Source organism: Pollicipes pollicipes, unplaced genomic scaffold, assembly GCF_011947565.3.
Source record: "Pollicipes pollicipes isolate AB1234 unplaced genomic scaffold, Ppol_2.1 Scaffold_7231;HRSCAF=8579_pilon_pilon_pilon, whole genome shotgun sequence".
NCBI lineage: Eukaryota > Metazoa > Arthropoda > Thecostraca > Pollicipedomorpha > Pollicipedidae > Pollicipes > Pollicipes pollicipes.
This window is the reverse complement of record NW_023597034.1, coordinates 5,229,567-5,301,241: the sequence shown is the minus strand read 5'-3', so window position 1 is coordinate 5,301,241 and position 71,675 is coordinate 5,229,567. Positions and strand designations below refer to the sequence as shown.

The 71,675-nt window shown below is 48.3% G+C and overlaps 3 protein-coding genes, 2 long non-coding RNA genes and 1 other non-coding gene across 7 annotated transcripts in view; 1 reads left to right on the top strand and 5 right to left on the bottom strand.

The window, feature by feature from the left end:
* Positions 1–24,342: 24,342 nt before the first annotated feature.
* On the bottom strand, positions 24,343–26,006 carry LOC119109290 (serine protease inhibitor 42Dd; the record flags this gene model as incomplete). Its single annotated transcript, XM_037232888.1, has 2 exons — positions 24,343–25,635; positions 25,923–26,006. Coding segments are annotated over 2 exons (1,014 nt in total), but the record flags the coding sequence as incomplete, so codon positions are not given.
* Positions 26,007–35,997: 9,991 nt separating this feature from the next.
* TRNAA-AGC (transfer RNA alanine (anticodon AGC)) lies at positions 35,998–36,070 on the bottom strand. Its single transcript has one exon. It is a non-coding gene; the product is annotated as a tRNA-Ala (tRNA).
* Positions 36,071–41,249: 5,179 nt separating this feature from the next.
* LOC119109459 (uncharacterized) lies at positions 41,250–42,564 on the bottom strand. The gene is made up of 2 exons (XM_037233084.1): positions 42,141–42,564; positions 41,250–41,711 (listed from the first exon to the last, which is right to left on the bottom strand). The coding sequence occupies exons 1-2, from the start codon at positions 42,195–42,197 to the stop codon at positions 41,388–41,390; spliced, it is 381 nt and encodes a 126-aa protein (XP_037088979.1). The 5' UTR covers positions 42,198–42,564; the 3' UTR covers positions 41,250–41,387.
* Positions 42,565–43,511: 947 nt separating this feature from the next.
* Positions 43,512–45,107, bottom strand: LOC119109462 (uncharacterized). The gene is made up of 3 exons (XR_005095419.1): positions 44,937–45,107; positions 44,580–44,727; positions 43,512–43,649 (listed from the first exon to the last, which is right to left on the bottom strand). It is a non-coding gene; the product is annotated as an uncharacterized LOC119109462 (long non-coding RNA).
* Positions 45,108–51,417: 6,310 nt separating this feature from the next.
* On the bottom strand, positions 51,418–57,101 carry LOC119109289 (ovalbumin-related protein X). Its single transcript, XM_037232886.1, has 3 exons — positions 56,924–57,101; positions 53,476–53,664; positions 51,418–52,791 (listed from the first exon to the last, which is right to left on the bottom strand). Exons 1-3 carry the CDS (start codon positions 56,940–56,942, stop codon positions 51,857–51,859), a joined length of 1,143 nt encoding a protein of 380 aa, XP_037088781.1. The 5' UTR covers positions 56,943–57,101; the 3' UTR covers positions 51,418–51,856.
* A 5,547-nt stretch (positions 57,102–62,648) lies between these two features.
* Positions 62,649–71,675, top strand: part of LOC119109463 (uncharacterized) — a 12,389-nt gene continuing 3,362 nt past the window's right edge. The window contains exons 1-4 of one of the 2 annotated variants that reach the window (XR_005095421.1): positions 62,649–62,762; positions 64,305–64,495; positions 69,885–69,921; positions 70,666–71,149. This is a non-coding gene — a long non-coding RNA (uncharacterized LOC119109463). Of the gene's footprint in view, positions 62,763–64,304; positions 64,496–69,884; positions 69,922–70,665; positions 71,150–71,675 lie in introns of those variants that run through there. The other variant, XR_005095420.1, reaches the window with a different exon arrangement.

Below are 71,675 nucleotides of genomic sequence, written 5' to 3'. Positions count from 1 at the left end.
CGTGGTTTACCCACCCCAGTGTCGATCGAGCAAATCGCTTTGTGCAATTTGCTCTAAATGACATGCACCAATGGTATAAACGGTGAGGTCTTGAGATTTCACCGCTAAAATCAGCAGCACTTACTTTTTCTAGGCAGCGCGCAATCTTTTCGCCTCGAACGCTTTTGAACCTGCATGGTCAACCAATCCCACGCGTCACCCAATTTCAGTATCTCGGGATCACCCTGGATAGCCGACTTACGTTCTCGCCCCATTTTGCCGGCCTAAAACAGCGCTGCACTCGACGACTTCTGTATACCGCCTTGATTCGACCGATCTTGGAGTTCAATGCCTTTATATTTGATGGTATTTCTTCCAGCAAAATTAAGACCCTGGAAACGGTCTAGAACGCCGCTCTCCGCGTGGCCACTGGCGCCCTCCGTACCTGCCCGGTGTCCAGCATACTGACGGATGCACACATACCACCACTCATACACCGACGCAAGCAACAACTTCTGAGATTCTAGGCGCGGGCAGCTGCCAGACCCACCCAGCCCACTTTCACAACACTAACAGCGCCCACTTCACAATGCAGCAGGCACCCCACAACAGCGTCCGCGTAACACAAGCACAACGCCCATTTCAACTGCCACACATTCACACGCTTCCCTCGCCCCCACTACGCTGTTCTGGCTGGACACCCCTGCAACGATTCGGTTTCTATTTACGCACAAAAAACGTACCGTTACAAATACGGAGGCGCAGTCCTTATTCGCGGTATTTCGTAATGAATACAATGCATACACATTCATTTATACCGATGGCTCCCGAGGTGATGACCGCACGAGAGCGGCATATATCTGTAACCATTATACCAAAGCCAGACGCCTTTTAGATTATCATGTTGTATACACATCAGAATTAGAATCAATCATTTCGGCACTTTGCCACGTTAAAAAACATGACTTCAAACAAACTGTGGCGCTCCTCTTCGAATACCCACACAAAACCAAATGTGGTAATTACGTATAATAACTTAAATGTTACGAGGTTTTACCTGCTCAATTGCCAACGAGGAGGTTTTCCTCATTGCCGTGAGGTTTTTCCACGCACATTTCGGCCAAAACGTGCTGATTTTCCTCATTTGCAAGGTTTTTCCAAGCACAGTTCGGCATAAACGTGCTTGTTTTTCCCCATAGGTTTAGGAATTCGGTTTTTTGTAGTTAGGACTTTTTCCGGATTACACTACACAACACAAGGTCGTACGGGACCGCTCCTCCCCATTCAGTGTGGGGGAGCGACCCGGTTCAGGTCGCTGACGGACCTAACCGCTGAGCCGGGGGCCCGCCGTTTGCCGTGCGGGGAAACCTTTGCTGCGATGAGGTTGTCGTCCGTCATCCAAACGTATTGTGATGGTTGAATAAAATGAATGTGTGTGTGTGTGCCTCGTGTTTTACTTTGCACGTGCTACCGGACAAAATTAGCCGGTTGAACGTAGTGTCGAGCGCGTTTTCTTGCATTGATACCGGACGCAATTAGCCGGTTTAACGTAAAGTAGTCTACCCCTGTACCTTGCTTTGCGCCGGATGGCACAAGCCGGCTTAAAGTAACTTTAGCCTGGCCTTAAGCCAGAAGTAAGTTCCCCCAGCCCCGGCTATGACTTCAGGTCGCCGGGGTAAAACAAAATGTCCCACCACCAACTGCCGATTAAGGGAAAGGCTTAAGTTATATCAGGTGGCTGAGCGAATCGAAGAAGAATCTGTCTAATGCGATCATCAGGGCCGCGACGGCCGAAATCAGGAGACTCGGCCAAAGAAGAGATTCCTGTTCCTGATCTAAAACGCGTGGCAAAAGTGGGCAAACGAGATTGATAACAGCTTCGCAGAACTATCAGCAAGAGGTCAAGTAAAGAAATAGGACACAATAATGCCGCCACCGTGAAGTTCAACAAGGTTCTTGACGTTGCGAAATGTAATTGCAAGTCCCAGTGCAGCTCCCCATGTCCGATTGTCTTCAGAGTGCAGCAAGAAGAGGTAGCGTTCTTAAAGGACCAGTACAGGCACCAGAAACCTGCACTTGAGTCATATGCCCGGCCTACATCGGTGGCTAGGGAGGCTCGCGAGGTGCGGAGGATGGCCAGGTCTGACCATCCTCTACTTTGAAAGCCGCGAAGGCAGGACCTGCACGAGCCACACCTAGCCGCGCGAATCCCACAAAAAAACACGTGGCTATCATCGCTGAGCTACACGAGCTACGCTCCGTGAGCCTGCGGTGGGACGGTCACGTCAATGTACTTGACTGTGAAGGCACGGCCGTCAACGCCGGAACGACAGACGGCGTGTTCCGAATGTTTGAGCTGGCCACCGAGCCACTTATGCGCTGGTTCATCTGCCAGCTGCATGCGAACGAGCTGAACCTTTGCCATCCGCTGCTGAGCCTGAGCATGGACGTCACGACCACGGGACCGAGCCCTTTATATGGACTCATTGGCAAGACATGCACTGGAGAGGTCCGGGAGACGGACGGTGTAACATTGAAGCCTATGCAAGGTCACGTGCCAAACCTACCAGTCGACATGATTGAGCAGCTGAGCACCGACTGGCAGCTGCTGTACCTGCTGAACTGTCTGCGGCGTTCAAAATGGCTCTGTCTGAAGCGCAAGAGCACGTGGCGAATTGGACCGTCGAGCCGTACCAGTTAAACGTCAAAAAACCCCGCCAGTTAAATGTCAACAGGCACTATCCTCGAAGTCATAGCGATGAATGTTTAAGCTCCATTACGTATCATTTGGTGTTTCACGTGCTCACTGTTGACCATGCACTTACCAGCACACGTTGTGCAAAAGTATGTCGCATTATTTAGTCGTTCGGTCATGCATGTATTGCGCTATGTTTGAGGTCTCTGATTATTGGCAAAATGGCATACAGAAAATTGACGCAATAATTTTGGTATGACGTAGTGGTCAACGCGTAACAAACTGAAATAATCTACACGCTTTTCTTTTCAGTTGGTTGACACTAGCCGATCGCCTGCTCCTACCTTTCACCTCTACCGAGAAATCCAGCAGCGCTCTCAAGGACCTTCTCCGGTTTGTGGTTGGCCACTATGTGCCGGCGTGGTCGGCCATCAGGAGGAAACCAGCTGCGACATAGGCTCGCAGCACTCACAAGCCACGGCGCAGCCAGTCCTCCAGCGCAACGGGTATTAAGCCTCTCCGGAAGGGCTGTTGCTGAACTTTGTGCGGGACGAGAACTGTGTGGTCCGCGAAGAGCCGCTTCAGAACATGGAACCGTGCGTAAACAGCAAACCGAGAGTCTTCTCCACATCAGTCTTCGCCACCCCCGCAATAAACTACGAGGGCACGCCGAGCTGTGACCCTGGCGCAGACCAGCAACACAGACATGCCAGCGAGCAAGAGCTGCGGGCAAAGCTACGGTTCCCATGGGTACCCAACCCCTCTAAACATCGTTCCCATAGACAACCTGGAGAGGGTAGTGCCCACCGCCAACGAGCCGTGGTCGCCTGAGGTTGGAAAAAAGGCCCTGTACACCCTCTCCGCTCCAATGATGATCACGGAGAGTAATCGCCCCAACACCTAGGGTGGGGTCACGTCCCCGGGCAGACGGCGAGTTGTGTTGCAGACTTCTTGCAAGTTGACTGCGGCGTCGCGACGAGTCACGTGGAACAGCGCGGCCGCGCTTCGGAAGTGAAGACGCCCATGCAGCTGAGGACTGGTCGCAGGCCGGCAAGGGTGCACGGCCTCCGGCTGCCGGGCCCATGCGCTAGAGCAGGGCAGACAGCCGACCATTGGACGGTCCGCAGGCGATGTGTAAATGCCACGCTGCAGACAGAGACATCTAGCCGTAAGGCACGCAAACCTGTTATGCACAGCCGGCGGACATGGTCATTGTCAGGCGTTTGGCATCATGGTCATTGTCAGGCGTATGGCGTTCGCTTGTATTCAACAGTCGGGAAACGTGACGTCGAACGGCACGAGACGAGTCGAACGGCAACGGAACGGCACTCACGAACGGCAATCTCGCGTATAACTGCGCTCCAAAGTGGAGCTCATCCGTATGTCTTTTTACCGAACCGGCCAAACGATGCCACACGTCCGCTACATGGGGACCAGAATATTGAACTGATTTGTAAACATTCGAGCGCTTACTGCAGCTTGCTCTCGACCTGCCGGCGGCTGGCCTGGTTGGCCGAACGATGCCATGTCACCAACAGCGCGTGCCGTCAGCCCGGCAACATGCAACGCCAACGCACCACATGCCGGTACAAGCCAACGCCATACAGACCACACGCCTCACAATGACCATTGCCGCCTGCTGTGCACATCAGTGTTGTACGCCGTTCGGCCAGATGTCTCTGCCGGAAGCATGGCATTCACACATGGCCTGCGCGCCGTCCAATGGTCGGCTGTGTTGCGTGCTCCAGCGCGCGGGCACCGCGGCCGGAGGCCGTGCGGCCTGGCCGGCCTGGCACAAGTCCTCAGCTGCATGGGCGTCTTCGCTTCCGAAGCGCAGCCGCGATCTAGCACGTGACGCGGCGCAACGCCGCACGCAACTTGCGACAAGTAGGCAACACAACTCCGTAACTGCCGGCAACGCGCCACCACCGCGGACGCAGCACGACCAACCTGGCCCTCGGCCCCTGGTGCGGCAGCCATCTAGCGGCCATGCTGGCACTAGCAGCGGCTGAGCGATTTTCGACCGTAGCGACGCGCTTGCCGGCGTCAGTTGCACGCTCACAGACGCTGTGCGAGGACGTGTTCTGCTGCTCGCCAACACTGAGCACCTATTGATAGTGACGGCGTGCTGTCACGTGGTCCGTGATCGCCAGTCGTGTGACGTGGCGTACAGCGCACTGGCGTCGTCGGCGCCGGCGACGTCTCCATGGGCGCAATCTTTCGGCCACCTCCGTTCCCGCGCGAGTGTGCTGACGCAACTGCTGTGCGCACGACTCAAGTTGCAAGAAGATGCTCTTCAAAGTGTCATGTGAGCTGTTGCCCATGCGCGGCGGAGTGAGCACTGTTGGCCGTCGGTCGCTAATCGCTCGCCGACCCGACACCCGGGGTCAGGCGCGTGCACGTCGGCCTTCCAGATGGAAAGCGGCCGGCATGACACAAATGCACCTGTTGCAGTTGTATCGGCATCCCATCTCGGCATTTTGGCTAAGATCAAAGTGAACAACTGCCGCCCCTCCCGTTGTCCTAGCTTTTTTTTTGATCTGTGTATTAGGGTATTCAACGCATCACGAGATGTCCCCTCCCCCCCCCCCCTAGGGTTGTATGCCCTCTGTGTTGGTGCAATTGATCCTTGTTTGTTCCGTGTATTGGTGCATTCGAATGACAATCACAACGAGATGCTGCTCCATTAGCTGAATTATGTTCTACTTATTTTCATCTAATCCGTGTGTTGGTGTATTTATGTTACAATGATCAAGACATTCCCCCCCCCCCCCCCCCCCCCCCATTCTTTTTCTGCTAGCGGCGCGTGTGCATGTGCTGTGCTGATTATTATATGTTCTGTGCATTAGTGTAATCATATGGTATCAACACGAGATGCTTTCCGGAGCCCCGGACTGTGTAGCATTCCGGCCCGTTGCCGTGGGCTGGCCGGCCGGCTGTGGGTTTGCCACTTGCCTGCAATGTCCGTAGGCGTTGGGCACTGCGGCCTTCTCGTGTGGACGTAGTCTTGCCTTCGGCGTTCCTGGCCTGGCGTTGCGCCTCGAGGCGACGCAGTCTTGTGTCGTCGTCGCGGACATGTCGTCTGGCTGCGGTGAGGTCGCCGACGGCCTAAGGCCTGTAATCCATGGAGCATTGACGGGGCAGTTGCCGCACCTGCCGACGGCCTGCCCCTCGCAGCTGCCCACCATGGTGAGCCAGCGCTTCACCCCATTGGCGGCACGCTGCACCGTGCCGTGGTATTATGGAAGTATGGCTTTTTTTGTAAAACACTGTCGCGTGCAAATACGCTGCAGAGCCTGATCACCTCCGTTTGTCTTTTTACCATTTCCTATTCTGAAACATGACCTTTTATGAATACAAATATGTTCTGATCAGCATTATATCTGATACGTCCCCTACATGGGGACCAGGATATTGAACTTTTTTGAACATTGGAGCGTTTACTGAAGCTTGCTCTCGCCGTGCCACGGGTTGGTCTGGTTGGCCGGCCGATTTCATGTCACCAACAGCGCGTGCCGTCAGGCCGGCAACATGCAACGCCAACGCATCACATTGTTGTACAAGCGAAAGTCATACAGACCAAACGCCTGACAATGACCATGGCCGCCGGCTGTGCATATCAGTGTCTCATGCCCTTCGGCCAGATGTCCCTGCCGGTAGCGTGGCATTCACACATCGCCTGCGGACCGTCCAATGGTCGGCTGTGTTGCCTGCTCCAGCGCACGGGCACCGCGGCCGGAGGCTGTGCGGCCTATCCGGCCTTGCGCCATTCCTCAGCTGCATGGGCGTCTTCGCTTGCGATGCGCGATGCCGATGCCGATGCCGATGTTCCACATGGTTTGTACCTAACTGAGAACCTATCGTCTTTGGATAGTTTATGTCACGCCATAGCAAGTGAACGCAATTCTGTGTAATGACAGGTGTATCGCAACACATGTGCCGCACTTGAAAATTGCCGTTTTTTGGGAAGTAAAATGTTCCAGGCCCATATCTCTCAAACCAATGAATGTACAAGGCTGCTTTACTTGGAAACGATGTAAAACGATGTTACCAGTTGTTGTTTAAAATCTTGATCACTGGATGAAAAGGAAAAAAATTGGCATGACCATTCTTTTCTAAAAAATGAGCATTTTGCAAATGCGACATTTTATGACAGACTGAAAATACATTGTCCATTTAGTGTGCAAATGATGCGGCAAGTGCTTCTGTGCATGTAGACAGCTTCTAACGCATTTACAAAATCTACATGAAGCGCGGCGTGCAAAGGAATTTTTTGAAACTTAGAAGTTATGCATGCGTTAATTTTATAAGATATACTATCGTATTTCCCGTGCGATTACGCGTCTTAGAGCGCATAATAAAATAACATTGCACTATTTCAAACGTGAAGCATTCATGATACGCGCAAATTTCCATGGTTTTCTTTCCTAAAGCCGCTCCGTTTGAAAGCAGATTGCACGTGCAAGCGATGCACAATGATGGAACAGCCATTCAGCGCCCTTGTTGTCAACATCGAAGTGAACACAAATCTCGACGCGGCAACTTTGTTGCAAAAAAGTCAAAATTTAAAAGCGGATGTTTTTTGTCTCAATTGAAGGCCAATAGCAACGTCAGCGCAAGTACAAAGCGAATACATGTTAAGTGCTGGTTTGCGCATTTGGCACGAGATGGCCATTTTTTAAGACAACTCCACGTTAGCTGTACCAAACTCAAAACCTATAGGCACTGGACTGTTTGTGTCACACCATAGCATGGGAAGGCACTCCTGTGTAAAAACAGATGTAGCGCAACACATGTGCAGAATTTGAAAACAGCCGTTTTGGGTAGCAATATGTTTCAAGCTCATATCTCTCGAAACAATTCCAAGAAAGGATGCTCTTACTTGCAAGCGACGTAAAACGATGTTAAAAGATGTTGATGACATTCTTAGTCACCGTGTGATGAAGACAAAAATTTGGGCGTGACCATTTGTTCGCCCAAAATTAGAACTTTGAAATTGCCATTTTGTGTACAAAATGAAAGGGCATGGTCCATTTAGTGTGAATGAAGCGGCAGGTGTCTCTGTGAATAAACACAGAATCCACAGCAATTGCAAAATATACATCAAGGGCGGCTTGTACAAGTTTTAAAAAATAGCCTAACAACTATACCTGTGTTACTTTTTTAAGTTGCGCCATCGTATTCGCCGTGCAATTACCTTTGTTATAACCTAAAATACAATTACAAATTCAAAAACGGATGTTTTTTTCGCCTTAAATGAGGGCGATCAGCAAAGTGAACGCGAGTAGAAAGCGGATGCATGTTTTGTGCCGGCTGACGCGTTTTGCACGAGATAGCCATTTTCAACATAGTTTCACGTTGGTTATACCTAACTGAAAATCTACCGGCATGGGACAGTTTAGGCCACACGGAAGCATGGGAAGGCAATTCTGCGTAAAAACGGGTTTAACGCAACACCTGTGCAGAATGTAAAGACAGCCGTTTTTTTGGGTAGTAAAACGTTCCAAGCTTATATCTTTTGAACGAATGAAAATAGAAAGCTGCTTTTACTTGCAAACGACGTAAAACGATGTTACCAGTTGTTGACTTGGTTTTTGATCACTGAGTGATGAAGAAAATTTTTCCCGTGACCATTTTTGCGATAACATAAAAGTTGTTCAAACGTGACATTTTGATGGAATGTAAGGACCCTTTAGTGTGTGAGTGAAGCAGCATGGGTGTCTGTGCATGTAAACAGATGCTACAACGATTGCAAAATCTACAAGCGCGGCTTAAGAGTATTATTTCACATAACTTAAAAACTTTACCTGCGTTAATTCCTTAAATTATGTTATTGTGTTTGTCATGCGATTACATTACAAAAGCAAATTCAGCGCGAGTACGAAGCGGATGCATGTTCTGTGCCACTTGACACGTTTTGCACCATATGCACCATGTTTTGCCACGTTCTGCACCATGGCAGATTTTCAACATAATTTAAGATTGGTTGAACTTAAATGAAAACCTATCGGCATCGGACAGTTGTCACACCATAGCTCGGGAAGGCAATTCTACCAGCAAAACCGGGGTAACGAAACACCTATGCAGAATTTCAAAACGGATGTGTTTTTAGTAGAAAAACGTTCCAAGTTCATACCTCTCAAACTAATGAGAATAGAACGCTGCTTTTACTTGCAAACAATGTCAAACGATGTTACCAGCTGTTGACTCCATTTTTGATCACCATGTGGTAACAAAAAACTTGGGCGTGACCATTTTTCGAAAAAAAGAATCTTCCAAACGCGTTTTTTCATAATGAAAGGGCATGTTCCATTTAGTGTGTGGATGAAACGGCAATTATTTCTGTGCATATCAGCAGTTTCTGCAGCAACTACAAAATATCCACCAAATATCCACCACCTAACCAAGGTTAGGTTAGGTTTGGTTAGGCTGGAGTGGTGTGGCATTAAACGTACCATAATAAATGTGTTCATTTTGTCTGTCACATTGGGTTCAGGGGCACTCCTGGCCACATGCTAATGTGTGATGCGGTGGCGAAATTCATGAGAATCACACTCTGTCGTCTTAAAGGCTTTTTGGCCTAGCACGGAATGGTGTGGCATTAAGCAACTAATGCAACGTCAGAAATGAGTTCATTGTATTTGCCACATTGCGTTCAGGGTCACTCCCGGCCACATGTTACTGTATGGTGCGGTGGTGAAACTTACAACGAGAACCACGCTGCCGTCCAGAGACAAGCGGCTTCACCGGGGCCCCCACATCCGGCCCACGTAATGTGTAATGCAGTGTTTTGTACATTAGCATAGAGCCCGTTCCTGTTGGCGGCCCACCTGCTGTCTGCCGTTGGCAGCCAACTTTGTCTGCCGAGCCGTTCCTGTTGGCGGCCCACCTGCTGTCTGCCGTTGGCAGCCAACTTGCTTGTCTGCCGAGCCGTTCCTGTTGGCGGCCCACCTGCTGTCTGCGTTCCGCGTACGTGTGTTGGACTGTCCGAGGTACTTGTGTCGGCACGTTGTGAGCTTCGATACCTTGCCTTCGTGAAGCACATCTCCCCGTGAGTGGATGCTGAACAGTGATCTTGTACACAATGCAGAGGTGTATGTAAATACAAGACCGTTTCATGCTGTTGTTAAGAATCGATTGCACTCGAACGGGATTGTGGGCGGTCTCGAATTTGTTTGAAAGCATAACGACCGCTCAGTTTGAGTAACCCATTAAATTCTAGGTATTTCGATATTCGCACTGAGAATGCCACGTGACACGGACATACTTTTATTGAGGCACCCACAATTGACTTGCGGCTATTACGATCTTCCGTCTAAAACATGAAACGTGGTAAACTTAGGTGCGAGTCACACAAGTCAATACAACGCAAACCATAGTCTTCAAACACACAACACGAACATACCAGGCGAGTGATACAGGTCAAAATCCATCAAGGACGGGGGGAGCGTACATGTCGGCCTGCCGCAGACGGTATGGCTCGGAGATGACGGAGACGACCGGCTCGGAGATGACGGTGGTACGGAGATGACGAAGACGACCGGCTCGGAGATGACGAAGACGACCGGCTCGGAGATGACGGTGGTACGCCCTAGCGCCATCCGCTCTGTGAAGAAAAGAACATCTCGTGCCAACCGTGCAGATCACTGAAACTGTCACCAACGGGGTGGGGTAGACGGGTATTCCGAAGCTACTCGAGTGAGTTGAAGAAAATGGCATTGACAAGCATAGTGTGAGGTCCGTGGTAATTATTCACTGATACCGTGCAACACCAGCATGGCTGATCATTGCAATTGCAGTACTGCAGGCAGGTGCGGACGTAATCGCGCCTTGAATGTCACCCACTGGTTCTGGAGGGAACAATGGTAGCATGTTTTGGCATGGACAATCACAAATTACCAGCATCTTAATGGCTTGGGGAGTCGGGGTTGATACATGACGGCGGCAACAAGGCATAGAAGTTCAGAAGTCTACCCACAGGTGGTGGGCTTACCAAAATGGTTCACCTTGGCCGGACACGTGCCTTGAGTTATGCGAGAGCCGAAGGCCCTGCAACATATCATCCGAGCGGGCGCCGCCCGTAACACGTTTTTCTTTCGTGTGTTTTTGCTGTCGGCTACCGATCGGTGTTCAGTGGTCATGCCGTGGGTAATTTAGTGGCTACTCTGGTGCGCATCATTTCGTCATTTACCCAGGTTTGCGCATTGACTGACCGCACTGCCGCAGGCCACTGCAGACCGAATGATGGTGGATATTAGCCAAGCTTCACAATGCGCAGTGCGCGTATTTATGTGTGTGTGTACAGGGGCGCACGCCTCAGAAGGCACCTGCCCACCTGATCCCCCTGATCAAAACAAACAAGAACATGTCATGTTGTTTACATGAATTGCTGTATATCAAACGTGGCCCTTCTGTTGAGTACGGCCAATGTACTGTATTCTCTCAATGATCAGCTAAATAACCGTGTAATGGCTCACAGCGCATGACAAATGTTGTACTCCACTTTGGAAAATTTGTATTCCGCTAGCAGGAACTTTTTGCAATTTCCAACACCGGTACCACTTCCTAGCCCAACAGCTTAACAAACGGGAATGGTGTTGGCGCCTGCCTAACCAGACCGTAACGATGGGAAGAGGGAATAAATCAACAGACGGAACCTGTGTAAAGCCATTTATCTCCTTTCTTGTGTATGTTTTAGGAAGAGTGAAGGAAATACACGATAATAATCACCGCAGGATACGCAGTGATGCGGAATTTCTTAAAGTAGTGATACGTAAGGTACAACAAACGCACAAAACAACAAACGTGAGCAAACCCTGTCTCAAACAAACCTGCATAGTGCGCCGATGCATCATGGCCAGGTACATATTGGCCTTCATGAAGACCCGGCGCCGAGGCAGGGGCTCAAGGACGACTCCACACACCATGGATTGAAGCCTCTCGCACCGGCACACCGGAATTGCTGTCAGTGGAGAACCATTCGAGGACTGCAACAAAGAAAGAGAAGCTAAATTGATAAACACAGAAAATTTAAACGAACGAAGACGGGCCTCAAAGTGTGACCGCAGCTACAACATAGACTCTCAGTTTTTCCACGCAAATAACAATCGTTAAATGGCCACCGCTCAAGGAATGTATGCCGAGGATTGCATGATATTAACCAGTGTTACTTGCTACATTCGCACGAGCATGTTAAGGTAGGCTTCCTTTCCAAATGCGTGACGAAAGGACTGGATAGAAATATGATTGCAACGCTCACCCCGAAATACAGCGCCGAAAGTGCTTTCATATTTCCCCAATTGTATTAATTATTGCGATGTAATTAAGCATTGTCATCTTATTACTCTATACTTTTATTTAAGGCGATAAGATAAACTACATTTAAATCCACCTATTTAGTCAATACTGCAATACAAGGAAAAGCTGACCCCGATATGAGTGCACAGCTGCGCATGCATGTACGTGATGCGTGATAGCGATGGCGGCGAGACCCCTCCGGGATCGAGCATGGACGCCTCCTCACCAGGAGACGGCGATGGCGGCGAGACCTCTCCGGGATCGAGCATGGACGCCTCCTCACCAGGAGACGGCGGTGGCGGCGAGACCTCTCCGGGATCGAGCGTGGACGCCTCCTCACCAGGAGACGGCGGTGGCGGCGAGACCTCTCCGGGATCGAGCGTGGACGCCTCCTCACCGGAAGACACTGGCTGCGTGTCCTCGTCGGGAGCGAGCACGGAAGGCTGGAGTGTGGAGGTCTCATCACTGGGAGACGGTCGCGGCGAGTTCTCACCAGGAGCGGGCGTGGGCAGGTCCTCCCCGGAGACGGTTGTGGCGAGTTGTCGTCGATAAACGGAGGTGGCAAGTCACCCCTGGGAGACGGTCGCATCGAGTCCTTGCCAGGAGTGGGAGTGGGAGTGGGAGATCCCTCACCAACAGACGATGGGGGTCATTTCTCAACAGGAGACTGCGAGTCTTCGGCAGGAGAATGTGGGTAGGGTGCCACTTGAGTAGGACATGATGTTTCTTGAGCCTTTGGCTGGATGGCATGGATGGCGTTTTGACGGAAAACATGGTTTCTATTGAAGCAGTCGCAGTAATGTTTTGCCAGTCTATTTTTTGCTATCCTTTGTCGACTGCTGCTGGTGCGTTGTCTTCTCGGAGCATGCTTCTAAAACGCAAGGTTGTTCGGATCAAAGGTTACAGCAGCAGATCAAAGATTGGGGATTGCCTGGGAAAAAAGTTGTCATTGGTGTCACAGGAAAAACAAGCCGGAATTGTTCAGGGTCGAGGTCGTTTACAACATTAACATGGAGAAATCGCCAGCTCTAGCAGACTGTGGGTAAGAGGGGGTAAGACAGCGTTAAGACGTAGTCAAGGGCAGCCAAGGCAGGGGTAAAGGGCCTGGCAGCCAGTACAATGTATAGATCATCGACGCACGTCACATTGGGTGCGGGGAAAACATCGGGCCGCGTGATTACCCTGAGCACAAAAGCTACACGCCCATGGCAAGCACGAAGCACATGAGGTTCCTACCCGTTTGTGAAAACTCAGCCTTTGCAACATAGTCTCTCCCCCTCCCATCTCCACCTCCTGCAACCTTCAAATGGGTACCCATGAGATCAATGCAGATCCGTTTGGGGCGGAGGGGGATCGCCAATTATCGGGATAGGTTGATAAAAGCCATTCATTCAGGAAAGGTTGTGAAAGGCACTCAACCTTCCGGTCATTTCTTTTTTGTTGAATATTACCTTATGTTGCAAGTTGGTAATCGCAAAAGGAAGTACGCCAATCATAGGCAATTTCAAACTTTGTAGGTGAGTCACACCTTATGCCCAGCAACTAGCTGTTCTTCCAACCTCACAATACTGGTGACACAAGTGAAACTGCCGAAGAAGAACGCACGGTTGATGATGAAATAACATATTTTTTTCCATTGAACTGCAAAGGAACACAGAAAATATCATGAGAAACAATACAAACATTCCGTGGCATGTCAATAGAAACATCCCACCAAACAGCACAAATCGGCAGTTAGCAAAATTGGCCGCAGTGCACGCAAGTGCACTTTGTTGATACAATGAAACCCAGAAATTGGGAAATTGGTCACCTCAGGAATGACACTAAAACTGCTTAACAAAGGGGGTGGAGGGGCAGTACCAAGGTGTGATGTTGTTGGAGGGGGAGGGGGAGGATTTCCTGCGGTGGGCGACGTGTGCGGCTGCCTGGCCGCCGCTGGATGTCGTGCGCCGCTGACTGCCGCTGTCACGCCTCCCCACAAGAGCGAAATTATAATAAGGAGCCCATTGATCAGCATACGAGCCAGATGATGTTAGCGCACGGCTCGGCACGTTGTGGCTCCGGTACGCCCGACGCCAACACACACTCATGTGAGCCACAGAGCCAGGAAGAAGCGGGTGACCGGGGCATTGACGGGATGGCGGATCCGGTCAGGCACCATGAACGGCTCTCTCCCCGCCCATGGCTGTGCCCGGAGACGCCTGTGGCTGTGCCCGCCCTTAACCACGGTACGCTACCACCACCCTTTAGCTTGCGGTAAGATTTAAATGGGGCAAAAACGGAACGGCATGCATACTAATACGCCCAACTGGCAAGGGTCCCGCGCAATGGCGAATTATCTTGGCAAGAGCCCGCTGGGTAATGGCCCTGGGACCCCTCCCCCCCCCCCCCGGCTTTAACTAATCCACGCAGACTCCATACACTCGGCGCCCCACCACACTCACGCCAAGCATTCACATGCGCTGGCGCCCACATCATCCCAATCATCCTTGGCTTGCACGCGGGTGCCCACCCCCCCCCCCCCTCTGATTTCCCGCGCCTTGGCATTATAATTGGCTCGTCTGCGTGGGTCCTCGCTATGTTAAGTCATATTTATTTATCACATTTCGATCTTGCCACAAAGCCACGTTTAAGTCCTGTTTAAAGTGCATCACATTAATTTGCCAGCTTGGTACCCACGCAGCTGCTGGGCCGACACCGGGTGTCCGAAGCTGGACGGCGACTCGTTCACTCGCCTGACCTCCAGAGTGACGGCTCCCTGTTTGGACGACGCTCCCCGCGTTCCATCCACGATGGGCGGCCCACCATTCGCACGGCCACGCCCACCGCTCGCAGCTTCCCGCTGCCGCGCATGCACCTTAGGTAGGGCCTCGTCCAGCACGGAGGCGTCGCTTCCGGCACTTCTGCGCCCTCGCCTCCCGCCCGCCGGAGCAGGCTTTGCAGAGCACCGCCCCACGGCGCGCCCCTCAGAGGCCTGGGGGTAGATAGCGCGCTCTATGGGACGGTGGAGCCCCTCGGCAGACGACCGGCGTCCGGCGCGACCTGCGTCCACGCCTTACGGTCCCCTCGGCCGGCGTGCTCTGGAGTCTCGGCCTGACCGGCCTGTCCGGCGACCTGATTCCTCGTCGCCCTCCCTATGAGCGTCGATGGTGGGATCCCTATCCGTCCCGAACATCCCGCCACCAATCGCTCATAAGGCCCGGCGTGCACCACGTCGGCAAAGAGCAGACTGACTCCTGTCCTCTCCCAAGGCGGAGACACCACGGATAGACCCCGCTACTGCCATGCACAATCAAGCATCCCGGGCGGCCCCACGGGTCCTGGGTCACATCAAGGCCAATGCTTTTTATGCCGTCACGGCTGAGGTCAAGTGGGAAACAGTACAACGAGTCAGCCGTTTCCGAAAAAGAGCGAAACTGTGTCTTGAGCCGCGCTACCCACAAACGTCTATATGTGTAAAAGCAGCACTACGGTCGTCTGGCTACTCTTTAACCTACAGCATGCCATAAATTATCTGTCGGTGAAATGGCATGCATTTGTGGTTAGCAAAGCACAAGTGGGATAAGAAGGAGATGTAGAACACCCGCCAGTGCCCGTACTGTAGTCAGCAATACCCGCTAAAATCAATGCTGGGTTTTTAAACCCGCGCCCTGTAGCCTGCAGGCACAAAAGCGGCACCGTTTGGACGTACATACCTTGTTTTGAGCGCGACATGACTTTAAAGCGATCGCTTGTGGATAAAGACTAACGTGAAGACGTGAATTTATGATCGCTAGCTACTCAGACTCTCTCAAAAACAATCACCACATCAACCGCCGAGCAGCACGAGCGCACTTGATGGAGCTCGGTTTACACAGCGGATCTGCTGCCGTCTGGAATACAACTGGCAGCGGCTTGAGCGGTCACAACGCACGGGCGAGTGTCGATCGCCAGATGGCGTCATGCGACCTTTGCACGACAAATATGACTCAAATAAATATGCATGTGACCGCCATCGCACTGGCATTTCATCACCCCTTGAACTCTGACAGGAGCTTTGGCGACGCGGGAGTGGGAACAAGCAAACTGGAATAGTTATACTCGATGAACGTTGTGTGTTAACATATTTCATTATACAACAAAACACACGCATTCTCGAAGCCGTTGGGGAAAGTTGGAACCTTCAAAAATGTTATCATCTTTCTCCGATCTTTCTACGAGCGAATTACTGACAAGGATGACGTCATCACTGAAGACTAGTTGGTTTGAGTTTACTTCTGAAACAGTAATTCATACTTCCGAAGTCATGGTAGATCATATCGCACACGGATGTTCAGTCTTAAAACAGGTTTCCCCGCCCATTCGGGATTGATAAGCGCGTACAGGCTGCACATTTTCGAGCTAGCGTCTGATGTGTCATATTAGATGAAAGCAGGGGAATGCCGCGCGTGGGGTTTGTCATAGGTCGGCTTTCCACCTGTTCTTTCAGGGCGGTGACGTCATTGGTGCCGAGACTTCAACGCGGTGCGGCTGCTAGCCGTGGCGCGTAAAGCTGCGGGGCAGCCGGAACATCGGAAATCTTCGTACAGATGATGAACAAATTGTTAACGGGGGATGCACATGTCCATCGAGCCCATTACGTCTGATCGTATGTCGAGTGTGATAGTGTGCTTGGCAAGTCTAACTTATACTTAAAACCGCTTCATTATCACTAACCCCAAAATGCCGCGGCATAAAAAATGAAAACGTACACACGATAATCATACAAGATAAAACAGCTAGAACATCCAGGCCTGGTCGCATCGATAATGAACAAACTGTCCTCGGCAGGTCCATATGACCAGAGAGCCAATGGCGTAAAACTTAACTTCGATTATTATGATGTGCTTTGAAACTTATGCAGCCAACCATTACAGGTAGGTCGGTGTCGGAGTTGAACACGCTTATGCGCAAACTGCAGCAGAGATGGGCGGCTGAGATATCGTACTGCCTTTGCACCGATAGTGAACAAACTGCTGAGGTTCGAAAACATAACGAAACATCCGAATGCGTGCAACTTAGCTGGCAGTATGCTGACGTGCTAATGAAAGCTATATGCCGAGCGATTACAATGCAATCAATTTGAAAAGCGTATATGTTCCTGCGTAAACCTCTGCAGAATGATTGCCTAAACATGGAGCTACCTTCTTACAACTAACGTCATAAGTAGCTCATGTCTGGTAGGTGCATCTATCCGCGTACCGGCCAGGTAAAATTAGGCGGTAAGAACAATCATGCGCGTTGTGAGCCTACCCTCCGGCACTTACAAGTCGATCGATTTGTAAAGTGAATAGCCTACAAATGGGCACGGCTACACGGCATGGGGAGGGGCCCCGCCCAGCTTCCTTGGAATTTAGCATTCGCTCCATGGCGTTAACTGGAAAAGGTACAGAGCATCGCTATGGTCCCCCAACTTAGGAGAACTTTCGTTGTTCTCGCGCTAATCAGAAGTTGACAGGCATTCTATACTGCGCGTCGATCGTAGATGTGTTGTGTTTTTGCGAGCTCAATTGGCATATTGGCACCTGCACAACGGAATTTAAAATGCAAAAAACTAGATCTTAAACACTGTGATAGCAGTTTTCAACTACAAGCGATAAGGCTTGGGGTGTAACTGAAAAATGTATTTCACGAAAATGCTCCAAAGGTTTTATCCTTCTGTTTAAGGACCACAGGCCAGTTGTTTAATGTACACCCATCAGCTGATAGCTTTGCACTGACAGAATAAAAATACTGGATATATCAGGTCATAGGAAGTGTCCGTATATTACTAAATGCATTGACTGCCATCTTATGGCACGAATAAGACAAAAGGTAAAAGAAACAAGACATTGTCTTCATATACCGTAAAATTGCCGTTGATGGATGGCATGGCAATGGAGGATACTGGTGTTGATTTTGGATGACAACCTCTGATGTTGTAGACGACTATGTTTGTCAAGACAGCCCACGGCCACTCGCGGTCAGCCCATGCCAGTGGTTTTTCAAAAACGCTCAAAGTGCGATAGGTGATGAGTGATAAATGCCCATAGTGAGGATGCCACTGCGACAGGAGCTCATCGATACGCTGCAAGGAACGGCGAATACGGAAGTTGGGTCCCTATAGTTAGTTTCACAAATTTTATCTCCAATCAGTCAATATTTACCACATCAATATGTTCAAAACAATATTTTTTGTTCGATTAAGTGAATGGTATTTCCTTTTTGGAAAGCACGAATTTGAGCTATATTAAACCAAAACCACCTTTTCATCTCACCGAACCTTCGGCACACCTCAGCCAATGCACGCACACCTCGCAACACACGTCAGCTAATGCGTCAGCAATATGAGTGGTCGAGTGCATACCGAGTATTAAATATTTGAAGCTGCTGGAAGAATATCTTTGTTTTTGAAAGCCGAGAGGACGAAGGAAGCAGGCGTTAAGTCACTGCATGGAACACACCGCCGGCACAATTCGTCATGTCCTTGTTGAGGGAAGTTCGTCTTTTACGTTTGTCAAAAAGACACACCTGCAGGTGTTTTTCCTAATCAATTGATGTTAGCAGCAATGGAAACCCATTTAAGGCTGTGAACAATGATAATTCAATTAGGTTATTTTCTCACCTATGGTATCGATGGCTATAATACTTAGTCCACCAAGTACCAGAAATGTGGAAAGTGGTAGCTTCGAGGCTTGCTGAAGGATGGTCGCAGTGCGTAAAATAGTTGGCGCTAGTACTGAACGCGGTTATCTTGGCCTATCAAGAAAAACTGCTCTCGTCTCACGAATATCAACATTGGCGCGGTGCGACAGACCTGCAAGTTTATCATTAATCCGTGCGCCAAGGAAAAACTATGTCTCAGCTGATTCCAAGAGGTTTACCCCCTCGATGACACCCTAGTCTGCAGTCCAACTGTCAGCGGCTTGAGCGGTCGCAGCGCACGGGCGAGTGTCGATCACCAGATGGTGGCGTCATGCGACCTTTGCACGGCATGTGTGACTGACGGAAATGCCTGTGCCCACCATCGGACGGGCGTTCACCAACGTCTGACCTGTAGTACGCAAAATATGACGACCTTTGAATGAGAACAAGCAAGCTAGAATGCTTTCACTCGATGCACGCTTGGCGTTTACATGTTTTGTAACGCGGTAAAGCGAAATGATATTCGAGCCAGTTGGAGAAATCTGGGTCTTTCTAAAGCTTTTTTCGTCTTCCTTCGATCCGTCCCCAAGTGAATTGCTGACTTGGATGGCGCTATCATTGAGGACTAGATGGTGAAAGTTGACTTCTCAGACTACGATTCATTCTTCCGAAGTCATGGGAGATCATATCGCTTGCCATTGTTCAGAACAGGCTTCACCGCCCATCCGGGATTGACAAGCGCGTATAATCTACACATTATCAAGCCAACGTATGATGTATCATGTCAGGTGAAGGCAGGGGAATTCCGTGCGTGGGGTTTGTCATAAGTCGGCTTTTCACCTGCTCTCTTGGGGCGGTGACGTCATTGGTGCGAAGACTTGAACGCGGTGCGGCCGCTAGCCGTGGGGCTTAAAGCTGCGGGGCAGGCGGAACATCGGAAATCTTCGTGCAGATGATGAACAAAGTGTTAACGGGGGACGCACATGTCCATCGAGCTCATTACGTATGATCTCATGTCGAGTGTGATAGTGTGCTTGGAAGGTCTAGCTGAAATTCAAAACCACTACATTGTCATTAACCTTAAAATGCAACGGCATGAAAAGTGAAATACGTACACACAAGAATTATACAGGACAGGACAGCTAGAACATCGAGCCCTGTTCATATCGATAATGAGCAAATTGTTTTCGGCACCAGCATATGACCAGAGACCCAATCGCGTAAAACCTAGCGTCCATTGTTAATATATGCTTTGCAAGGTTATGCAGCCACCCATTACAATTGAATCTGCATCGAAATTGAACACGCGTTTGCACGAACTTCACAGGAGATGGACGGCTGAGACATCGTACTGCCTTCGTGCCAATAATCCTCAAACTGCTGAGGGTAAGAGAACATAACCAGACATCCGAATTCGTGTAACTTAATTGGCAGTATCATGACGTGCTAAATGCAAGTTCATATGTCAAGCGGTTCTAACGCAATCTGTGTGAAAAGGGATCACGTTCATACATGAACTATTGGGGATAGGCAACCTGAACATGGGGCTACTTTTTACCAGTAGCTCAAGTAGCTCATTACTGGTAGGTGAACCTTTCCACGCGCTGACCAGGTGAAATTATATGACAAGCATGATCATGCGCTTTGGGAGTGACATTCCGCAAAGCCATCATAATTAAATTGGCGTGGGAAGTGAATAGCCTACTTAAGGCACAGGTCCAAGGGAGGAATGAGCCCCCGCCCAGCATCCTTGAATTCTAGCCCTCGCTTCAATGACTGTTAACCGGAAAAAGTACAGAAAAATTGCTACGGTCCCCCAATGTGGAGATCCTTTGCTGTTCTTGCGCCTGTGCGGAGGTCGACAAGCAGCCTACGCTGAGTTTGGTCGCAAATTTGTTGTGTTTTTGTTTTTGTCCGAGCTGAATTTGTAGTGTAATGGGGAGCTGTATTCAACCAGCAAAGGTCGCAAAGGCCGTTACAAGGCCCACGTGCTACAACGGAGGCCTGAACGAGTGGTGACCGCCGCCAAAACATAATCATCCATTAACCAGGGTCACACCGGCGCGCGCACTGCCATGATGCCTTGCACACATAACAATCTATGGGCACATCATCGCGGCTATTGAAACTATGCCTAGGGTTAGGATAGATGTAATTGTTGAAGCTTGCTGCCTTTCGTGTAGAACGCACAAAGATTCAGCAGCCTCTCGCTGATTTTGTTCGGGTTAAAAAGAACGGCACCACAGATATATCTCGTGCTCTGCATTCTGGCTTGGCAGTGTCAGGGATCAAGTCAGTGCGGGATTGACCATTCTTGGGTTCAGCTATTGTTCTCGGCGTCTGCGCGCGGACCTCCTGCCATCTAGCGGGAGATTCATCATGGAAAGGAGCGGGGGCGCACATGGACACCCGTCACGAATGTTCCACGGCGTCAAAATCATTAAGTTATATAGATTAAACCGCGATGCGGTTGCCTTCCGCATTGGCAAGCTAGCATGTGCGAGCGAGTAGGAGCGGATCCAGCTGTAATTTAATGCAAATGGATCGAAATCGATCATCCACAGAAATAAGGGATGGAGAGCTGTGGAAGTGACTGATGGTATTTTGCTTGGCGGTAAGCCGGGGTTCAGGTACGTTCGCGTAGCGACTGATCACCATGCAACATGCATATCTGGGGCACGGAATTTGACTGTGGATTGTGGTGACGGGGATAGAGGAGAAGGAAGGGGGGGGGGGGGCAATCTTGTGCCACGGCTATGGAGGAACCTAAAGGTAAGCCAGCCCAGGGTGGCGAGAGAAGACGCAGCTTCGCGCATCAGCATGCGTTTCTCTTTTGACCGCATCTGGCTTGCATTCTACGTAAATACTAATAGGAGCTTTGCATTTGAATAAGCGATGAAGATTACGCTTGGCAGTATGCTCTTGAAGGAACAAAATGTCAACTTCGGTCATCTTAGACCAATCACCTATCCTGACTTCTGAGAAGTCGTTGGAAGATGTATAATGCGGTTCCTGCTCCTAAAAATATCAAAATGAGCATCAAAGCTATTCCATACAGCAAACCTTAGAGTAATGAAATGGGTTTGGTTTTGACGATGGTCTGATTTATCATCATTTTACTTTTTACATAATTTTACCATGTTAATTAATTTATCATCATTTCCAACTGACCTTCATACCTGACCTTAGGTCAACGTAATTTGCCCATTTCATATTTGTGTTTCCTAAAAAAGCATCTCAGATATGTGTGGCTTCGTCTACCATTCCGTTGTTGCAATAGATTGAACGGTTCCCCTAGAATTGCCTTCGCTGGAACCATGGCTCGATTTTCATCTGCCATAGGTCAGCGACTTTACAAGGTACATCCAAATTTGTGATTTAAAACTATCCGATATTTAATTATCTACAGCTATGCCAAACTTGGCACGGCTACGCCACGTCGTTCGGAAACCATTCAGGAAAATATTTGGGGGGAGGGGTGTCAATTTGGCCCACCCCCGCCTGAGCGCGTGTTGAGATTGTCAAGTACATTGTCATACCCGTCCTTAAATTCCACGCGATCGGCTAGTTAGTCACCTACATCTCCCACTAATAGTTTGTTCGTTTGTTGTACAAAGTCAGCCCCATATTCTGACGACCCTTTTGTGAAAAGGTCTCGTGTGTACATCTTCGCTTCACATGACGTTGGATTTTAAAGGTTTCCCGCATATGCTTGCAGAGCACATCGCAATATTTGCAACGACAAAAATTTAAGCTATCGGATTGCTGGTGATATGCCCCTGGTGCTAGCGGTTTTTCATAATCCGTGTGAATATTTTGATTTTCCGATGGCTCCTCAGTATTAGTATTACGTTTCGCTTGTAGCAGCCCGCAGGGTGTTGAAGTCTCAGTCTTCTCACCAGTGATGGCACGCTAGCGTTAGGCGAAGATGAAGCGAGAATCACCAGACGATTTTACCTCTCTCGAACAGACTTGGCTGAAATTATAAAATTAAAATCCAATATACTGATATGACATTTACTTGAACTGGCTTGACATCAAATGACCTCGATATCACTTGGCCTTGATGATAACCTTCGGCAACAACGTGGCGTGATTCTGCCTTACATAATCACTCTCTTACGCCTGGTGTAAAATGGATGGTACGCGACCGTTATTACTGGCACTCGAGGCACTTTAGTCTTTTAACATTGTGAATGCTGATATTGAAGGTAATGTGGACTTTTCGATCATAACTGAATAAGTTCGAGGAACAGGCGGTCCAATGGCTGCAACATTCCTCTGGAAATGGTTTCATCCGCAAGAAATCACGTTTCCTAAAGCGTTGAATGGCAACACTTCCCTCCCGCAAAATCATGAGATGCAGAAGTGTCCAGGTCTCAGGCATCAACGCAAATTATGTAAGTATAGCATCAGGTGCATAAAACTGAGTTGCTTTGCCTCCGCATTTCTAAAATACGCTGCATTCAAAACGAGCCGACGGGGTGTATTTCATGAACGCGTGGTTTGGGATATATTCTCTGTAAAGATAGGAACCGTACATGAAAAAGATATTGAATTTTGGATAGTGAACATCATTTCTGTAGCAGTAGCGGGTGCGGAAGCATAGGAGCTGGCTCGGTAGGGTATGAGGCTCGCAACTGTCCGAACGGCCAAAGAAATTCCTTGATGCCACGGCTGCTGTACATCTGCAGCCGTGAGAAAACTGGTCATTGTCTATCAATCTGCCTAACACGGTAAATGCATCTTCCTGATCATTACTCTGAGCTCGTTGATAGCGAAGCAGACCGATCATTATTGCAGATCACAACAGCCTAGCTGATGAAGTATGCGACATATTGGTGACAACTGACTTAGTCATGCGTTAGAAGGACAGGTCTTCTCTGCTAACCCAAACAGTTCTCTGCAAGATATTCGCCGTATAGCTCTGAACAAGGCTTGAGGAGGAAAGAGACCGACGAACGACAAAGCCCCAGACAAGACGGACATTTCGACTCCGTATAGGTTGTTGGCCCATACGCGTAGTTCTTGAATTGTCCGGAGAACAAGCAATTTGTGCTCGCCTTCTTGATATTGCTCCAGAGATATTACACTTAATGACTGTGCTATAGTGCACCTGTTATCTCGCGACCAATATCTTCAACTGACCTTAACAGGTTTAGGCTATGGACGCAGACCCTCCCGACGACTGCATTGACGCCACACTCTTTGAGGGCAGGGCGTTGAGGACAGAGTCATTGCTGAGCCACACAGATCGTCAGAGTCATCGCTGAGTCACACAGATCGTCAAGCGCTCCACGTGATTATAGCTCAACGCAAAAGAAGCTGCTGACTTGGGTTGCTTTTGCGCAGTACTTTCATTCTTCCTTACTCAGAAAGAAATTCGAGCCAAGGTCTGATCATGCTAGTTGCTTTGGCTGCTAACCTTCAAGAACGTGCAAGGCATGCTGACGTGATGATTCAAAATTCTGTCATCGAGTGCATTGCATCGTCTCTTGTCCAAGCCGAATCATTCTTCTTCGTCGAAAGTGTTCTCTCATTGCAAACCTTCAAGAGGCACCACGACTATTTCAGCATTGCGCATGGTCGGTATATCGAACCTGGCTTCGTGTTTTGTGAGCCAACACGTCCAAAAATTCAAATACAAAAGGTTAATAAAGTAATGGAATGTGAAAAAACGTTAACATTTTCGCAAAAGCGTATATTTCTAACGTATCAGATTACCCACGTTAGTGCAGAAACCCGCACACATTACAGGTCCCCATACACTCCAATGAAAACCCAAGAAATCGAAAGACGAAGATGCTAACATTCCTTTCAACAGTGATGTAGAGGAGGACAAAAGTGTTCAACTCAAACGGTGGGTTAGAACATTGTTTGCGAATAGCAAACACTTTCCTAGATTTGCCAAAAAAGTATCGGTAAGGTTAAATATAAATGATACAAAAACTTGGACACAGAAGGGTCCCAGCTTTCCACTCATTTATTCCGGAATGTGTGACGTCAGGTTTGCATGTTTAATACGATCCACACTATACAAATGTAAGTACCATGCCTCGTCTAAAAAAGTGTGTATAATCATAGCCATGCGTCTATGGTGAAGCCACGTACGCAGAGAACAAGTTGATGTCGTGTTTTTTGTTCCAGACAATGGCAAAGAAGGGACGATCTGCCATAAACTGAACGGGTCGAGGCAGCACGTCAGTGACGGCACCCGCTCCTGCAGCTTCGGTGCCTTTTTCTGTCACCTCAATAAACACCTTGTGGATAATGAGGCCGACAGCAAGGAACTTATCCGCAATGTTACTCAGGTCTGCCTCGCGCGTAAAGACTTTGCGGATTCCCAACTGCGACATGGTTCTGTTTAGAAAGCCACCTGCTCTTATCTTGAAACGAGGCATGGTTATCTGAACAGACGACGAACGCAAACGCCTCATGATAACGGCGACGTCAAGGATGTCCAGGGAGTGCTTCAGACGTGAAACGGCAGCCATATTTCGCGTCAGTGGACGTAAGATCAGCATAACATAGTTTTCGTCCGTGTACGGCAAGGAGATCGCATCAAAATCAGACATCTTTGCATACGGCACCCGGGTAAAAAGCTTCATCATGTCGACCTGCTTGTTTCCTGAGGCCGTGAGAAACGGTCCCTTCACGGTCATCTCAAATGGGGTTAGCCACAGGCCCTTGAAGTAAACTGCACTGAGCAGGACCAACTTGAAGCGCATAGCACTCTCTGAGGCAAGGTTCTGGATGCGGTTTCCCGTTGCCTTGGCTACGCCGGTGTTTATTTCATTCGCCGCCTGCCCCGTGCACGAAAACTTCTTCACGACAGCATGAAAGTACTCTTGCAACACATTCTTAAATCCCGAATTGATGCTGAACCGTTTTTCGATGTAAATCCGATTAAAGACGACGTTGGTGATGTTACCAGGACCGTCGGCGAAGTCACTGATTGCAATTTTGTAGCACGTCAAAAAGCTGCTGCCGGCACCCGTCTTTATGTCTAGGACCGTGGTCATCTGGGGGAAAAGAAGACAATAATGCAAAATGTAATTGTATTTTCAAAAGGCATTGGTGCTACCCATCAGAACGCAGAACGTTCATCGTGCTTCGTGCATGTACGTGTACGGGGCAGTCTGAGACAGTACTTGCACGTGTACGGGGCAGTCTGAGACAGTACTTGCACGTGTACGGGGCAGTCTAAGACAGTACTTGTACGTGCACGGGGCAGTCTGAGACAATACTGGAACACTTGAACAATTTGAGTCAGCAGCACGGTGGGCAGAGCTCGTTACCACGCACGTACCTCATGTCTGGTGTCGCCTCTGGCTCCGAGCCAGACCTGTGTCATCAGCGTGGACATGGCGAACGGGGCAATAGCCTGGTTCCTGCTCAAATCGGTCGTCAATGCCTTCAGCAGCCTCAAGTCCAGACCATTTGGGACACAGGCCCCAGCTGATGCAGCTACCATCAACAGGACCCATGCAGTGCCTGCAATGATGATGTTGCAATGACGACATAGTGATGCATGCAATGTGACGACACAGCGCAATGATAATACCAAGATGAGGATGATGCTTTGACTCGGAAACGAGCCTTTATTACACACATCTTAGTGCGTGGTGTTATTCTGTATGCCACGTATCCTCGCTTGTCGAGGGAATAGAAGCATCGCGGAAAGCATCAGAGCAGTAATGATATTGATTCGAAAAACCGCCGTCGATATTTTGCGGGCATTAGCACTAGCGAGACCTGTTCCTCGTGTGCCATAGGCATCTTTTACGCGAGGTAACATAAAGTAAACGCGATGGGGTAGCTGTTCGTTGCTCTCGAAATTTAGGCAGTTTGACAGCTATGTTGCGAGATGGCAAGATGAATAATTATGGCTGCCTGTGTCACCGTCTCCGCTCAGACATCCTGTTACCTAAAAGTTGTACTGTTACTCAAACGCACTAACTACACCGGTGGTATTACCGTGGGGAAGGGAAAGACGTCCAGTGCGATAAGTGTGAGTTGTGAAGATTATTGGTCAGGTGGGATTGCGCTAATACAAATACTACACCTTCCCAAAAGTTTTTCATAGCCTACTTTTTGGTAACCTTTGAAAAACTGCTCGGATGCACTTAACACGTGGTAGCATTTGGCATACACTTGACCCCAGAGAGAAAAGATTGCAGTGCCCTAAAAAGAACTTGCATCCGAAGCCAATATTTCTGCTGCCACAAAAAGCCGCCATTTTTTTTTTGCGATATTAGCATTCGACCCGCACCCCAATTTGAAGGCCCTTACTCGCCCCGCAGGGCAAGTGTTCCAAAAATCCAGCATAAACGGGCCAATCTTATTTTTCATTCCAGGTACCCATGCCAAAACTTGTTATGTTACTATTGCCAAAAAAGATCCTGTGAGAAATCTTATTGCATGGCAGTCGCTTTTGTATATCCTTGCCATTGCTCACATCTAATAACCCTATATTAATTCCAGACAGACATACTTAGTCTGGTCATAATAACAAGGCCGCCTCGCGAACATTCAAATCTGCCACCGTTAATTCCTCCACCTGTTTTTATGAATTAGACTGAGTCAAACTGTTAAACTTTATTCATTTCAAGTGTATACATGTCTCATTTTGAAGGGACTGTTGAGGCTCCAACATATGCAATGATCTTGCTCCAAGGTATCAATCCTCCTTGTACAAAACAAAGTCGTCGTGATACTTTAGAAGGCTCTTCGAAAGGAATGAACGATGTATACCTTGAAAGACGAGAAATCAAACATCAACTAGCATAAGAATGTAAAAGCAGGCCTCACTTTAATTTACCTAGGTTGAAATAATGACCACAGTCCTGAATGAGAATATATGTAGACATGTCTATGTAGAGACAATTTGGATCTGGACAGCCCATGGGTAGCAGGTGCCTCAAACGAGCCATATTGTCAATTTCACAAAGAAACACTTGCGTAAACATTGAAAGAAGGACAGCCTTATACACAAGCACATGCCATGAAAGGAATGTCCAGAACATTGTTCATGCCCATCAGGTACCACAGTCATGCGTTTAAATTTTATTCTCTTAGAATTTAGAGTTACGTGACTCACAGCCCGTGGGTTTAAAAGTGGCAGCACGAGTTCGGACGTACATACCTTGCTTCACACGTAACATGACCTCAAAGTGATGGCTTGTGGATAAAGACTAACGTGAAAATGTGGACTTATGATCGCTAGATACCCAGCTTCTCTTAAACACGACCAGAACAACAACCACCGAGCAGCGCGAGCGCACTCGATGGAGCTCGGGTTGCACAAAGGATCTGCTGCCGTCTGGAGTCCAACTGTCAGCGACTTGAGCGGCCGCAGCGCGCGGGCGACCGTTATGACCAGACGTGGCAGGTGACCCATGCAACCTTTGAACAGCAGTTATGAGTCAGATAGAAAAGTATGTGCCCACCATAACACTGACATCTCGTCACCCCTTGACCTCTGGAAGGAACTATGGCGACCCCAGAGTGAGAACAAAGAAACAAGAATAGTTATACTCGACGGACGCTGGGTGCTCATACATTTTGTAGCGCAATAAAGCGCAAGCAGTTGCGAAGCCGGCTGGGGAAACTAGTGGCGTTCCAAACTTTCTGCATTTTTCTCCGACTTGTCCGCTAGTAAATTGCCAACTTGGATGACGTCATCATTTCAGGCTTGGATGTCTGCTTTTACTTTTCAGCCGGCGTTTCACGCTTCTGAGGTCATGGGAAATGAAATTACACACACATGTTCAAAACAGGCTACGCCGGCGATTCGGGATGGATAAGCGTGTATAACTGCACATTTTCCAACCAACTCGTGATGTTTTGTGTGGGATAAAAGCAGGGGATCCCTTGCGTGGGGGTTTGTCATAAGACAGCTTTTCATTCGCTCTGTACAGTGCGGTGACGTCATCGGTGCGGAGACTTGAACGCGGTGCGGCCTCTTAAATCTGCGGGGCAGGCGAAACACCGGAAATCTTTGCACAGATACTAAACAGACTGGTAACGGGAGGCGCACATGTCCATCTAGGCGATTGCGTAGAACTTAATGGAGAGCAGTATGGCATGTTTTGTAAGCCTATGCCGCCGCAAACAATAAGATTCAGCGGCATAAAACTGAAAGATGTGCCCATGAGAATTATGCGAAGTACGACGGCCAGAACATCAAGACATAGTTGTATCATTATCAAACAAATTGTTGTCGGCAGTTACACATGCCAGAAAGCCAGTGGCGTAAATCTTGATGTCGGGTATTATAACGTGATTTGCGAGTTAAAAGTAGCCAATCATTACAAATAAATCGGCACGGACAGTGAACACGCTTATGCGAAAACTGCCGCAGAAATGGGCCGCCAAGACACCGGACTGCCTCTGTACAGATAATTAACAAATTGCTGATGGCTGGAGCACCTAACCAGACATCAAAATGCGTATAATTCAAGCGGGTCTACAGTGTTGTGATAATTGCAAGTTCAAATGCCAAGCGGTTATAACACAATCAGTGTGAAGAGTGAATGCGTTCACGCGTGAACTATTGGATGTAGGCAGCCTGAACTGAGTCTACCCTCCCATCAGGGCCAATGCGGGGTTTGTGGTTGGCCGTTGTTCTTAGACCCATGCGGGAGTCCGTAAGCATCTTGCGCTGAGCCTTGATCGTATTGGCTCGTCGATTGTAACTATCCGAGAGGCTGCAGAAATGCATTGATGTCGCGGCTGCTGTACGGATGCAGTCGTAAGAAAACCGGCCATTGTCTATGAATCTGACTGAAACGGTGAATGCATCTTTCTGATCACTACTCCGCGCTCGTTGGTGCCGTAGCAGATCAACCATTGTTGCGAATCAAAGTAGCCTTGCTGATGAAACATGCAACATATTGATAATATCTGACTTGGTCATGCGTTAAAAGGACTTGCATTGTCCGTGAACCCAGGCAGTTCTCTGCAGCATAATCGCCAAGTACATCTGAAAGAGTTTGGAGATGGAACGAGACCGGAGAACAAGAAGGCCGCGAACAAAACAACCAGTGACACTCCCTATGGGTCGTTTTGTCCTCACGCGTAGTTTTTGGATCAGCCGGAGGATACGGGGTTTGCACCACGGACAGGACAACGAGCCTGCCGTACCAGGCATTGCTTAACACGCCGCTGCTGGTAGGACGCTGAGATGTACATTGGGATACCTGGCGCGGCGACACTCCAGAGGCGGAAACGCGGTTCTTTAAAGGAAGATTTTAACCATTCTAAGGGATTTGAACTCAAATAGCTGAAAATTGAACCCAAAATTGAGCTTAAATCATGTCACTTGCCAGAAGCCAAATCTGGTCAAAAATCAAAGTCTCAGCATGCTTGACCATCGATAGCCTATTCATTAGAAAAATATTAAAACCATAACATAAAACCAAGGCGTAGCAAGGTTTCAAAAAGGTGGGGGTGGGCAAGCAAAGGGCGTACTTCAGGAACTTTTTCTGGAAAGCAAGCGCGACGACCGCGGGAGGGGGGTGGGGGGGGGGGGGGGTGGGGGTCAGGGCAAAGATGGAGATTGCTATCGCTCTTTATTCAAATGGCATTGCTGCTATGCTGGACATGTGTCTAGAACTGTTTCTCACAGCCACACATCGTTGCCTATTCCACTCGTCTATGCCATTCGGAAAGCAATGCTATCCACCTTTGCAGGATGATAGCCTCATTTGCCGAATAAGGCTATCATCTATGCTATTCTGACGCTCTTAATTTCCAATCATTTCGTGGACTCTTTCTAAATTGATTAAAAAAGTTTTTTTCAGAATTGATTAAATGGGTTCCACAGACATTAAGAACATTGCAAAGGTAGGTTATAGATCGATATGTTTGATTAAATTCGAAGATGAAAATTTGGCTGTAGAAAGAGTCGTTGAAAATGTGAATTAGCAAGCCTAAGCCATGTTTGTCTAGAAATGTTCAACATTCAGTCAGAATCGATTAGTGATACAATTTATGTAACTCAGTTTTTAACATGCGCACGTGATGACGATTCTGAAATAATCACCTTTAAACACTTAATTCAGTTAGTTAGACATGTTAGGTGGCGTAGTATGGAGCATACGCGCTCGCAAACCTTAGTGAGAAAAACGTCTTCGCCAGGCGCTGCAGTCCCCGTTGACCGCGCAGCGTCTGTCAAACAGTTAAGATTGAGCCGTGACCAACAGATGTACGAAAATGATGACGCTTTAAAAAAAGTACTTTCCAACGCTTCAGGACGTCAAATCTTACTTTTAGCAGTTAGTCTGGGTGGACATTTCACGTGTGCGGTTCTTCGACTGATGATAAGAACGGATTGGCCCTTAACACGCGCCCAGGTGGCCGGCTAGACACCATTCGCTCGGGTGGGGGTCAATTTGACCTCCCCTGATATCCCGAGAACTAAGAAAGCTAGAACCACGGAATTTACAGGGTGTCTTAACCTATATGTGAACTCACGTAGGTCAACGTTTGAGCTTCCTAGGTCATGACCTTCAGGTCAAATAAGGTCAAATATGGTCAAATTCCAAGTTGGTCGCCAAAGTGCCCCAAGAACCTAGGCAACTCCTCCCAAGCATAAGGTCAAAAGTCCATTTGAGGTCAGTAACCTTTTTTGAGCTTTTGAAGGTCATGGTGACTGAAATCATACAACACTGTTTTGAGTTTTGCATTTAAATAAGCGACGAAGATTACGCTAGGCAGTATGTGCCTGAAAGCAGAATGTCGACTCGGGTCATCTTAAGTCAATGACCTTTTATGACCCTTAAGAAGTCTATGGAAGATGTATGATGCGGTTCTTGTTGTCCATAAACTCGAAAAGAGCACCACAACTATCTCATACAGCAAGCCCTTGAGTTATAAATGAGGTTGGTTGTGACCTTGGTCTTACTTTCATACCTGACCCTAGGTCAACGTGATTTGCTTATTCAATATTTCTGGTGCCTAAGAAAGCTTTTGAGAGATGTATGCCTTCGTCAAACACTCCGTTATTGCATCAGGTTGGACGACTCCCTAGAAATTGCCTTCGTTGAAACCATGGTCAGGTTGTGACCTACCATGGGTCAACGACCTAAAAAGGTACATCTAAATTTTTTATGTCAAATGATTTGCTATTCCATTGTCTACAGCTATGCAAAATTCGGTGTGGCTACGCCGCCGCTGTTTGGAGGCCATTCTGGAAAAACCTTTGGGGGGTCAATTTGACCCCCACCCGAGCGCATGTTAAAGCACCGCGAAGTGGTGCTGGAATCTGGTGATGGAACTGGAAGAGTAAAGGTAGAACCCCTATTTTTCGTTTTTCTGTATTTCTTCATTTGTCTACGAGGCAGATTAACATGGCGCCCGCGGTCTGGTGGTACTTGCAATGACCGACGCCGTTCGGTTTTAAGGAAACTGCGACCCAGGCCGTCGCTGTCCCTACTCTCGAGGTTGTGGGCGAGCATGTTCAAACCTTTGATGTAATTTGTTTCACGAAGCCATTCTGAAAAAACGAACGCTCCCAGCATGGGATGGCCTTGTTTGTTTTATTGTTACCCATTTAGACCCCCTGTATTCAACAATAACGAGAACCCCACTCTTTCCAGCAGATTTTGAGACCACTTATTTCCTTCCGGGCGAGAGGCCCCGTAAGTAGAAGACAGGGCACACGTTACAGCTTTTGGTCAATGCCTGAAGGGCCCTTTCGTCCCATCAAGAACTTACTTCTGGTTGTCATTCTGGCGATACGGGGCGGGATCTCCTGGTCGATCCGGAGACCCTTAGAAGGATACATTACATCACGTTGTTCCCGTCCCTGACACGGGAGGCCTTTTGACCCGCGAAGTTGTCCCCGGATCAGCACATAAACCGCCCTTGACACAACAAAATCCGCAGCAGATGGTCCCATATTTGTCACATGTACTCCACTTCCATATTTTTATGTGTTCTTCAAAGATATTGAGGACTCCCTGAACCCAGATCGTGGATGGAATGGGGTTTAGATTTGTAGTAACATGGCTAATCCATGTTGATCTTGAAATGTCCAAGATCCAGTCAGAGTTGAAAAAAAACTGATAAGGACCATGTAATATAGCTTTGAACGCGCGCCGGCAAGTCACAGCAATAACCTTGACGCCCTGCTTTGCAGTCCCCATATGTCGCGCTACGTCGGTCCTGCAGCTGACAGGAAGCGATGGCCAATGAGTAAACGAAAAAGATGACGCATCTTTGGGGAAGATGGCTGATGAACTGGGCAAATCACCATGTATGTTAAATGTAATGCAAAAGTAAACTGAACACAACCTACATCTAAAAAGTGTGGGGGTGGGGGGGGGGGGGCACTTACCACTGCTATCCCCCCACCTTGAAAAATGGGGGGCCATGCCCCTCCCACTGTTCCTACACCCACGATACGAACAGTTAGATGAGGGCCTTTTTCACCATATTCCATGCTTGCTTCAGTATTCTGAAATGTGGAATATTATATTTACCCTACGGTATTGCTGATGTGCCCTTTATCCGGCTCTTGCCACGGTCCGGCACTTCCGAACGGTCGAGTGCCTTTTAGGCCTGCGGCTAGGACCAAACTAAAGCCACGATTTGGTGTTCCACAAGCTCATTTGTAAAGTCGTCCTGCTTCATCAGAAGATGAAGAATCTCTCACAGCTGGTCCTGCATTTGTGAGTACCTTTCTGGGGGCAAGTGCTCTTGCAACTAAATTTTCCGTCTCTTTTTCCGGTATGGTTCATTAGTGTGTGTCGCTTACTTTAACGTATGTCATACGATGTGTAGCAGTTGGTTGCAAGATCTATGAAAAGGAATCCCTTTGATAGAAAACATGAACTGTCTAGAGAAAATGTAAGGAAATGAGCTGCGCAGTCAGAAAAGAACGCACGTAGCGTAGCAAGTTGTGTATAATGTAACAGATCAGTGATGTATGCTTAATTCTCGAACTTTTCGCTCATTGAAAATGATATGCATTGATGACTCTGTATCGTCGTGCTCATATCCCCAGGACAAAAGACACACAAAACGAATCGAGTGTCGGTGAAGCGTAGTTTTAATGCGCAGTTTGGACCTGTGGCATGTGAGGGCATTACAGGTTCACCTAGAAAAGTTTATTTGCATCTGCCAACATTGTGGCTTTGAGTGAATAGAGCCACACATCAGCCAACCGAGCGGTGGCAAGCTCTGTCTTTCCATGATAGTCCGTTCCGGCTGTGCTCCGTTTTTTCATCTGTGCAGTTTTGCACCATAAGTTATGAGGACTGAGCAGGGGAAAATAGCTAAGCTTGCTCTCCAAAGTAGGAAAAACTGTTTTGTTCCCGGATTGCCTTTATGATTTTGTCCAAGTTCGATAGTGGGCTGTAGTTGCATCCCCTTTCAGTAAAAGCTAGGAAGAAGAAATGACTTCTTGTGTCATAAAGCACAAAACGTGATTCGTCTTCGAATTGTGCGTAGGTTACACAACATTAGTTAAGAGCCAATTGACGGCTGTTATATCCGGAGATCGTGCGCACGAACGCCAGATATGAACGACTCGGATATGATGATTGTTTTGTCCTTGGTGCCACGTTGCTAGTGGGATGGCAATATTTGAATTCCCTCATTATGGTGTCATGGATGCCTGGGTAACCTTGAAAATGTCTGTACAAAATAGTCGGCATATCTTCGCGGATGTGCAGCTCAGAAACTAGAGTGTTAGGTCTCAAGAGGGGCATGGCTGTGAACTACACTGAATGATCTTCAAGATGACCTTCTTCAGTTCAAAGTCCCATACAAATGTGAACCACTCCCTTTAATCACATTGAACCCACACGTAGTATTTGTCGTGGTCTGCTTCAACATGCAGGAGCTTCAACACACTGGGAGCTAAACACGTCTTGCTATCGAGTCAAAAATGTCGAATTCAGAAAAATAGTTTATGTATTCGATGACTTGTTAAAATCAATTTACTCGGCAAGTTGACACGTTCGAAGTCATAGGCGTAAGAACGTTTGAAAAAGTGGGGAGGGTGCAAGCTCAGGGCGTACTTTAGGAAGTTTTTCCGGTAAGGAAGCCCAATGACCAGGGAAGGGGAGGGAGGAAGAGATGGAGTTTTTCATCGCTCTTTATTCAAACGTCATGGCTGTTATGCTACATATGCATCTAGAACTGTTTCCCACTGGTGCACAATCTCGCATACTCTACACACCTATGCTATTTGGCAATGAAGGTTGTCCAGCTTTCTGGGATTATTCGTCCATTTCAACATTGTTTTTCATGGGAAGGCGAAATTCTACAAGCGGGTAGGCATTTGGGTTATTGAGGAGGCATCTGGCACCACAGGGTAGGTGCCAAAATGCGGCCTGGACATGCGATGGTGAGAATTTTGAAAGCGAATTAGTGGCCAACATTGCGACAAATTTTTCATGCGCCTTCATTTCGTCGCTGCTTTTAAAGAATTGTTACGGCATTTTAGGCGGAAACAGATTCGGGAGTTTGAAACTGTCAAAAAATGTGACGAAATCAATAAAACTGAAGATTCTCCTTTAAAACCAAGCCACAGAACGAAGGCCCTTCTGCCATATATTCCTTATCGGGGCCTTGCTCCCGTCCGCAGTCGGAGGCGACTGCCCTAGGCCGGCTGTCTCCCGCATGACTGGCGTCCAACTGAACGTATGGCTGCATTGATTAATATTTCTAGATCAGCATTACTACTAGTTGGTTTGGTTTGTAAACCATATTTTGGACACCTGCAACAGTATCTTTTCCGAATCATCTTCCCTTACACCACACCGCCGCAGAAAAAAACCTCCGTGAAACTTAGGTATGAACTGGCTTATGAACTGGCACGGCCTCCGGATGGCTGCCGCTGCATGCAATTGCACCAGCGTGCACAAATGATGCACGAGGTGTTCGACCATTCACTGAAACGACCAGCCTGGCGCCCACTTTCACCTAGCTTACAGACACATCTTCATAGGTGGGGATCTGGTAAGAAAACACATACTTTTCAACGCAGGGGGGTGAGTTGCAATTTTAACGCGACCATCCCGTGCCAGGAAACAGATTGTTCTGTTTCACGTGCAAAGCTTTATCACTTTCGATGTTCGTGCTATGGTAATGATGCCATTATCGTATTAGATGATGTATACTAACATATATACAACGTCTTAATAACGTTGCTATGTTATATTTTGCGATTGCACATTCATGTTCAGTTTACCTCAAATCAGTAATTAATGCTGTCACTCAGTTCAGACCATCCGTTGGTGCTGTCCGGCACCGATGCCCGTGCGTCATAGTGACGTAATGAAGGTGTATTATACAATCACGTGTGCAGCACATCCACTTTCCGTATGCACCATGCCGCTAATTAAGCTGCCGCTCTAATTAAAACCGGACGCTGGAGCTGCGGGGTATCGATCCCCGTACCTCTCACATGCTAAGCGAGCGCTCTACCACTTGAGCTACAGCCCCCCATGTGAGACTGAAACTCAGGTCGGCAGAGCTCCACGACCTCGATTCCATCTCACCATCCCACGTGATGGCCACGCCCCGGCGGTCACTTTCACCGGGCGGGCCCCGGCCGGCTGGACAGGGCGGCTCCAGCCTGCTCCTGTCCGTCTGCAGCAGTGCTCGGCCATCGTGCCTCAATAACCGCTTGCCGCTGCTTCAGCCTGCTGAAACCCAGTGTAGTGACTAGAACCCCCAACACAAACCAAACCACACCACTGGCATTTACTGACCCGAATTCAGATGTGTCGACGACATGAATGCGAAGCATTTTCTGAAAGCTCTTCCAAGAAAGCCACCGGTGTGTGTGTGTGTGTGTGTGTGTATGTGTGTGTGTGTGTGTGTGTGTGTGTGTGTGTGTGTGTGTGTGTGTGTGTGTGTGTGTGTGTGTGTGTGTGTGTGTGTGTGTGTGTGTGTGTGTGTGTGTGTGTGTGTGTGTGTGTGTGTGTGTGTGTGTGTGTGTGTGTGTGTGTGTGTGTGTGTGTGTGTTCTTGTTATCTCCCACTAGAAGCGTGCTAATCTCAGTTCATCACCAAGATGTGAGAATACCAAAAAGAAAACTTAAGACTGCATGAGACGTGAAACATTCCACACATTATCTCAAAAGAACATCGGCATTTCCCTGCGACCCTGTATCGAATCTCCTAGACAAAGGGGACGCGTGTCTGATCAAAGACTGACGTGGATTATCATACGTGGTGATCATGTATATAATGCGCCACGTCGCTGGTCTAAATCAAACAAATGAAGGTGGTTTATTGCAGCTCTGTCATGACAGCGTTGATGGCTGCAATAATTCCTGGGACTTATTCGGGTGGTCAACCAATATTTAATTCTCGGTCTTATGTAGACAAAATAACAGACACCTCTCTGCAAGCGTGTCTGGGTAAGTCGATGTATGAGTCTTATCGCGAAGCGTTGCGCCAAGTCAGTAGGCAAAGGCAACATTTGGCTTTGTGGTCCAGATGAATGATGCTATACTCGTAATACAGAGGCAGTTGGTGTGAGTAGTGGAGTGGAGCGCCCAGAGTAGTTGCATTATTTGGGCCAACTGAAATGGGAAGGTTAGCTGGCAACGGGCCAGCGAGGATCGAGCCAGGTCCGGGGCGGCCGTGGCGCGGCACTGTGTGGCAACATTGTGCGGCACGTAAAACCCCGCGGTCCTGTCTGGCGAAAGGGCGGAGGTAAAACTTTTCGTTGAACTGGGCGGAAAAAAACTTGGGTGGTGGGTGCAGGGCACAAGCAGGTGCAACAGCAGCAGCAGCAGCAGCAGCAGCAGTAGCAAGCGTAATAGCATGCAAGCATGTGCTTTGAACCGAAAGCCACCCATATAAACCACGTATAGCGATTTTTCAAGAGGTTTGTCAAGTTCAGTTCTTCTAGCTCTACCAAACGAACAATGGTATTAGACCTGCTATATAAAAACATGCCTCCATCCAGGAAAAAACAGTAGTAAGAGCCTTATTCCTCGAAGAAAAATCAGGAAAATGGATATAACGATTAGTTGATATTTCGGCAACATGCCTTATCAAAGCAAAGTTCTTTACCGGAAGATGTTCAAAAATCTAGACCGCGTTGGGGGATGGGTGGTAGAAAGCGGGACACGTCCTGAGACACGTCCGCCACGAGAGAGACGAGAGAAAGAGAACACGTCCTGTCGGGCGTCGGATTCTTAATGCCGACTTGCATAGAGGAGCACTTGCTTTGGAAAATCTAACATATCGTTAGAAAATCAATACCGCGCGTTCGCGTAGCTTGGAAAAACGTCACTAAGCTAAAAAAGTATCTGGTGAATTCTTCTATCTCGAAGCCTAAGTGCTCGGGTGGCATTAACTGCTATTTACGCAAGTCTGGGTTTCAGGGTATTTGCAGGAAAAAACATGGTTTTGCAGTTTAAGTAAAATCTGTGTGAAAAACGTTAAACACAAAGTCTATGTCGGCAGTCTACGCGTCCCATTCGTTTGAGATATGACAAACATCCGCGAGACGCTAAAAACAAACCACAGGATGCACCTCTCGGTGACCTTTCTTTTTGGCAAAACACGCTGAAGTTGAAATCCAGGGAGGTAGGGACCCTATGGCCCTTTTAGAGCTGAAATTTATCTATACAGCACTTGCCCATCCAGATAGGAAAATACGTAAATTTATTTTTATAAAAGTCGGCGACCAAATCTTAACTTACAGGACTCGTCATGGCCGATTAGGCGAGCGTGATATGTACCGTGCTGTGTGATGCATGCTAGCTTAGCACTGTTGACATGTGCAAGTGATGGATGGCGCGTAATGCGCGGTGCCTGTTTGATCAAAATTGTGTGCATGCTTAACTGACCCACGATGTGTGATGCTTGTTTAATTGAACTCGCTTGCATGTTTGAATGAAGCGTGATGCGTGATCTCTATTTACTTTCATTTGGACGCGTATTTTTACGTGTTATAATTCTTGTGTAGATACGCACTGTATCGTAGACATGACTAGCATTGCTCCTTGTTTTATTCCCTGAATGCTGGTAAACTGTAAAATGTGTGGGCCGCTGTTTCAAAGGAAACCTGAAAATCGAATGGCGACAGCCGCAGGCAGTTCTGGATATACTTTTATTTAGTTCCGACGAATGCATGTTGCTGAAATATGAACGCATCTTTATCTCCATTCTCCTGTTTTTTATACTAGGAAAAAAACTATTGCTACTCTCTTATCTTTGTGCACGTTTTTCCGCGCAAATGCAAGAATTTTAACGACTAATTGGTAAGACATTCTGTACAATGCTTTCAAGATTTGACGCTGATAACAATCAGCCACGAACCCAGAACCAGAGATAATGTTCAGCAGCGCACAGCTTGCATGTCGGTGCTAGCGAGAACTGTCAGAGTCAGGGTCAGAGAACTGTCAGAGCCAACTCCAAAGAGCAGCGTCAAAACGGAGTGCACAGGAGGGGGGGGGGGGGGGTGAGGGAGCAGGTGTCACTAGCTGACCGGGCCAATGATATCTTACAAAACTAGCTCCGTGTACGGGGCTATTTCCTTTTCTAGCACGAAGGCGATCGTTGAGGCAGCGGTATTTAGCGTGATGTACCTAGTTCAGGAAATGCACGAGTCTGACTGAAGGGGATGGCGGACAATGTTTATACGCCTGGATGAATGAATAGACAGTTGCAAATGTAGCTAAGGTCTTTTAATCATTTTTATGGCAAAAGCCAGGTTTATAAGCCTAAGAGTGTTAGGAAGTGTTGTGGTCATTAAGCGGCTACATGAGTCCTTGCCATCGGCATTAAAGTGTTCATTATGCCGATCATTTTCATACAAAAATAATGACGTGTAAAACAACCTTACTAAGTGATTGTGGTGAAAAAGAGCCTCACTGCGCTCGCCATCGAGATAACCCTGGTATGTGCAATGTTTTTGTTTTACCATTTTTATATTGCCTTTGCTGACCCTCGGTTGCTCGTATTTGGGTATAGCAAGTGATTTGGAAAAATACACGCGGCCAATTTGACCCCCGCAGCATTTGGAACTAAGAGAATTTGTGGCAGAACACAAAGCCTATTGACAGTGCAGTGTGACACTCCCTGCGCCACCTCAGGTCAACAAACCGCTTTTTGTCACCCCAGCAAAATAGAGTACATGATGAGGCGTAGTAGTTATGGTTTCGTGCTCTTTGGATCATCACGAGTGGCTCGTGATGAAACCACAACTCCCGCGTCGCTCCGCGGCCGTGCTTCTCCCCGGTATTGCCTTTCGGGCTGAGACACCCAAAGGTTCGAGGCACCGAGGTTCAAGGCCTGGACTCGTCCAAAAACCGACTGGCATCTGCGAGCGTCGGGTCCCTGCCGCCGCCTTAGCGACCGACCCTTAACCCCCGGCGAATCGGGAGACCCGCAGTCACGTGACGCCCCCCGGCACCCAGTCAGATACAGAGCTTGGAAGACAGCGAGGGCGCGGGCGCACACCCCGCACAATAACAACACAGCATTTTAAACGCAACATTTGTTAGGGATGCATTGCTTGAACCGTTATGATGACCTTGATGTATGTGTTCGCCGAATTTATTCTGATTGTTGACGTGGAAGTTTCTGTTGTATTTTGTTAGCCTTTATTTCATGTCTTTGTAATGGCACACATGAGTTTAGCTCATACAAAACTATCTCCCAGCTACCAATGTAAATACCTCCTCAGCAAGTGCGTCCAGTCGCTTGGCTACTAGGGCAACTTAAAAGCCTTAAGTTATACAACGAAGCGGTGATCTAGTATCTCTCACACAGACGATGTGATTTTAGCAGTTTGATAAGATAAGAGGGCTCATGCCTTCAGTGCTCTTCCCCACGATGTTGGCGGTGCCTCAAAGCTTATCCGGGCTGGGTCAGGGGACGCCGCAACAAAAGATGCCAGGAACAAGAATCCAATGACAAAAGGAAGTTGATCACTCCTGACAAATGTGGCAATGCGGTGTAGCACCAGTAAATGCTTGGTTGGAAAAATGAAAAAACATCAGTGACGTCAGCGTTTTTCGCCCCCGTGATTGGCCGGACGGTTCGATCAGCCATGCTGACAACGACTGTGGAGGAATCACGTTCCTCGTGCATGTGACAGCCTACAGCGAGGCAACGTACGCCGAAAATAGGTTGATCTTGTGCTTGTGCCATACTGCAAAGAACGGTCGATCCAAGGTGAAACGGACAATACGCGGCGTCGGCCGCACCGCGCTGGTCGTGCGTCTGAAGACCACGGCCCCTGCCCCGGTGGCCTCGGTGCCTTCCTTCGTAACTTCGATGAATACCTTGTGTACCATCTCGCTGACTTCCAGCCTCTCGTCACTGATGTTCCCGAACTCGGCCCAAGGGAGGAAGAGTTTCGTGATTCCTAGACGTTTCATGGTGTGTTTCAGCGAATAGTCCGCCGTTATCTTGAAACGAGGCATGCCAACACGGACACGCTGCCGCCTGTTGAGCTGTCGCATGGTATCAGCGATATCTAGGTAGCCCAGAGAATTGCGCAGACGTCTGACAGCAGCCATATCACGCATCAGGGGACGCAAAAGCAGCATGACATAGTCTTCATCCTTGTACGGCAGCGGTATGGCATCAAACGTCTTTTTCTTGATGTAGGCTAGCACCGTGTACTGGTTCATCATATCGACCTGCTTCTCACCGGCATCGGTCAAAAACGGGCCTTTGACTGTTCGCTTAAACGTCTTCAGCCATTGGCCCTTGAAATAGAGTGCACTCACCAGCACCAGCCCTCTCTCTCTCAAACGTCTTCAGCCATTGGCCCTTGAAATAGAGTGCACTCACACACTCACCAGCCCCGATTCGCGCAGTGCGTGAGCGGAGATGAGGTCCGTGATGCGGTTTGCGGTCACCCTGGCCACATCGGCATTGATTTGGGCCGCCGCCCGCGCCTCCGAGGAGAACGTCTTGATGTCAGCGCCGTAGTACTGCCGCAGGAGAGCCATGAAGGTGAGCTTGAAGGTGCGGCCGTTGCGGAGGTAGATGCGGTTGAAGACGGCGGTGGTGACGTCCCTGCAGCCGCTGGAGAGCTCGTCGATGGCAGACATGTAGGCCGGCAGGAAAGACCTGTCGCTGGGCCCGCTCAGTCCCAGCACTGGGGTCATCTGCAGGCATATGGGACGCAGATGCTAATCGGAATCTCAGAACTGATGTGTTACTCTTTAGCGTGTTACACACTACGTGTGAACTGATCAAGCGTTTTATTGCTTTATTTTTCTTATGAATAGCTGTGAGGCACAAGTTGCCAGCCAGTTAAAAATATGGTTAGAACACCACAAAACAAATGTTTGCGATGTAAGCTCCATGGCATGGAAGTTAAATGATACCTACCATGTGTTTCCATCGTACTTGACGATAATAGATCCATCGACGGTCATAGGAGCGAGACTAGGCCAGCGAGAACACGAAAGCCGCCAATTATCCCAGCGGAATGAAACCAGAATACTGACCGTGATACGTTTTCCATCACGTTGCATTGTTTATGGTCTTAACAAAAATATACAAGTGCAGAGTGCGCATTCCCAGCAGCGTACCTCGTTTTTGATGCCGCCCGTGGCTCCTACCCAGACCTGAGTCATGAGCGAGGACATGACGAACGGGGCGATGGCTTGGTTCTTGCTCAAATCGGTTGCCAGGCCCTCCAAGAGCTACAAGTCCAGGTTGGAAGGGACACCTGCTTCAGCCAATACAATAAAAAACAGCAGCATCCATGATGAACCTGAAAATAAAAACAAAGGTGAGACAAATTGTTTGCTGCTGGTTTTTCAGCGTAATAACTTAACAGATATCATGCTGCGTTATCGACCTGTACTATGCCAGAAGGCAATGGTGGTTACATTGTCAATACTCGGCGTTTCAAACTGCGCTCAGAGAGAATGTTCCACATTTAAATATATTAAAGCAAGCATCAGATATGATGAAATAAGCTTACTTATAACCATTAGTATACTTTTAAGTGAAAAAATGCTGCTCTGGACAACACAATCTCGCTTTCTAGCAGCTATGCCACTCAATGCGTCTTTGTTTAATGACAAAGTGTCATTTGTTTGATGACGTCATCGTGGCTTACACAACATTGAGAGCATTGAGGACTTTTGACAACCAGCGACTCCCTTAGACTTGACAGATTACAGAGCAGTACAGAGCAGCAGGACTAATCACCGGTACACTCCACAGAACACACACTCACGCACTGTTGGACGATTTGGAATGGGACACTCTCAAATCACGAAGAAACATGCCCAAACTGACACTGTTCCACAACCTCATACACAACCAACATCCACGGCCAACAAACGTCACTGCACTTCTACCTGACACACGAGCACTTGCAACAGGACGCCCACTACGCAATGCAATGACACATTATCACCGAACAGAACCTCAGCATACCAAAAATCCTATATTCCATCAACTACGAGAAGATGGAACCAGCTCCCGCTTGAGACGTCATCCCTCCAGTCTTCTCGTTCCTTCAAACGGGAAATATACCAGCGCTTCGGTTTGGCCGCGCCCCCGGTGTATCACAGCTTTGGATCCAGGCATGGTAACATCCTAAATACTAGGCTGATATTAGGAATGTCAGACCTGAATGCCCACTTGTTCGTAATTCAAAATCCAACTACACCTAGTCCCTCTTGCTTATGTGGCTATCCATACGAAGACCCTTAACACTTTGTACTGAACTGTCCTCGCTATCATGAAACCCGAATTCCAATGCTACGTAAAACAGATTGTATCATTCCAAACTTTTCTGAGCTCACTCACAACGAGCAACTACGTATCTATCTCACAGGTAACGGTTTACAGGATCGCAATGGGCAGCACATGGCAATAATTTTCCAAACATTTTTTTTCAGACCAAACGATTCGCCTAAGAACTTCCAGCGGGCGCGGGCAGCAGACGGGCTACTGGGTGGCGTTGTCGGGCCGGGCGTCCGCCGCCGGGTTGAGACGGCTGTATGCGTAGACTGGAGTGGCGGCGGGCGTCTGGCCCTTGTCGGCTTACGGATCGGGCGAGTGGGCGGTGTGTCGTGGGTTCCCTGGCGACGATGACCATATCTTGTTATTGTTAGGAGAGGCGCTCAGATTTAAGCGTTCCGCTTATGCGCCAATCCACTCATCATATCATGTACTGCTTAATGTCCATAATCGAAAATAAACATCAAATCAAATCAAATCAATGAACGTCCGATGTATTTGGAAATCGCGCTCACGAACGGTGAATATGAGGGACCTGATATTTACATCTTTACTGGCTTTGGTCGCCGCATGGCCAATGCAATTACAGCATTTCAGCGATGTTATTATTGCGTTATGGTTGCCTGGGCAACCCTGAAATAGTCTGCACGAAGAAGTCTGCACGTCTTTGCGGGCGCATAGCTCAGAAACTAGAGGGTCTTAGGTCTTAAGAAGGCTAGGGCTGTAAGCTCATCGAGTGATCCTCAAGATGGCTATTTCAGTTCAAACCCTGATACAAATGTGCGAAAACCCCCTTTAACATTACAAATACACTCGACCGACGTTCGTTTTGCAAATACTAGTAAGTGACTTTACAATTCTGTTAGGAAGGACAGTCAGCCATGTCACCTGCTTTGAACTTTAAAATTTAAATATTAAACGCATAAAAACACCCACTCAGATGCGCTTAAACCCACGGCATGATTCGCCGTTTTTTTCAAAGCGCGGACTGGATGAGGGTTTGGTGCGTTCTCAGTCTTTTACAAACTAGAATAGATAGAGTTTGGCGGGGAGCACCAGAGTGTTAACCTCAACAAGGCCTCGTGATTGAAACTATGTTGATGGTGCTAAGTCAATAACTGATGCCATTATGGCAGGTCAAAGGTTAAGCTTCTCAGAAAATCGAACTTTTTAGCGTTACATCATATCATTGAGGCCATGATTTGGAGCGATGCCAAACTCAAACAGGCGTGTTTCATGTTCAATGTCAAGTACAACAGTAATAGTTGTACCTGTTTTTTGGGGAACATTTAGGACACATCGCTCAGTTAATGTAGCAATGTCGGCCCACCGCGCGCGTTCTGAGACATCGTCGGTTGCAGCCCGCCGCCCGCACCGGCCGTGGATTGCCGTACATCTTCTTAAAAGAACGCCGATGCTCTAAAACAAGACAAGTAAAATCATGCGCAACAAATACTCCATAGGCTTCTGAAATCTAACCTTTATTACAAATGTGAGCGAGGTATCCTCATAACACCGTGGCGGGCGGGGGGGGGGGGGGGGCGGGGGGAGGCTGCACCAACTCCCCTATCAGGGAGAGTGTTTAGGGCACACAGAACCTGAAAACCCAGAGTATCGGTTTAACCTACCTTGCTTTGGACGCAACATGACCTGAACGCGATTGCCTGCCGATGAAGACTGCAGTAAATACGCTGATATATCTCCGTTAGCAGATCATTTACAAAACGACAGGAGCAACAGCCGACTAGAAGCACAAGTCCGCTCGGTGGAGCTCAGGCTCCACAGAGGGTCAGCTGACGTTTGGGGCCCAACTGTCAGCGACCCGAGTGGTCGCTGTGCACGGGGGACTGCCGATGACCAGACGGTGGCGTCACGCGGCCTTTGTATGACATTTGTGATTCAGATGGTAGTGTGCCGCAGCGCCGCGGTACCGTCTAGTCGCCGGGTGATATGCAACAGGCGATTTGGTGACGCCTTGTATAGTAACAAAAAGCTGGAATAGCTTACACTTTAAACATAATTCACGTAAACAGATTTGAAAGAGCCTGATGACAAGAGTCGAAACATCAATATAAGCGAGTCATACTCATGTGTTAACCTCAAGCGCCACTGGGTGGTTAGGGGTGGACGGGGGGGCTAAGGTTTCAGCAAATTTCTGGAACAACTTCCGAGCCGTTTTGAGTCCACCAAGTTGTCAGCGCGTATCATTTAATTTATTTCACACGGTATGAGGAGCCCTTTTAGTGCTCGGCTGGGGACAGCATTATGGGGTCGTCAATGAGAGCATCCACACTTTTTGCTTCCACAGACAGAAGTTCACATATACCTTTCTTGGTTTAATTCACTTAGATGTGATTCAATGACTGGCTTGATTGAATGCGAATCAGGGTCAGTCATGCTCACGTGGTTCCACAGAATTACTAACAGAGGTCATGTCAAGTAATGTTGCACGTGAAAAGCCAAAGAGCTTTCGAAGCTTAGTTATTAAAAATAATGTGCATATTTTGGCCCATGTAATACAACCACCTAGTCTTGTCATAACATGCCATGATGCGACAGTGGTCTAACCTTCGTTAACTTGCTAGCAGTGCCCTAGGATTCCTGACTGGGTGTAAAGCAACACCCTATGAGGAGGAATTTCTCATGCCTTTTCCCCATATTTTATGCGAATTTTTCGCTCCTGCCTGACATTGTCTAGTCGCACATGCCAAACCTCTATTTCCCTTTCTGAGGTTTTTAGACGTCATCCAAAACCGAGCTCACTTGAAACCACCAATCGTAAACGATGCTCCACAGAACCTAGACACCTCTGGCTATGTCCTGCCTCACCTACATCTGAATCATGTCTATGCATGTACAGAGCAAGGGCGCCAGGTACCTCCAAGCCCAAGAATCCCGGCGACCCCAACCGCTTGCACGCATTAAGTTTGGTTTGTTAATAAAATGCATCACAATCTACAGCTGTGCACCAAATGCAAGGTTTTCACGCATCCCCTATTTTTTGGTATTACCACCACACCATGAAAGCAGAGCCTGGCGCAAACACCAACAAGGCCCGGTAGAGAAGTTTACTCTACATATTTTTCCCCGAGGAAACTTCCCCGGAGTGCCGTTTGCCGTATCGTTTCGGGCTGCCTTCGCAGGCATACACGATGTACAGTCGGCCGGCGAAGAGGCTGGCTTTTCATAGGTGCATGGCTTTCAAACAGCAGGTTGACAATGTCCTGCTCTATATCTTTGCTTGTTATGCACGATGAGTAGCATCCCGGAATGCTGGTCATCTCCAAGTTAGCTTCTCTCCCTGAAACATGCATTGATGTAAGAATTGACGGCGTGGTATCGTCCCTGCGGTGTACTTTTATGGCTTCTGATTGAGAAACAGTGCTTGCAACCAATACGTACCCGCCAAAGAGAGATTCAGACCATGCCACGACACGAAGTTGTTCAGTGTGTTATCAAATAGCATTATTCGCATAGATAACACAGCGGTGACAGCCTTATTCCCCACAGAAAAAAAAACAGGAGAGGGGAGATACGGATCGGAAGATATTGCGGCAACATGCCTTGTATGGAAAAAATAGCGGAAGTGAATCGTGAAAGTGAATTTAATTTCACGTGGATTCACTACACGGACAACATTTCTACACTGCGAGCATAATGTGTTAAGCTAGGACAGAGGCGGTGCCGTAGGTTTTCAGTTGGGTGGCGGGGTAGGATTTTCCAGGGGCATCCTGAACAAAATATTGCTTCCTCGCAGGGCGTGTCATGGCTAATAGAGTGTCTAAGGGGAAGGGCATATAGGTCATATCCCCCTCATCAAATAATTACATGCGTCATATCAAAATGCCACCCATAATGATGAGGAAGTGGCCTTTGAATGTATAAAAGTGGATCTGAGCACCCAAAAATTACCGACCGATTTTTAACTGACAAACATCAAAACATTCATCACAGAAAGAGCTAGAGTCCGTCAAAAATTCTGACCTCTCAAGTTCACCCTTAAGATCGAACGCGGGCTTAAAGGACGGGGAACTCCACACCGCCCTAAAATTACCGGCCGATTTTTAGCTTACAACTTCGAACGCTGGCTTAAAGGACGGGGAACTCCACACCGCCCTAAAACTGCCGACCGAATTTTAGCTTACAACTTTAACGTAATTACAACTTAAAGTCAATTTACCTTGAAGGGTGACCTCGAGAGGTCAGGACTTTCGGACGGACGCTAGTTCTTTCTGTGGTGAATATCCTGATGTTTGCAAGTTTGAACTTGGCTTTGCTTGGGTGATATGGAGTTCCCGCGGTCCAAGCCAGCGTTTGACATTGAAGGAAGACCTTGAGAGGCCAGGACCTTTTGAAGTACGCTATTTCTTTCTCTGCTGATTATTCTGATGTCTTTAAGCTTAAATTCGGCCGGCAGTTTTTAGATGACAAGAACTTACCCGCCCTTTGATCCCGCGTTTGACCTTGGAAGATGACTTTGAGTAGGCAGGACTTTTTGACGGACGCTAGCTCTTTTTGTGGGGAGTATTCTGAGGTTTGTAAGTCACAAATCGATGGGTTATTTTTGGATGATATTGATTGCCCCGTCCTTTGAGCACGCGTTTGACCTTGAACGGTGACCTTGAGAGATCAGGGATTTTTGACGAACTCTTTCTGTGGTGGTTAGTTTGATGTCTTTAAGTTTAAAACCAGCCGGTAAGTTTTGGGTGATATGGAGTTCCCCGTCCTTTGAGCCCACGTTTGACCTTGAAGGGTGACCTTGACCTCTTGACCTTGAAGGGTGACCTTTTAAAAACAAGATGTCGACCTGGGTCATTTTCGTTCAATGACCTATTCTGACTTCTAAGATGTCCATGGAAGATGTAAAATGCGGTACTGCTATCATTTATTTCGAAATGAGCACCATAAACTTTCCCATACAGCGAGCCTTAGAGCAATACAGGTTGGTTTTGACCATGGTCTTTTATCTTCTTATCTGGCATCCAAAATCGTTTCAAGGCAACCGCCACTTGGTGATGCGTGCGGTCTTCCACTTACCGTAACACGGCTGTCCAGTTTTACTGAAAATTGGTACTAGGAGGCATCCGAAGCGTAGAATCAGGTCACGGAAAAATTGAGTCGTAAGCATGGAAGGGTTTAGCTACACGCCCCCCCATGTACGCCCGACATATTTGCCGCTAAGGAAAAAGCGCGGTTCTTGGAAGTAAGTGTTTAGCATTTCTAAGGGGTTCGAACTCCAATAGCTGAAAAATTGAACTAAAAATTGAACATAAATCACATCACTTGCAAGAATTCAAATCTGGTCAAGGTCTGACATGCCTGACCATCGATGACCTTTCCTTAAGAAAATGCAAAAGCAAAAAGCAAAATGTCACCGAGATGACTTTGAAAAAAGAGGTCATAGATCATTAACTGTCAGCGATAGAAACTTTAACCTTCACAAGATGTGTAAGAGCGATGTGAGCCCAAGTACTCAACATCTCAACACGTCGCCCTAAACCTTTCAGGAATGGTCTCGGAAAATCTCAAAATGGGTGTTGCACATTTGTATAGGGATTTGAAGTGGAATAACCATGCTGGAAATCATTTGGTGCAGCTCACAGCCCTGCCCTTATTGAGACCCATAAGCCTCTATTTTTTTAACTATACGCCCGTAACGATGTGCAGCCATTTTGCGCAGACTATTCCAAGGTCATTTAGGGATGCGTAACGCCATTGACCATGCACCGTGCAAGGTCAATAAGAATAGTATCGTCGAGCTGTTCACACCTGGCTTTCGTGAGTACGATTTCTAGATGTAACAGACGTCTTTGGACGGCTCAATCAATGTTGAGCAGGCCTGCCGCAACACGGAACTAATCAAATGAAACCTTATGGTAAGATCATGTGCATGATGTTCCAATATGACCCAGAAAAATAGGTGGGGTAACATGCTTGACAAAAATGGGCGAAACAGGCCTTATGATGTTCCAATTGGAAGGGTGCAGACGTAACTTGCAACACTGGCATGCAAGTGTATAACAAGTTTTAAAATGTAGCAAAAGTTCTAACACGTTTTAACGCTTTAAGATATTCCACAAGATTTACGACATCAGGTGACGGTGATGGTGAAAAAAGGTCTTCCTGGTGCAAGGCGTGGATCTCTTACCTGTGCAGAGGTGTCTGGCGAACTCCCTCTCCCCAATTCTTCTAAGATCCTACAATAACCCTATCTATCGAGCACTGGAAAGAAGATATGTATATATATATATATATATATATATATATATATATATATATATATATATATATATATATATATGCTTAGCATAGCCAGTCTAGTTAGTGTATAGTTTCTGCTCAGTTGTGGGGGGGGACAGAATTGTGCCTTATAAACAGGGATGCAGTTTCTATTTGTGTTTATTATTTTCATTCATTGCTTTTCGTTACTCATCATTTTTAGGGTTCATCCGCCCCAAAACAAATTTTGAGACACTACATCCCTGTCCCTAGGTCTCAAAAGAAAGTGGGCCGAATCTGTCGAGAAAACGTTCACGCCCATTTCGAAGGGCAGCCTCAGTCATTTTTTTTCTGCGCATTCATCTCTACGCATTTTGCAAAACTGCATTCATGTACCTCTTCGTTTACCAATGGCATGGGTCTACAGGCACCTGAAAGCTTTCATTTGGGGACATCATCGTAAATCAGCTGGAAGCGCTCGCGACCGTCACTACCTTTGCTTATCCATTACTGCCGCAGAGCTCGTACTTCATACGAAACCCACACAATATTGGTATCAGCAGATGTACAAGACATTTTTTAACACCTCAGTTGCTTCCATTTAGCACTATGTACGATAAAATGGCGATTAAAAACTTGTTATCTATTCCCTGCCCACCGGTCAGAATGCTAAGTCTGAGGCGCGACAGGCAGTGTTGGAGACCTACACCAGCAATGCTCGGCAATCGGCATTTTGTATCAAAGCCGCCGTTCCTCTTAGCAGCAGGAAGCCCAAGATGAATTTTCGACGAGTCTCGCTTCAATGTCCTCCGTTGACTTCTGATGCTTATGTCCTGGTATCCACAAACAACAAGTCTCATAGGTCGGCAGGGCTTGTTTAAAGTTATTATCAGCGACGCCCTTATTGACAGATCCTTAGAAAAGCCAGAAAGCGTCTTTAAAAAAAGCAATTGACCATCAGCTGCATTCTCAAGCCAGTCAGGTCTTCACATCGTAAAAACAACCAGACTCCAACCAAACTGTTGTTTTTCTGATACATTTCACTCTAAGTGACAAGTTAGTTCACAATTGTGTCTGTGACATAAAAGGCGCCTTTTCACCCTACCTGTGCCCCCGATGCCCCGCAGCCTCCATCAGGCGCTCGCGTTGTACCTTAAACGTGGCTAGATCAACCATTGTTACATCATGTCTCCAAAGCGCCACCAAAGTGATATGACTGTCAATTTCAGCCTGACAAAAGTTGTTAACAACCTTTTTCCCCGTCGGACAGAAGGTAGAGAGGCGCTATCCTAGATGTCCCGTATCAAGGGTAAGACGCATGATTGGTCCTTTACAAGGGGTAGCCCGGTACAGGTCGCTTCGCATTAAGACTACACCGCGCCGCCCGCTGCCTTCTTGCATTCGCAGGACATGCCCCGCCTACCGACGACTGGCTGGCTGGCAAAAACCGGCGACGGCATGAAGATCGGCATTCATGAATCTAGCTGTGCGCTATGTGGATCTTGGTATGCATTGTCAAAATTGTTGGAAACTCTGCGTAGTTTTATAATGCGTTCCACGACTGTCCAGAACTGCGGGCAACCTCTCCCGTAAATGTCCTAAAACGCCGCCTAACGCTTCCCGACGCACATAACCTGTGCAATCCCTGCATCAAGGCGGAGCAGAAACTGCTATTTTCAGGCATGTTTGTGCGTTCTTCATTGCATCCTGGGATAGACTTCGAGCCTTTCCACAAGATATCGTGAAATTTTCTCTCTTTGCAAATCTTCAGGAAGCACCACGACTATTGCAGCGATGCGCTTACTCCGTATATCGAACCTGCTTTCCTCTTTATCTTTCAAAGCCAACTCGTTCAAGAAGTGGTAGAATGTGACAAGCAGACAACGTTTCCGCAGAAGCGTATATTTCTAAGGCACCAGATTGCCCAAATTAGTGCAGGTTGCCTTACCCACAGATCGCCCACACACTCCAATGAAAATCCAAGAATAAAAAGCACAAAGATGGTGGCATTCTCTTTAACAGTGGTGCAGAGGACGAAAGGTGCTCAACACAAACGATGAGTTAGGAGAATGCTTGCAAACGGCAAGCACTTCCCTATATTTGCCCCAACAGTAGTGGTAAGGTGACGCATAAAGGACAGAAGAGCTTCGTCACGAAAGGATCCCAGCCTTCCACCCGTTTATTCCAGACTGTGTGACATCAGCTTTGTCGGTCGCACCCGGCCATGATAGGAGCTGCCGCCACATGAACTGCACTTACAGCATGCTTAATGCGACCAACGCTATTCAGTGTGGGTCCCACGCCTGGTCTCAGAATAGCGTGCATGATCTTAGCCATTCACGTTTGGTGAACCTATGTACGCAGAGAACAAGTTGATCATGTGTTTCTTGTTCCAGACAATGACAAAGATGGGACGATCTGCGGTGAACTGAATGGGTAGAGGCTGTACGCTTGTGATCACGAAAGTAATGGCTGCTGCTCCTGCAGCTTCGGTACCATTCTCTGTCACCTCCATGAACACCTTGTGGATAATGCCGTCAACAGCTAGCGGCTCATCGGCAATGTTACCCAGATCTGCCCGGGACGTAAAGATTTTGCGAATTCCCAACTGTGACATGGTTCCCGCCAGTCCGTACTCTGTTCTTATCTTGAATCGAGGCATACTTATCTGAACGGATGATGCGCGCAAACGCTTCATGATATCGCTGACATCGAGGGAGTCCAGAGAATCCCTCAGACGGGAAACGGCAGCCATGTTACGTGTCAGTGGACGCAAGATCAGCATAACATAGTTTTTGTCCGTGTACGGCAGGGAGATGGCATCAAAATGAGGCATCTTTACATACGGCACTCGGGTTCTAAGCTTCATCATGTCGACCTGCTTGTTCCCTGATGCCGTGAGAAACGGTCCTTTCACGGTCATGTCGAACGGAGTCAGCCACAAGCCCTTGAAGTACAAGGCACTGACCAGGACCATGACGGCGTTTTGCAGAGTACTCGGTGAGACAAGTTTCTTGATGCGGTCTCGTGTTACCGTAGCCACATCGGAGTTTATTTCCTTCGCCGCCTGCGCCGCCGATGAAAACTTCTTCACGCCCGCGAAGTAGTGATTTTGCAACAGATCCTTAAATCCCGACTTGATGCTGAAGCCATGTTTGATGTATATCCGATTAAAGACGCCGGTAGTGACGTTACTGGAACCGTCGGTGAGATCGCTGATGGCACTTTGGTAACTTGTTAAAAAGCTGGCATCCGGTTGTCGTTCTTATGTCTAGCACTGTCGTCATCTGGGGGCAAGAGAATCATACAAAATGTAATTATAGGATTAAAAGGTGTGGGTGTTACTCATCAGAACGCATTGATCGAGCCCCGATGCTCGACATATTGGTAAAAATTGCGTTATAGAAACACACCATTGTTCAAAATGATCCAATTAATTCGTGGGTATACATCTTATTTTATTGTTCGGAAGCGGAAACAAACAAGTTTCAAGTTCAATTTCGGAAGAAGGTGCGGGAACAAATGGTGCAAACCTCCGCATGCATCGAAAACATCACTTCCACATGATTTAAGAGTAATTGGCAACGCAAGTTCACGCAGGTATTTCAATGTCAAAGACTGAAGATGAGCTAAATTACAATACCTCGTTGCAACCATACAAGCTGTTTATGTGGCCTAGCGGAATATGCAATAGATTACACATGGGTAATTTAAGTTACACTAATCGATTTTCGTCCGTGGGTGTGGAAGGCTATCTGGTAGGTAAAGCAGCGGTCACACAAATTATCCTTGTTAACACATCGCCGTTGAAGGCCCTCGTTCATTGTCACTGCCCACCTTTCTCAGCACGCTCCAAGCATTTACGTGCACTGGGTGATCTGAGACAGTACTTCGGTGCGCGTGCAATCTAAGTCAGTGGTACGGTGTACAGAGCTCGTTACCTGGCACGTACCTCATCCCTGGTGTCGCCTCTGGCTCCGAGCCAGACCTGTGTCATCAGCGAGGACATGACGAACGGAGCAATAGCCTGGTTCTTGCTCAAATCAGTCGTCAATGCCTTCAACAGCTTCAAGTCCAGGCCATTTGGGACACAGGCCCCAGCAAATGCAGCCACCATCAGCAAAATCCATCCGGTGCCTGGCGACAGGATGATGTTTTGATGCAGCAATGAACCTTTGTTCGACATATTTCAGTACGTGGTTTTATTTTGTGCGCAGCGTATCCTTGATCGTCGAAGGATTAGAGCATCGGGAAAAGAATCAGAACCGTAATGAGATTGATTCGAAATATCCGCCGCCGATATTTTGCTGGCATTGACATCAGCGAGACTCGTTCCTTACGCACTACGGATGTCTAATTCGAGAGCTAAGATACAGTGAACAGGATGGGGCTGGTGTTCGATGCCCTCGAAAGCTTAGGGAGTCTGGCTATCGTGTCGCAAGTTTACGAGCTAAATAGTTAAGGCTACCTGCGTCACCATACCAACGCGGGCGAACCACGCCAGTGGTATTAAAATGGGGGAGAGATTTATTGCAGAATTATGAGTTTGTAAACCTATTCGCGCCATGCGACTGCAGTGACATAAACAATGCACGTTACCAAATTGTATTGCTTTTGGTAACCTTTAAAAATATCTGCTCGGCTGCACTTCACGACGTGGTCGCATGTGGCATGCATTCAACCTTTTGAAGATTTGAAAGTATTATCAAAAATACTCATAGATGTTGCAGTTTAAGGATGTCAATGTTTGCATATCACGGCAAATTAAGTTGCTGATCTTGGGTGCACAGCTTTCAGGCAGCTGTCAATTTTTCAGGGCAGCCTGCAAGCTGGTGCAAAAAAACGGACTTTACTAAAGCATCAATTTGACTTCCCTGATTATGTCTTAAAACGTCATCTAAATGGAGTAAGAACTTCGGTTATTGCATTGGTCTGTCCCGATAGGCCAGTTGGTTGAAGGGTCTGCGTTCCAAACCAGCACGTTCCAAACCAGGCGGATCGGAACCCGAACTGCCCGTGGTGGGGTGGGTGCGGGTTGCTTTATTAGGGCGGTCCCTATTTCTACTGCACAGTTATGCCCTGCGGCCAGTGGCAGCGGTCGCGGTAAGGACTAGGTGACGCCGAAGGGCAGGGCGAACGGCGCCCGTCATTGCAACGCGTTAAATGTTCGCCACCAACTTTTGCTGTTCGCCTGGAATTGCATGTTCGGCTCGTACTTGTCAGGGCCCACACAAGACCTGCTTAGCGTGAGCTCTGTACCCAAAAATTCATTCATTTAAAAGGCTCAGATAAGGTCTGTAGAACAAAGCTGTAAAAATGAAAAATGCCTACGTTGCGGTGCAAAATTATTAAAACTCTTCTTAAAGGTCACTGAACTGCAGCACATTCAAATCGGCCCGGGGGCTGCCAGCAAACAGTTCTAGGGACAGCTTACGTGTTACGCGAAAAGGAGTTTTAGATGGTCATGAGAATTCGATTGGTGTTTGAAATTTGAAATTAAAATAAGGGACGCTAACAATTACGCTCACTTTGTGCCATTTTCTCCGTCATTGATGCAGGACAGATCAATAGCAATACCAAGCAGCCTTCTGACTTCAAACCCTTTCATACCAAGTAAATATGAGTCTCATTTATAATTCCTTGACAAGAAAGATGACAACAAATATATGGTGTTAACGCCCAAGGGAGTGTTCCATATTTGGTATCATCTTTTAACTGAAACGCCATCTTAAAGATCATTTGATGCAGTTTAAAGCCTCGTCCTTCGCATGACCTCAAAACCCTAGTTTCTCAACTACACGCCCGCGAAGATGTGCAGACGATTTCGTGCAGACCGTTTTAAAGTTACCCAGCATCCATGATGCGATGTCATTCAAATACTTACATTTCACTGGCCATGCGGCGTTCAAAATAAAGCAAAGCATGATTGTCGAGTGGTTCAAATATGGGGTTCATGAGAACGATTTCCAAAAAAAAAAACAGTTATCAGTTGGCTTTCAACCAATCTTGTGCAAGCTATAAAAGGTACTCACAATTTTGCTGGTTATTGGTGGTTTGGATTAGAGCCCTTTCGACCACAAGTGATCATTTCAAGGCTATGAAATGACGGAGAACGGATTACGGTGGGGCAGGACTACATGCGCCTGGGGGAGCCGACCGCCTAACTTCAACCCACGCAAGGACCCCGCGGAGTGTGCGCTGGCCGCCCAGTCGGGGTTCCCTTCTCAGAAGACCTCTGGACCCATCCGAGGCTGACGCATGCAGCCTGTCCCGGATAAACGGGGCGTCGGGAGGATTCAGAAGGAGGGTCGAATCTACTAAGACAAATTACGTTTTGTGCTGCGTAATGCAAGAAGTTTTACATTCCTCCCAGCTATTACAGAAATAGGACATTGCAATCGAACAACCTAAGAAAAGCGCCACAACCGAGCATATGAACCCAAGTAAGCACCTTAGCAAACGGAAAGACAGGCAACAACACGAGAAATGCCCAAAACACGAGCGCCTAACGAAATTTGGTTCAGCACACATCCAGCAGCCGCCGCGAACCACCTCTGGGGAAATTGAAGAACTATAGTGAATGCAGGATGCAAACCCCCCATGACGCTATGAAAGAATGACGTATTGAGGAGCAGATTTGCTCAATGGAGACTGTGTGCGGTCTAGGACGTCTTTTCCACTTAAAGTGATATTAGTATAAAGTACTTTCATAGTGGTTATCAGCGAAATTACTTCCTCTTATCTGATGCTTGCTTTAATATCTTCAATTGTGGAACGTTTCTAAATTTGGATGGCTTACTTCATTTATGTTTTGCGTTAACTCCGTGCTCCCTCTTTGCGCACCGCACACAGTAGGTAAAATCCTCTCCTCCCCCTGGTTACGTTGTGTTAAGCGTTGTGTCCCCAAAAGGGTAGTGAGCTTCGCCCCAACTGCGCTAGAGATTCGAAAGAAAAGCAAACCTGTTGCAGGCCATCCGAGTAATCTTAGGCTATCCAGTTTTTAGGTCTTAAGAACAGATCTGCATTACAGATATTAGGTACTTTGCAACATCTTAAACGCATCTTTACGCGGTCTTAAATCTCCATCTTTTTACGAATTCAGATAAATTCGATGAAATTTGTCTTCCCCGCGCCCTCCCCAAACGTAGCGTCATTTGTTGAGAATTATTCAACGATGGCAGCCTACTCTTAAACCTACAGCATGCCATAAATTATCTGTCGGTGAAATGGCATGCATTTGTGGTTAGGAAAACACAAGTGGGATAAGAAAGAGATGTAGAACACCCGCCAGTGCCCGTACTGTAGTCAGCAATACCCACTAAAATCCATGCTGGGTTTTTAAACCCGCGCCCTGGAGCCTGCGGGCACAAAAGTGGCACCGTTTGGGCGTACATACCTTGTTTTGAGCGCGACATGACTTTAAAGCGATCGCTTGTGGATGAAGACTAACGTGAAGACGTGAACTTATGATCGCTAGCTACTCAGATTCTCTCAAAAACAATCACCACATCATCCGCCGAGCAGCACGAGCGCACTTGACGGAGCTCGGTTTACACAGCGGATCTGCTGCCGTCTGAAATCCAACTGGCATTGGCTTGAGCGGTCACAACGCACGGGCAAGTGTCGATCACCAGATGGTGGCGTCATGCGACCTTTGCACGACAAATATGACTCAAATAAAAATGCATGTGACCGCCATCGCACTGGCATTTCATCAACCCTTGAACTCTGACAGGAGCTTTGGCGGACGCGGGAGTGAGAACAAGCAAACTGGAATAGTTATACTCGATGAACGCTGTGTGTTAACATATTTCATAATACAACAAAACACACGCATTCTCGAAGCCGTTGGGGGAAAGTTGGAACCTTCAAAAATTTCCTCATCTTTCTCCGATCTTTCTACGAGCGAATTACTGACAAGGATGACGTCATCACTGAAGACTAGTTGGTTTAAGTTTACTTCTGAAACAGTAATTCATACTTCCGAAGTCATGGTAGCATCATATCGCACACGGATGTTCAGTCTTAAAACAGGTTTCCCCGCCCATTCGGGATTGATAAGCGCGTACAGGCTGCACATTTTCGAGCTAGCGTCTGATGTGTCATATTAGATGAAAGCAGGGGAATGCCGCGCGTGGGGTTTGTCATAGGTCGGCTTTTCACCTGCTCTCTTAGGGCGGTGACGTCATTGGTGCCGAGACTTGAACGCGGTGCGGCCGCTAGCCGTGGGGCGTAAAGCTGCGGGGCAGGCGGAACATCGGAAATCTTCGTACAGATGATGAACAAAATGTTATTGGGGGATGCACATGTCCATCGAGCCCGTTACGTATGATCTTATGTCGAGTGTGATAGTGTGCTTGGCAAGTCTAACTTATACTTAAAACCGCTTCATTATCACTAACCCTAAAATGCCGCGGCATAAAAAATGAAAACGTACACACGATAATTATACAAGATAAAACAGCTAGAACATCCAGGCCTGGTCGCATCGATAATGAACAAACTGTCCTCGGCAGGTCCATATGACCAGAGAGCCAATCGCGTAAAACTTAACTTCGATTATTATGATGTGCTTTGAAACTTATGCAGCCAACCATTACAAGTAGGTCGATGTCGGAATTGAACACGCTTATGCGCAAACTGCAACAGAGATGGGCGGCTGAGATATCGTACTGCCTTTGCACCGATAGTGAACAAACTGCTGAGGGTCGAAAACATAACGAAACATCCGAATGCGTGCAACTTAGCTGGCAGTATGCTGACGTGCTAATGAAAGTTATATGCCGAGCGACTACAATGCAATCAATTTGAAAAGCGTATATTTTCCTGCGTAAACCGCTGCAGGATGATAGCCTGAACATGGAGCTACCTTCTTGCAAGTAACGTCATACGTAGCTCATTTCTGGTAGGTGCATCTATCCGCATACCGACCAGGTAAAATTAAGCGGTAAGAACAATCATGCGCGTTGTGCGCCCACCTTCAGGCACATACAAGTCAATCGATTTGGAAAGTGAATAGCCTACACATGGGCACGGCTACACGGCAGGGGATGGGCCCCGCCCAGCTTCCTTGGAATTTAGCATTCGCTCCATGGCCGTTAACTGGAAAAGGTACAGAGCATCACTATGGTCCCCCAACTTAGGGGAACTTTCGTTGTTCTCGCGCTAATCAGAAGTTGACAGGCATTCTATACTGCGCGTCGACCGTAGATGTGTTGTGTTTTTGCGAGCTCAATTGGCATATTGGCACCTGCACAACGGAATTTAAAATGCAAACTACTAGATCTTAAACACTGTGATAGCAGTTTTCAACTACAAGCGATAAGGCTTCGGGTGTAACTGAAAAATGTCTTTCACGAAAATGCTCCAAAGGTTTTATCCTTCTGTTTAAGGACCACAGGCCAGTTGTTTCATGTACACCCATCAGCTGATAGCTTTGCACTGACAGAATAAAAAATACTGGATATATCAGGTCGTAGGAAGTGTCCGTTCAATACATTAACGTAAGCACAATCATTTTTCCACTGCGTCACAATTGCCAAGGTGTCATATTTCTCAGCGAACAACCACAGGCAGCCTCCTGTATGGTGTTTGCTGTCCTTACGTGAAAACATCATGGGATCGTACATGAAAACAACATGGTTCCTTAGAACTGATCTACCTTCCTTTCATACCGTTATCCATGTTCCAACCACAAGAATCGCCGCACCACTTCTGGGACACGACATGCAGCGTGTTTGTTTCCATGTTGCCTAGAGACTTTTTGCCTCGAGAATTCTACGGATATTTGGTGATGTCCTGTGACTTTAAAAGTTTCTCTATTTTTGTTGAGGCCTCAGGGAACAGGACAAGCTGTGGTACCGGGATCGAGGGGTTGGTAGCCAACGCAACGTGGTGGTGGGTGGCACTATAGTCGGCTTGTGCATGTATTCTGCGTTGTAAGTTCTGCGTTGTTCCAGCCCTAGAGGCAGATCTCTATCCACCACGTTGAATACAATGTTGATGTGCTACGAACTGGGTGGCCACCCTGCTTTTCCTCGCAGCCAATGGAGAGGTGGTTACGGACTGCTGAGCCCCTGAGTAAATAGTACGGTGCCTGCTTAGCAGGCGTGCAGTTAGAATCTTGGCAAGGGAGATGCACAGAGTTGAGAAACGTTCCCCTGATAGTTAAAAGTCCCACAAAAGTCGCCGGATATGGCTCATTTGTCGACGAGGGAAATTTTTTAAAGTATTTTTTTTCATTTTTTCTTCTATTATTGGAATGGAAGCTAGAAGCCAGCGCCAATTAAATTCTGTTTGCATATTATATTCAATGAAGTGAAGAAACCCTGTGCTAGGCGATTGCATGAAATGGGTCGACGGCGCTCTCCATTTTACAATGGTCCAGCGGACTCTTTCTAAACCGACAGATCTGAGGAGCTCCGTATGAATTTTATATCGGTTATACCGGGATACTAGGAACCTGCAAAGGTAGATGGTACATAAAAGTGGTTCAACAATTTGTATAACATGGCCGAGCCACGTTGGTCTGCAAATGTTCAAAATTAGGCAGAATCGATAAGTGATGCAATTTATGCAACGTAGTTTTGAACATGCGGCCTTGCAAATTTTTAGAAACAAAAAGCTCGACGCCTGGCCTTGCAGTCTCCTTAGGCCGCGCAGCGTCAGCCCGCGGCTAATACTAGGCCGTGGCCAACGGGTGGATAAAAATGATGACGCGCCTGAAAAGAGTGAACAATTAAGGACATCAAGTCGCACATGTAGGAAGGAAACCGGGTGTAAATCTCACCGACGCGACTTTTAGATTGATGATAAAAACGGATTAGTCTCTATAGCTTTGTGCGGTGTCGCTGAATTTTGGTGGTGAAACTTTAACAGTAAAGACAGAATCTCTGTTTTTTGGTGTGTTGCGGGTTTCGTGAGGTTACCCGGAGGACCATCTCAGAGTTGGGTAAAATACACTCAGCCTATTTTCTTAGCGGTGTGACTTAAATTTAAAATACTCCGGAAATAAATATTTCATGGCCGCTGTTCTCGCGCCAACGGCTCGCTGCCAGGCGTTATTTGCAGAGGCCAACGCCGTTCGGTTTTACGGAAAGTGCAACCCAGGCCATCCCGGCAGACGCTAGGAACCAGGACAATGTAAATCGCTGGCTCCTACTTTGTCCCTGCTTGGGGAGCAGGCCCTCAGACCCATGCCGACATGGAGCCGACTGTGCGTTATTGATGGTGCGTGATCAACATGTAGGCCATTATATACCGACCTATCGACCTTTACCAGGGGTTCCCTGATCAGCGCGCAGGACTTCTTGGCTGGCGTTAGAGTGCCTGGCTCTGCCTGTCAGTCCCCTAAGTACGACCTCCGGGCGGCATTTCGGGTCTTTCCAGCCCTCAGATTTGCTCCTCGTGATCTAAGGGGTTTACGTGCCCCCTGTGCCCCCCCCCCTTGCCTGCGCTACTGGTGTCTGGCAGGAACCATAGATGGTGGTGCTTGGAGGGTGAGGCTTGTCCATTAAGCTTTCTGACCTGTGAATATTCGCCTCACGGGGTTGACTGGAAGATAATTAGAAACCTTTCTTCTTGCTCGCTCTACCTGCTCCCTGCGCACTGAGGAATGCAATCATACTCAGCATCTTTTTGGTCCAAAGTTCTCCGTTGCATCGTTTGTTTTGGTTTCCAAAGCTGCCCCCTATGTGACATTTTTGCTTACTCAGAGGTCGAAAAAAATGTAATCTGTAGCGTACCATTTATGCATGCGAGATGCCCTCGCATTTAGTAGCATCATGCGCTCTGAACTGGCAGCATTTTGGCAGCAGAGCTGATAAATTACAGTCAGCCAAAGCTCCCAGCCTTACCTTGAGATATTTCGTCAGAAAACAATTCCAGCGACCTGGAAGCAGATATACGCCAGCCTTCAAACCAAAGAAAGCTATAATATTTTATCCATGAATAGTTGCCCCTCCAGTGACATCATTGACACTTGGTAATGCCAACCAAATCCGTGAAATTTTGCTTACCTGTACAGAAAAACGTCCATGAAAGCAACCAAAAATTGCAAAATAATTTTCAGGAACTCTTTCGACAATAGGCAAAAGCTGCAATGTGCATCTTACGATCTTTGACTAGTGCCTTACTGACGTCATATGTTGAGATCATGTTTTCATACACATCTCCACACATCCACAAATGCCTAATAAATGAAAAATCATACAGAACAAATGCCTTCGTGCCAAATGTGTTTAATATAGGAACAATCGCAGCAAGGGAGAACCATACAGTGTAAATGCCCTGCAGTCGTGGCTGTAAGCTGCGCCTTCTTCAGAATTTGATAAGCCAACGCTAGGCCACCACCTGTTCCAGTGTCCACAATTCTTGCGCATCTGATACGCTGGTAACTAGCTGCTGGATGTTTTTACCGGTGAGTGGGGCTGGGGCAAATCGGTATAGGTATATATAGGCACCTATTGTTAGAAAAAATCATTGCACATCATTCATCGTGTTTAAGGCGGAACATATCGTACATCATCGTAAAGCAGGTAGATTTATGCTCCTACCTTCGAATTTCAATAACTACGATAGCGAGCTCCCGAGCGCCGCACACACACCACCGCCTGGACTCCCCAGCGCTGTTTATAGCGTTACCGCTGTGTAATTACAATGTTCCTGCTTATCAAGAACTATAAAAAATGAACGGGGCCAAGGTAACAATAATAATGCAATGAAAAACGTTTCTTATCGCGTCTAGGTACGTTTATGAAACGGACAGGCCAGAATAGCTCAGAACATATACATATACATATATATATATATATATATATATATATATATATATATATATATATATATATATATATATATATATATATATATATATATATATATATATATATATATATATGTATATATATATATATATATATATATATATATGTACCATATTAGGAAGTTTTGTTTAGCCGCCATATTCCCATTTTGCTTTTCATCCCCACCCAAAAACGTCATATTTTCCCACCATGTCGACCAATCTGCAAACAATACGGAAGACTGCTTCGATACGCAAGGAACATATTTCATTAGATTCTTGCTACCTTGGCATCGTACATTTTTATAGTTCTTGATGCGCAGTAACGTGATCACGCAGTAATGTTGTGATCAAGCGTAGCAATGGCGCTGGGGTCGCGATTGCTGCGCGTTTGCGCTCGGATGTTTGCAATGGTAGTTATTTAAGTTCCAAGGTAAGAGCTTAGATGACCTCTTTTACGATTAATTACGATATGTTCTGCCTTAAAAACGACGATTGGTGTACAATGCTCTTTTTTAACATCAAGTAGCAATGTATACCCTGACCGGCAAATGATAGGCTAATTTCCTATGCATTTGATTGATCATGGATATTGACTGTGATTCGTGATTAATGTTTTTTTGTGTGGAAACCAAGAAATATTAAGTGCACCATGCCATCATAAAATAGTCAAGTGCTGTTGTGCGCTGCAAGTGCAAATAATAGCCGCTGTACTTATGTAAAGCCCCCTCCTTATTGCTTCTCAACTGAAATCAGGTTATAGTTTTGAAAATTTGGGTTGTTATTCTTCAATTTTTCAGCGAGGTGTTTGCTTAACGCGCGCCCAGGTGGCCGGCTGCATACCCTTGGCTCGGATGGCAGGGTGGGGGGGGGGGTCAATTTGACCCCCTCTGAGATCTCAGGAACTAAGGGAGCTAAAAAGACGAAATGTACAGGGTGTGTTGACCTGTTCGTGAATTCATTTAGGTTAAAGCTTGAGGTTCCTACTTCATGACCCTTGGGTCAAATAAGGTCAAACAAGGCAAATTTCAGCTTGGTCTCCAAAGGGCCCCTAGAACCTAGATAGCTGTTCTAAGTAAAATGGCACATGTTTACTTAATTTCAGCAACCTTGTTTGATCTTTAAAAGGTTATGGTGACCAAAATCATGCAAGAATGCTTTGAGCTTTGCATTTATATAAGCAACAAAGAGTATGTCCCTTAAAAACAAAATGTTAACCGGAGTCATCTTAGGTCAGTGACCCAATCTAACATTTAAGAAGTCCATGCAAGGTGTATAACGTTGTTCCTCTTAGCATTGAATTTGAAATGAGCACCAGAACCTACATCATACAGCAAGCCCTGGAGCAATAAAACAGGCTGCTTTTGACCTTGATCTGAACTTCATACCTGACCCTATATATGTCAATGCAATTATTACATTCGATTGTTGTGTTGCCTAAGAAAGTATCTCAGAAATGTATGCCTTCGTCTAGCACTCCATTGTTGGATCAGATTGAATGATTCCCTAGAAATTGCCTTCGCTGAAACCATGGCCTGACTGACCTGCCATAGGTCAGCGACCTTACAAGGTACATCTTAATCTGTATGCCAGACGATCCGCTATGTCATTGTTGGCAGCCATGCGAAATTTGGCGCTGCTGTGCCACACCGTTCAGAAATCATTTTGGAAAAATCTTCGGGGGTCAATTTCACACCCACCCGAACGCGTGTTCAAGCTGTTCAATTTCGGCAACCTGGTCTTTTGGTGTGTCATGTCTGGTATGACTTTTCAGTGGCTGATGCTCTTTCTGTGAAGAAAATAAAAATATGTTTGCTTCGTGATTCCTTTGTGTTTCGCAGCACACCGTGGTTTGGGGATGTTTAGCCATGAGAAGGCCGACCATCGTCTGTGAATCTGTCTGATACGGTAAATGCGTCCTCCTGATCATTATACTGTGCTCATTGATAACTGAAACGACCGATTGTCATTGCAGCTCAGAATACTCGAGCTGATGAAGTGTACGACATATTGATAGCAGCTGACTTGGTCATCCGTTGGAAGAGCGTGCATTCTTTGCTAACTCAAGCAGTTCTCTGCAAGATTATCGCCTTGCAGCTCTGAACGAGGTCCGAGAAGAAACGAGACCGGCGAACGAGCAAGTCGCCTGCAAGACAATCATTGCAGGTCCGTATGGGCCGTTTTAGTATCTTGTCTAGGGGGAAAATTATAGAGGATCGAAAAAGTCATGTCTATGGGGCGGCCCCCATGATTTTCTTCAAAATTGCGTCATTGAACCATCGACAGATACGTGTTAGTCCGGCTGAAGCAACCCTCTGAGACATTGAAATTTAAGCGGTCAAAAACCCTTAGGAAACATACATAACAGGTTTTTGCACTTGCTTAACGCCAAACATGGACCGAGATGCATATCAAATGAAAGCACTTGCTAACCCAATTACAAATGTACAAACAAAAACCACCTATCTTGTCTAAGGGGAAAGTTATAGACGATCGAAAAAATCATGTCTACGACGCGGCCCCTACGATTTTCTTTAAATTTGCGTCAACGAATTATCGACCGATACTCATCAATCTGGCTGAAGAAACCGTATGGGCCATTGATATTAAGGGCGTCAAAAAACCCTTGGAAAGCATGTGCAACGAGATCTTGCGCGGTTTAGCAGCAAACATAGGCCGAGTTGCATACAATTTTCAAGGCATCACAGAATATGGGCAAAATCGAGGAGACATGGCAGACCCATGGGCTCATGTTGTTGCCAACCTGAAATCCCAGTTCATATCTAGCTTAAGGTACTGAAAATGTACTGTATATAAATAATATTTCGATTAAGAAACAATATAATCAGCACAGAATGGTTGAATGCATCATTAATAAATGATGAGCCCCTCCACCCACTATCAATCTAGGTTTTCAACAACAAAGCATCATTGAAGGAGGATGACAATAGGCAATCAGTTGCTTCTCAATACACGGAACCGTGATTTGGACAAGGTCTGAGCCGTTGAACATATATCATGAATTAATGGTTGGTCAATTCTCAAAATATTGTATCGACTACAATTTGGATTCGCACACATTGATGATTTAGCTGTGGCAAGCCTATATTGTTTACACAAGTATGGGGGGCCTGCGATACATTTTGCGAATCTTTTGGCGGTAAATGCATACCAATTATTGCGTTCGAAATGAGAGCGTTGGGTTGTTTGGGTGTTGTCAAAGTTAATTTTTGTACTCATATAGTGGGATTTTAGCAGTACCTGATGCATACGGTTTGTATATTTATGAGAGAATATTGGAATTTTGTTGCATGGCCGGTCTTGATGTATTGTAGGAGCCAATGTTTAATATTAGTGGGGAAATGAAGGGCATTGGCCAGAAATCCACCCACTGCACTGACGCCTACATGTTCTCAGTGTGCTGAACCGGGTGTGCGTGCATGCACCAAACTCATTTCATGCCAAATTGCATTGGATTTTCAAATTAGTTTTGCTTGTAAAAATTTCTTGTGGGTACAGTTACTTGAAATTTCCTTTATGTCATAAGTATTTGGAATGTTGGCCCTCTGTGCACTGGGAATGCTGGTGACCGCATACCAAAGTCAGGGTGCTTGGATTCATGGCATGCATGAACTGAAACTGTTCCTGTGATGTGGCTGCTGGTGCTGCCATGCTGAACATGCCCAGGGTAACATGTACTTTTTGTAGTCGGCATGTTCTGCAGCCATCTAAGTGACGACAGCACACACGATGTGAGTGCCCAGGCTGTTGACCCCCCCCCCCCCCTCCCCCTCCCATCCTGCCGGGCCACGGACAGCTGGCGCTCCGAGCGTGCCCTTTCACCCCGTCCCCCGCCGGGCGGGGCAAGCCGCGGTTACCGGATCCCTTCCGCAGAGCTGGGTGAAGGGGGAGGGGCTCGGGTGCGTTACTGCGTAAGGTGCCACGCGGCTCGACGCTGAGCCCGCCTGAAGCGATAGACTGGTGGGTCGCAGTGCGTGAGTGATTTTTGCCTCTTTGTCTTTGTGTGTGGGTACAGGTGACGGTTTGCATTGCGGTGGTTTAGTGAGGGATCGAGGCTGGATGAGGTTGGTTCGGGCGGCGAGAGGACAGTCGGCCCGGCGTTGGGCGGTGCTGTGTCCGGGGCCTTGGATGCATGCTTGGGCGCAGCCGCCCGCTCGTTGACCTGCCCCGTAGCTATTCAGAGTTCGCCAGTGGAGGAGGCCATGTGGAAGCGCTGCGGCTTGTCTAGGCCCTTACCAGGCCGTCGTCGCGGCCAGGCGCAGCGTACGGGCCGCGCCGACATGCAATGGTGGTAGAATGTGGATCATGTTGACAGTTCGCCTCATATTGCTCCCTTCGTTGTTGTTTTGTTAATAGTTCGAGGTGGCCGGACCCTCGCGGGTTCGATCCAGCGCGCATGCTCGGCTTCTCTCACGACCAGGCTGCCTTCTCCCCATTCGTCGTCGATCGCTTTGCCGAGGCCGGTGGACTGCAGTCTCGCGGGACTTCCGCGCAGACCAAGGTTCGTTTTCCCCGCCAACTGGGCGTTTGGTCTTCCGCTCCCGTGGTCGCTGGTGTGGGTGCGTTTTTTGTGGATGTTTTTTTTTTAGACGCCGAATTCCCGCCGGAGCACGGCCAGAGCACATGCGCGGTCCGCTCACAATCGCGCTGCCCTTTTGCCATCCATTTGATTGCCTTGCCGGGTCGACGGACGGGATGGTCTTGCCGGACGCCCGCGTATGCCTAGGCTCGCTTCCCGTTCAGTCGATCGCTCGCATTCCATCTCTCCCCTTGATCCGTCGCGGGACACCGAGCTCTTACCAAGCTCCGCCCGGTGCGCCTGCTCACACTTCGTTATGTGCATGCTGCTCCACCTCCTTCGCTTGATTACTCGTCTGCCCGATAGATCAGCTGGGCCAGTGAGGTATCCGCGCGTGGGTGAGGCTGATTACTGTTTGTGTGTTCTGCTATGTTTTTTGTCGTTGACCTCCTCTTTATTCATGTTCTTTTCTTTTTTTCCTCTCGCCCCGCTGTTTAGTAGGTTAGCGCGGTCTAGCTCCGCTCAGTGCACGCACTACACGGATTCCCTCAGCGAGCGCGTATATTGCCCGTCTTCTGCCTTCCTCTCCGTTTCGCTAGGCCTGGATCGTTCTCTGACCGAGTGATGCACTCATGTTTGGTTAGCGGAGGGCCATCTCGTCCGAGAGGGATCCGATACTGACACCGGAGGTTCGGTGTAGGGGAGAACGGCGTCGAATTTTCCGAACCGGACATGACCCCGGGATGTTGGCTAGAGGTCGAAGGGAGACCACCTGCCGGAGTGGTGAGGCATAGTGGTGAGGTGCGCCGAGCCCGCCACATCTCGAGGGATCGCCCTCAGTTCTGCGAGACCAGGGATAGTTACTCGCGGGGTGTCGCCCTGGATAGCGTTCGGAAGGAGACACGGACACCATCTGTCAGCCGACATGGGCAATCGCGGCAGAGGGCAGCACCCGGCGGTGCGCGATGGCGGCGCGGGCACCCGCGACCCTCCGGCGGATGGCAGTATCGTGCGGTGTGGATGGGCGGGGCGGCCCAGTGCTCGCGGCCCGCCGGCAAGTGAGCAGCCCGGCGTGGCTACGACGAGGACGAGGAGCCAGACGACCGTAGTCCTGCTTCTACGCAGAAAGACGTTTGTGGGTGGCGCGGCTCGAGACACAGTTTCGCTCTTTTTCGGAGACGGCTGACTCGTTTTATTGTTTCCCACTTGACCTCAGCCGCGACGGCATAAAAAGTATTGGCCTTGATGTGACCCAGGATCCGTGGGGGCCGCCCGAGATGCTTGATTGTGCATGGCAGTAGCGGGGTCTATCCGTGATGTCTCCGCCTTGGGAGAAGACAGGAGTCAGTCTGCTCTTTGCCAACGTGGTGCACGCCGGGCCCTATGAGCGATTGGTGGCGGGATGTTCGGGACGGGTATAGATCCCGCCATCGACGCTCATAGGGAGGGCGACGAGGAATCAGGTCGCCGGACAGGCCGGTCAGGCTGAGACTCCAGAGCGCGCCGGCCGAGGGGACCGTAAGGCGTGGACGCAGGTCGCGCCGGGCGCCGGTCGTCTGCCGGGGGGCTCCACCGTCCCATAGAGCGCGCTGTCTACCCCCGGGCCTCTGAGGGGGCACCGGGGGGCGGTGCCTTACAAAGCCTGCTCCGGCGGGCGGGAGGCGAGGGCGCAGAAGTGCCGGAAGCGACGCCTCCGTGCCGGACGAGGCCCTGCCTAAGGCGCATGCGCGACAGGGGGAAGCTGCGAGCGGTGGGCGTGGCCGTGCGAATGGTTGGCCGCCATCGTGAACAGAACGCAGGGAGCGTTGTCCAAACAGGGAGCCGTCGCCCTGGAGGTCAGGCGAGTGAACGAGTCGCCGTCCAGCTTCGGACACCCGGTGTCGGCCCAGCAGCTGCGTCGGTGCCGAGCTGGCAAATTAACGTGATACACTAAACAGGGCTTAAACGTGGCTTTATGGCAACATCGAAATGTGATAAATAAATCTCACTTAGCTTTACGAGGACCCACGCAGACGAGCCTTTTATAATGCCAAGGCGCGGGAAATAAGGGGGGGGGGGTGGGGTCCCACCCGTGTGCAAGCCAAGGATGAATGGGATGATATGGGCGCCAGCGAATGTGAATGCTTGGAGCGGGTGTCGTGGGGCGCCGAGTGCATGGAGTCTGTGTGGATTGGTTAAGGCCGGGGGGGGGGGGGGGGGGAGGGCTCCCAGAACCATTATCTAGCGGGCTCTTGCCAATATATTTCGCCAGTGTGTGGGACCCTTGCCAGTTGGGCGTATTAGCATGCATGCGGTTCCGCTTTTGCCCCATTTAAATATAATCGCAAGCTAGAGGGTGGAGGTGGGGCACCGTGGTTAAGGGCGCACGGCCATGGACGAGAAGACAGCCGTTCATGGGGCCTGACCGGATCCACCATCCGGCCAATGCCCCGATTACCCGCTTTATCCTAGCTCTGTGGCTCACATGAGTGCGTGCTGGTGTCGGGTGTACCGGAGTCACAACGTGCCGAGCCGTGCGCTAAAATCATCTGGCTCGCATGCTGACCAATGGGCTCCTTATAAATTCGTTCTTGTGGGCAGGCGTGACAGCGGCAGCCGGCGGCGCGCAACATCCAGCGGCGGCCAGGCAGCCGCGTACGTCGCCCACCGCAGGACCTCCCCCCCCCCCCCCCTCCCACAGTCACATATCTCAAACATGTTTAATTTGATTTTGGCTGCTTGATTTTGCAACCTTCCTCTTTCATTATCACACCTTTGTTACTTTAGGTGCTTTGCCTATCATCACATCACACCTTGGTACTGCCCCTCCACCCCCTTTGGTATGCAGTTTTAGTGTCATTCCTGAGGTGACCAATTTCCCAATTTCTGGGTTTCATTGCATCAACAAAATGCACTTGCGTGCACTGCGACCAAGTTTGCTAACAGCCGATGTCTGTTGTTTGGTGATATGTTTCTATTGACATGCCACAGAATGTTTGTATTACTTCTTATAATATTTGTTGTATTCCTTTGCAGTTCAATGGAAAAGAATATGTTATTTCATCATCAAGAGGTAAGTGCGTGCTTCTTCGGCAGTTTCACTTGTGTCACCAGGATTGTGAGGTTAGAAGAACAGCGAGTTGCTGGGCATAAGGTGTGACTCACCTACAAAGTTTGATATGGCCTGCGATTGGCGTACTTTCTTTTGCGATTACCAACTTACAACATAAGGTAATATTCGAAAAATTTGACTGGAAGGTTGGGTGCCTTTCACAACCTTTCCTGAATGAATGGCTTTTATCAACCTATCCCGATTATTGGCGATGTCCCTCCGCCCCAAACGGATCTGCATTGATCTCATGGGTACCCATTTGAAGGTTGCAGGAGGTGGAGATGGGAGGGGGGGGGGGGAGACAGGCTGATGTTGCAAAGGCTGACTTTCCACAAGCGGGTAGGAACCTCATGTGCCTCGTGCTTGCCATGGGCGTGTAGCTTTTGTGCTCAGGGGTAATCACGCGGCCCGATGTTTTCCCCGCACCCAATGTGACGTGCGTCGATGATCTATATATTGTACTGGCTGCCCGGCCCTTTACCCCAACCTTGGCTACCCTTGGCCACGTCTTATCCCCGTCTTACCCCCTCTTACCCACAGTCTGCTAGAGCTGGAGATTTCTCCATGTTAATGTTGTGGACGACCTCGATCCTGAACAATTCCGGTTTGTTTTTCCTGTGACACCAAGTGGCAACTTTTTCCCAGACAATCCGCAATTTTCGATCTGCTGCTGTAACCTTTGATCCGAACAACCTTGTGTTTTAGAAGCATGCTCTGAAAAGACTACGCATTAGCAACAGTCTACAAAGGATAGCAAAAAACAGACTGGCAAAACATTACTGCGACTGCTTCAGAAGAAACCATGTTTTCCGTCAAAAGGCCATCCATGCCATCCAGCCAAAGGCTCAAGAAACACTATGTCCTACTCAGGTGGCACCCTCCCCACATTCTCCTGCCGAAGACTCGCCGTCTCCTGTTGAGAAATGGCCCCCATCATCTGTTGGTGAGGGATCTCCCACTACCACTCCTGGCAAGGACTCGCTGCGACCGTCTCCCAGAAGTGACTTGCCACCTCAGTGTATCGACGACAACTCGCCACAACCGTCTCCCGGGGAGGACCTGCCCACGCCCGCTCCTGGTGAGAACTCGCCGCAACCGTCTCCCGGTGATGAGACCTCCACCCTCCAGCCTTCCGTGCTCGCTCCCGACGAGGGCACGCAGCCAGTGTCTCCCGGTGAGGAGGCGTCCATGCTCGATCCCGGAGAGGTCTCGCCTCCACTGCCGTCTCCCGGTGAGGAGGCGTCCACGCTCGATCCCGGAGAGGTCTCGCCGCCATCGCCGTCTCCCGGTGAGGAGGCGTCCACGCTCGATCCCGGAGAGGTCTCGCCGCCACCGCCGTCTCCCGGTGAGGAGGCGTCCACGCTCGATCCCGGAGAGGTCTCGCCGCCACCGCCGTCTCCCGGTGAGGGGGCGTCCACGCTCGATCCCGGAGAGGTCTCGCCGCCACCGCCGTCTCCCGGTGAGGAGGCGTCCATGCTCGATCCCGGAGAGGTCTCGTCACCATCGCCGTCTCCCGGTGAGGAGGCGTCAACGCTCGATCCCGGAGAGGTCTCGCCGCCACCGCCGTCTCCCGGTGAGGAGGCGTCCACGCTCGATCACGGAGAGGTCTCGCCGCCACCGCCGTCTCCTGGTGAGGGGGCGTCCACGCTCGATCCCGGAGAGGTCTCGCCGCCACCGCCGTCTCCTGGTGAGGAGGCGTCAACGCTCGATCCCGG

Excerpts from the sequence above, each read along its gene's own strand:
- LOC119109289 (XM_037232886.1), bottom strand. Across the intron at positions 52,792-53,475 it reads CGACACCAGGGATGAGGTAC|AACGACAACCGGATGCCAGC; the intron begins GTGCCAGGTAAC and ends GCTAGACATAAG.
- LOC119109459 (XM_037233084.1), bottom strand. The coding sequence starts at position 42,197 with ATGTCCTCGCTCATGACTCAGGTCTGGGTAGGAGCCACGGGCGGCATC. Across the intron at positions 41,712-42,140 it reads CGGGCGGCATCAAAAACGAG|ATGACCCCAGTGCTGGGACT; the intron begins GTACGCTGCTGG and ends ATATGCCTGCAG.